The 72,089-nt window shown below is 46.0% G+C and overlaps 1 protein-coding gene and 1 long non-coding RNA gene across 2 annotated transcripts in view; both read right to left on the bottom strand.

Moving 5' to 3' along the window:
• The window catches only part of LOC146766226 (uncharacterized), a 9,927-nt gene extending 4,218 nt beyond the window's left edge, over positions 1-5,709 (bottom strand). The window contains exon 1 of the long non-coding RNA XR_014958103.1: positions 5,521-5,709. This is a non-coding gene — a long non-coding RNA (uncharacterized LOC146766226). The remainder of the gene's footprint in view (positions 1-5,520) is intronic.
• A 26,285-nt stretch (positions 5,710-31,994) lies between these two features.
• On the bottom strand, positions 31,995-70,273 carry RYBP (RING1 and YY1 binding protein). Its single transcript, XM_085590297.1, has 5 exons — positions 70,058-70,273; positions 69,106-69,231; positions 36,663-36,839; positions 36,450-36,548; positions 31,995-32,567 (listed from the first exon to the last, which is right to left on the bottom strand). Exons 1-5 carry the CDS (start codon positions 70,087-70,089, stop codon positions 32,315-32,317), a joined length of 687 nt encoding a protein of 228 aa, XP_085446423.1. The 5' UTR covers positions 70,090-70,273; the 3' UTR covers positions 31,995-32,314.
• Between the last annotated feature and the right edge of the window lie 1,816 nt (positions 70,274-72,089).

Here is a 72,089-nt window from a genome sequence, read left to right as displayed (position 1 = left end):
TGGTGTCACTTCTGGGAGCAGTGCCTGGCCTTCCCAGCCAGTGGCATGGGCAGCAAATCTGCCCCATGGACTCCCCACTTCTTGCTGGTGGATGAAATTCCCTGTGGCTTGATGTCGGAAGCCTCATCTCCCTCAAAAGAGCCCCAGGCAGGACCAGCCTCTGCAGGACAACGCTGAGAAGGGAGACTTTGAAGTCATGTCCTTTCTTCTCTTTCAAGGAGCGATTTATAGAGGCACTTGCTGCCAGGAGATTGATGGACAAAAGGGTTGGAACAGCTACTGTATAGTCAGGGGTGAGAGCCTGGATCCATCAAGGTCAGTGGCAAAATTCCCACTGACTTCAACAAGGACAGGAATTGCACCCTGCTCTCTGCTTCTCTGGATGCATTTTCACATGGAAAGTTGTGCCACAGCCAGACTGATGCTAAATTCAGCTTTTCCTTCAGCACACACACCATGGGGACCCACTGGACAAGGTGCTTCAAAGAATCCAGGCTGGGAGCTGGCACACACGTGTGCACACAAGCACACAGGCTCTTTCCCCAAGGGTGGGATATCCTGCAGAGCTGCAGGAAAACACAGTTTGTGAAAGGAAAGCAGCAAACCTTACCCCAGGCTTGGGCAGCAGTGACCTGCCTTCCTGCCAACGAGCTCCACAGGTTTTATGTGTTGGTTTACTCTGGTGATTCATAAAAGATTTGGTATTGGATGGGATTTATCAACTTCCCTCGGTCCAGGAGAGGCACATCTCCCAGAAAAGAACAAAAGAACAGCAGCATCCTCAGTCACACAGCTGCTGCTCAGGACTTTGTGCAAACACTGCTGAAGGAGAGTCACCCTCATGTTTGACATCACTGGTAAGAGATGCTGAGGTACCTGAGAGATGCTGGTGTGAAGCTGAACCAGGTGAAGGATCTGCTGTGGGTACCAGAGACAGCCTGGTTCCAGGGCAGGCAGCTCAGCCCAGGCTGGCACAGCTGGACAGTGTCACCCAGCCCTGGGACCTGGCAGCAAAATCCCAAGTTAACAAAGACTCTGCTGGAGAAATACCTGCTGGACCTGCTCTCTCCCTGCACTTTTTTTGGCCATGTGGTGTCCAGCTGAACTCCCCATGCAAGCATTCACCAGCCCCACACTTATCTGCATCCTGGCCTGTGCTTAGCAGGCATTTCTGAGATGTCACTGCCAGAAACATCTCCCACATGTGCTTCAGCATCCGCTGTGTCAGAAGCTCCAGGTCCAGCAGTGCAGTTCCTCCTTCCTCTGTGCTCTCCCTGCCTTCTGCCAAGTAAGCAGTTTTGGGCTTCAGCTCTCCTTCACAAACACTTCTTTAGGAGCTCGTGTTAATTCTCTGCAGAGGTGCAGTCAGACAGCATGGGGAAGTGGAATTTTCTGCTTGCAGAGGAGATAGCATGTTCCCCAGCAGCAGGGATAATCACCACAAAAAACCTCCCAGACATTTGGGCAGAGCAGGGAGCAATTTCTTCTCTCACTGTCCCAACTCTCCTTCAGCATTCCCACTCTCTGAGCCATCCTGCATGGACAGAAACCTCCTGTTGATGCCCTGCAGGACACCAGCCAGAGCAGCTTCAGTGCATGGAATTGTCCTGAGGGTGGGGAGGAGAGCAGGGGGAGGCAAGAAGCAATGGAGAAGAAATCTGTGTAGGTTTGAAAGACACACAGGACTTCCAGCACCCCTCAAGCTGCACCCTGCAGCAGTCCATTGGTTTTTTTGGTCATGTTGCAGGACATCCTTGGCACTCTACCAAGCTCCTCCTGCTGGCAGCTCATCCCAGTGGCTGGAGAGACTTTGAAAATTAATTTACAGGCACTGAAGTGTCTGAGCCTCCATTGCAGGGCTGAATCTAATGGGTAGGACTCACAGGCTGTGGCTTTCCAGACAGGTCTTCATCAAATGCACAGCCTGTGAAAGAGAAAGGTCTGGGCACACAGTCTTGCTAGGCCTGGAATAAAGCACACTCCAGCCAAATTTGGGTTCAAATTATGTTTTTTGATGTACCACCTCAGATTTTGGCTCTGTTGTTACTGTGAGAAAGGATTTGTAGTGGAATGGAGATTTAATCTATTGTTGATTATTGCATTATTAAAAAAAAAAAAAAGTCAGTCTCTTTGAAGGACAAAGTAATATATTTTAAAAAACCTTGAAGTTTCATAGTAAATCTTAAAAGTCTTTACTGCTCTTCCCTTTCCCCAATAGAAATCTCATTACCAAAGTTTTACTCTTGTGCTGTTTTATATCTCATAGTTTTATCCTGTAGCTGTCCATTCCAGCCCCAGCATCACCTCCTTTATCTCCCCTTGTCACCTGCCAGCATTCCCCTCCCCTTGCATCTGCCTGGGGCCACAACTTTCTGCTCCTCCAGGATACTCCAGCTTCAGTCACCACCTGGGCTTCCTTTTACTCTGTTTTCCATCCAAAAAAATCCCCCAACATGAAACATACACATGTAGAAAAATGACCTTTGGCTATGAGCTATCAGATTGAACTCTCTAGTTTGGAGACATTTAAAATTCTTTGGGGAAATGATTTTATGTCCCATAACTTGGTGTGACATGACACAGTTTAGTACTCCAGAACTGTGAAAAGAGGTTGGAACACCAAACCAAGCCAACTCTGATGCAGTTTTGGAGGCAGGGATGAAGAGCCAGGCTGAGAGCCAGAGAGAATCTGCCCAGAGAGGAAGATGGAAGGAGGCAGGATCCCAGCTCAGAGGGTGCTCCAGAGGTGACAGCCCTGTTCTGCACCAGGTGTGGACAAGGGTCAGGTCTACCTGGCCATGGGATGCTCAGCCCTGTGTCCCCCCACAGCCAGGGCTGCTCCTGTTGTGGAATGAATTTTCACAAGCAACCCAATATTAAACCCAGGGGTTTGGGGTAAGATGTGTTTACTGGTGTCCATGTCAAAAAAATACACAAGGTATACAGCAGAATCAAGCCAACACTGTTGGAACTTACCTTTTTGTATCCTTTGTAGTTTTTGTTATTGTAACTGCAGATCTAAGTCTACTTAAAACATCCAAGTGCTGCTTTAACAGAGGTTTTATTTTGCATCTTGTACAATTAAGCCTCTCAACAGTGGTTTGGGATAAGAGCACATTGGAGATCAAAGTTGTGCAGCTACATTTTCCCTCACCACCTGAGGACCATGAACAAAACTATGCAGATCACAGAAACCTCATTTAAGGTGAAAAATCCCATCAGCTATAATGTGTAGATTCTTAACAGATGTTGTGCTGGAGCCAGCAGCTCCATGCTATGGCATCTATTGTGGAAGAACAGTATTTAGTCACGAGGTACTTCTTTCATAGCACATTCAGATGCTTGAACCCCCGGGAAAAAAAAAAAAAAAATTAATTTATAATACATTTAGAAGCAACCTCAGACCGGGAGCTGTTAGGATTGGGCTTGTCACAAAGACATCCAGCTACAGGGCTGTCAAACACCTTCCTCCCTCCCTGTGGGCAGAGAAACCCAGTCCTGGCAGGGGAAGGCAGAATGGGAGTGCAGAGAGTCACAGCAACAAGGTCACCTCCCTCTGGCCACACAGGCAGAGCAGAGGGATGTTTGGAGGAGCCAGAGAGGAGACAGGCAGAATGCAGGGACAGGCAGGAATGCAGGGACAGGCAGGAATGCAGGGACAGGCAGGAATGCAGGGACAGGCAGAATTCAGGGACAGGCAGGAATGCAGGGACAGGCAGAATTCAGGGACAGGCAGAATTCAGGGACAGGCAGGAATGCAGGGACAGGCAGAATGCAGGGACAGGCAGGAATGCAGGGACAGGCAGGAATGCAGGGACAGGCAGGAATGCAGGGACAGGCAGGAATGTAGGGACACACAGAATGCAGGCACAGCTCTCACAAGCTGCTGCTCATGGATCCCAGTGTGCCAGCTGTGACTGAGCTCTGCCTGCAGCTCCTGCAAGTGCTGCAGAGGAGCACCAGAGACAGCCATGATTTCAAAAATGCAACTGGTTTAAGGATGCTGATTAAAAAAACCCACAATAATTTATTTGAGCAGGTTTCTGGCCAGCTGTGAGAAGGGACACATCTCAACCATTCTGCCAGCTGGAGAAAAGCTAAAACACATCAGAATAGTACTTTTGGGACGGGGCTGTGCTTCCCCAGTCACTCCAGACAATGCAGAGCCTTTAGAAATGAAGAAATCCCAAATGCTGTGAAAGGAAGAACACTCCTGGGAAGCAAGCACATCCTTAGGTCTGAATCACAGTGTGCTGGAGCTGGGCACCCCTGGCACCCTTCCTTGTGCATGCACAGGCAGCAGCAGTGCCTGTGCCACAATCAGTGGCTGCACCCTCACTCATTCCCTGTTGCTCAGTGTGCTCCAGCCCTTCAGGTGGGCTTCCCCCAGCCCTTCAGGTGGGCTTTGGAGCTTTCCTCCAGCAGAATTCCCAAGGCTGCCCCACTGCAGAGCCATGCTCCATCCTGCAGGAACAGCGCTGAGGCACGGGGCCCTCGCTGCACTGCGGGGCTGATAAGCAGAACTCACTTTTAGGATCTCATAAATCACAATGTCAGGCAGCTTTCATGGTCTAATTGAGCCTGGAGTCCTTCAGTAATAAGCCCTTGAGAAGTGGGGGCAAAAAGAATTTCCCAAACATGAGCTCTGAGGGGGTTTTTACCCTTGCCAAAGATTTCTGCCTCCCAGGCACTCTTTTGCTGAGCACACCCAGCAGAACAGCAGTGATTAAGTGTCAGGTAAGTGTGTCAGGTAACTGCATGCAGAGGGAACAATGCTCACCACAGTGAGAGAAAAAGTCACCCAAAGGCCAGAGAGATAAAGCAAATCCTTCTCTGGATGTCTTCTCAGAGCTCATGTCTCCGGTTTGTGGAAATGAAACATTGCAGCCTGTTAACTCCCCAAAGCCTGGAGAGGGATGGGATCTTATCCCTTAGCCAAAAGGGGCTTTACAAGGAGCAGATTACAGGGATATCTGCTGTGAGGCTGAAGTTCTGCCTTGAGGAGTGGCTGAACTAATCAAACTCCAGCACATCTCTGCCACTCTCCATCCTGGTGTGATTCCATGAGGAGGAAAAAGATCCTGTCTTCACATGACCATGCTCACCTGTACCACGAAGCCATTCCCAGCCAGACTTGAAGCAATGAGCTCAGACTACCCACCCTGTCCCCGGGTGAAGCAGCCACAGGAGGGATTGGTAACAACCAGGGCAACATGACCTCCTCATCTTCTCTTACAGCCAGGCTCACTTCACCTCCCGTGTGCCAGAACTCATCACAGATATCCAGGAAAGCACCTTGCTCCTAGATATGCTCATTAAGCTCTTAGATAAGGAAGATTGAACCCTTTTGCAGGCTTTAAATCAGTTCTGGTAGTTCTGCACACTTTTAAGCATAATTAATTTCCATTTTAAAATCACAGACACTGAACCTCGACAATTCATAGCTGATTGACAGCTACAACAAAATCCAGCAGCAATAACCTCTCAGCACCTTCCAAAGAGATCTCAGGAGATGCTCACCTTGGCAAGGATGGATCCTGGCACAGAGACCACAGTCCTGGATGATCCTGAATTTCTTACACAGATCAGGATGGGCATCACTAAACTAAAGGACCCGTTCTAAGGCCCTGCAAGAACTGAGAGAAAAAAACAGTGAGGGAAGAAGACAAACTGCATGAACAGAGCAATTGTTTGCAAGTGTGCAAGCAAGCAAGCAATCAGAGGTGCTAAGTTTAAAATAAACCTCCCCTATAAATTAGTTAATCGTTAACATTTGCTTGAAGCATTCTGTTAATTAGTCCATGAATGGCTTCTTTCTTCATCTGTAATAAAGGATTTCTCAATTCCAGCTTCTTAATTATTTGCCTTCATATTGGATCATCTCAGTGCACACAGAAAAATTTATTTCTGAAGTAGTAAATTTTTCTCTCTCTTTTCCCCCCTGCAACATGTAGGTTTTTCTGTCATTCATTGTTCCTTGTCCAAGAGTGAGCACTTAATGGAACACTGCTGGGAGTTTTAGGCATGAATTTAGGAAACCCAGATTTATGTGGACCCTGCCATATGAACATACATGAAGAAGGAAAGGAATTTTTCTGTCATGTGTATACATATTTGGTGGTAAATTTCTTTAATATTTGACCATTTGCCTGTGAAAATCAGCAGCATTCCTGCAGGTTGAAAAGTCTGCTGCAGAGAAATCCAGAAAGCAAAGGCACGGCAATGTGGACGAGTTGGGAAGTGCCACTTGTACCCTGATCACTCTTTCCTTGACATCAGCTCAACACCAGAAGGCAACACAAACATTCAGGCTCTGCAATTAAATCTCTCTCTTAATTTGTCTCCTCCTGAGGAAATGCTTCACCAGCTGTTAACAGCTGTGTCACAGTGCGGGGGGCTGAGCCAGGCTCCTGCCAGCACCTCGGGATGCTTTACACTGCCTCGTGCTGGATTCCAAAAACCAGATCCTTCCGTGGATTTTGGTGGAGTCAGTGTGCAAGGGAAGCCTCTGGTCAGAGCTCTCCAAGGCAAGGAAGGAGAGCTCAGGCCAGCAGATCAGTTCCCATCCCAGGGAAGCCATCCCGGTGACTTTGTGCACGTGGAGGAGCAGGAACCTCGATGTCTCTTCTGAGACACATTTCAGCTTGGCTTTGGGCCCGGGGATTTTGCAATTCACTTCTGTTCTGCCTTGAAATATGTTCCCTCAATAGATATTTACATTTTTCTTTTATTCCAGCTAGGTACAATCCACAAGGAATACATCCCTCTCTCTCCTTCCTACCATCCCTCCTCTTTCCTGCCCGCTCGCTCCACACATTACTCAGAGCCCTGGGTAAAGCTCTTTTCCATGCTAAATATGCATCCAACCACTTAATGAGCTTTGGCCAGCTCGCCAGCAGTTTTGACAGGCCTGTTGAACCGGTGCCAAGCAGAGATGAATGTTTGGCTTGGACCAGCACAATGCTCTGTTTGTCTCATTGTTGCATTGGAAGTGTTAGCAAACTAATGTGATAGGATGGAGACGCAGACAACTGAAAAATGACTGAAAATGTAATTCTGTGTCAGCACTGACTCCTGAAGGATTATTTGTCTCTGGTGACTTTCAGGGAACTTTTCTTTACAGGCTCAGTATAAAGACAGGTCTGTGTGCTGGGGGAAAGCGATCAATTCGTTTTAACCCAGATGTAAGGAGCTGCCCTCTGCTCTTGCTTCCTAAGATTTACTGTAACTCAACCAGGCACTCCACAACAAAATTTTTTAACTTATATTTTTGCCTTTCCAAAAAACCCCCTCGTATTCATCTGTTTGCCCAGCCCTGTGAGAGCCTGGACTCTGCTCTGCTCCTGGTGCAGGGACAGGCTCCTGCAAAGCCCATAACAGGGATGCTCCAGGTCCACAGTTCAGGAGAAATTCCTGGATGAGAGCAAAGGATGTTAAACCCCAACCAGAATCATCATTTCAAGAGCAAATCTGTGGACCATTCACCATGGACCATTACAGAATTAGGCAAAGTATAAGGAGTGAAGAATGACCCTTATCTTTCATTTTCTGGCATTTTACTGCATAGAAAAACCTGTGGAGCTGGATGCTATCTAAACCATTGTGTCTTTTTGGGATCTGGCTCCTTGCTCCTTCTTCTGGGGCCTTTTTGCTCATTTGTTAGTTTTGGAGCTGCTCTTTATTCTTGCCTCTGCAGCACCATTTTCCGCTTTACATCAGGTGAAGGACTGAATCTTTAAAAAAGCAGAGTTACAGTCAGCCTCATGTTATTAATTGCCATTAGGAAGGCAGGGTCACCCAGCAGGTACCCAGATGTACCTCCTAGTGTTTGTCCTCTCCACACAGGGAGGACAGGGTGTGGTACAGTGAGTGACATCCCTGACCACGGCAGGGGCTTGGAACCAGCTGATTTTTCAGTCCCTTCCAAGCCCAGCCATTTCCTGATCCTGATAAACACATATCTATTCCTTTGGAGTCTTAAAAACCTTTGTAAATCTGGACCAACACTGTAGATGACATTGTTCATCTGCAATAAAGACGGCTACCACCCCCAGAATTGTGAGCTGCCCATGTACCCACCCACCTCAAGAAATACACAGCTTCACTGGACATTTTATAGTTTGTTTCTTTCATTTTTATACCCAGCACTGCACTGATAAATATAGCTGTTTAACCAAAGTCAATGTACTGGAGGCAGAAAAGATATAAACCACGAACATTTATTTGGATTCCTGCTGCAATAGAGTAAATACTAAAGTTCATTATAAAAATAATGTGAAATAGTCTTCTTAGTGTTATGCTGGCTTTCCAAATCCTTTTAATTATATCTATATTTCCAACTGCTTGGATGTCAGAAAGAGATAAGCTGGTGCTAAACATGTCCAGTTTGTTGGTGTTTCATTCAGTTCTTTGGATCATCAAAGGGTTTTTAAACATCTTGGGTCTTCTTCTATTGTCAGGGGCTATTATTTTTTTATTCCTGTGACAGTTTACTGGAAACAGAATGTATAAATTTATGTTTTACTCCTAGGAAAACCACCAGGATCCCTGTCTGAAGCTCTTGAAGGGACTGACATTTGGAGAATTCCATTCCCGCTGCTGTGGATCTTTGGGAATGATGTCCTGGCCAGCACAGGGAGGATCCAACTACAACCCCCCAGAAAGGACTACAGAGGTGGAAAAGAATTTCATGAAAACTCTTGTTTCCATTTTGCAAACCCCTGGTCCACTTCTGAGGACCTTTTCCATGCCTCTGTAATGAAAGCTGTTTCCCAGGAGCTGTGTGCTGCTGCTGGAGCTGGAGCTTTGGAGCACGGGAAAAGTCCTATTGCATTAAAAGGATAGTGATGGAAAATTTTAACAGCACTGATTGTTTAGCTTTTCTTCCCTTTTTCAAAATGAAACACTTTTAAAATCAAGCTATTTTTTTCCACTGGCTGCTTTGTGAGCACGTTTTTTCACCTGGTTCCAATCTAGACTTGCAACACAAGGAGTGAGAGCATCCAGCACGCTTCCAGCACAGCAGGGCTCACTTTTCCCAAATTCCCCACCAAATCCTGTGGCTTATCACAACGGAGCACAGAATAAATATGACTCAATACCCAGCATAAACCCTCCAAGGCACGGAGAAGCTTGGAGGGGTGGTAGCAAAAGGCCCTCCCTCCAAACTGGTGCTTCAGTGGCTGGAAGGAACTGTATCCTCTTTCTCCCTGCTGATTTCTTAGTGGATTTACACCAAAAATGATGACAACTGGGGTCCAGCCCTGCTGAAGAAATGGTTCCTTCAGCAGCAGCCCAGCAAAACATCACCAAAGCACAGGACTCAGGCTCAGGGGGGCACAGAGCACCACCAACACCCCTGAACCAGCAGGGGATCTGTTGAAATGTGTAGGTGATCCAGCCCAAAGAGCTGTAGCACAAGCTGGGAAGAAGAACAAAGCAACCCTCCCTGGAGCAGTGCCACCCACAGGGACAGGGCACAGAGCCTGTCCCACGGCACCTGTCAGAATTCAAAATGTCCCTCAGACATTTTTGGATGTTCTGGGCCCAGGTCAGAAGCATTTGAGACCCTGGCAGGCAGCTGGAAACAGCTGTGATTTTGGGTTTGAGCCATGGAACGATTTACCAACCCTGCAGGGAGAACAAGAAGTCACAAAAGTTTAGATATTACAGTAGAAGTAGTCACAAAGTAGAGGGAAGAATTTCTGAGTGCTGTACAGGGGGTTTTGGTTTTGTACATGGGGCTCAGAGGTTTTAAGATGGATTTGGGATTTGGGCCTGCCCTGTCCTCCCTCTTTCTCTTTCCTCACCTCCATGTTCTTGGTGATGTTGGCACTCACAGACTGGTTTAGAGTAGAAAATCACCATTTAATATAGGTAATAGGCATTGGGAAAAACTGTAACCATGTCACACGTAATGTACCATATAAAAGATAGAAAATCCCCATTTAATATAGGTAATAGGCATTGGGAAAAACTGTAACCATGTCACACGTAATGTACCATATAAAAGACAGCAGCAGCCCTGGTGGGGAGAGAAGAAGCAGTCGGGGTCAGAGAGGATGTCAGGGTGTGTGTGTGCCTCTGCCTGAGCTGTGAGCAAACCACAGCAGCCCAAGGAGAAAATCTTTTAGATAACTTCCAATAAACTGCCCTGAGACCAACAACAGAGACTGCTGAGCTTTTTTTTGAAAGCACAGAAGTTATCCAGGAACTGGAGGAGAGACTTTTCCACCACACGGAGACACCCTGACCTCAGCTGAGCTCCAGCAGGCACCCACAGCTCTGCAGCTCCTCAAAGGGAGGGACACAAAAACCATCCCAAAGTCAGATATCCATCAATGGCACAAACCACAAACGCCTCTGGCACAGCTCGTGACCAGCAGAAAGCTGAATTCATGCAGGGAAGGGGCAATGTTTAGATAAACCAGGCTCCTTCTGGCTGCTCTGAATTCCAGTGCCTGGGACCTGAGACACAATTCCTGCCTGGCTCTGCAGCCCTCTCCCTCGGCTTATCAAACCCTGTCTTGAAACAATTTTGTCCTTGAACAGATTTGTTAAGCAGTGTATTATGAAGATCAAGGAATAAAGATGAGGAAAGGAGAAATTAGATTAAGGCTGTAGATAGCGTTTGAGTATAACTAATGCCAAATAGCCAGAGGGCAACATGTCAACAATTTAATGGGGCACAACGTAAAATAATGTTTTCAAAACAAGCGCTTCATTGGATGCTTCCCCTTTGAATCAGATAAAATATATCACTGCAGACAGATTTGCTTTGATCTGTTCTGCAGCAGAAGGTCAAGGGTGTCTAAAGCAGCTATTCAGAGCTCATGAGTAATAGAATTAAACCACTCAGATCACATCTCTGAACTCTCAGCATCCCCCAGATGTGGGGCCAAGCCCTGGGGTGGGAGCCAAGCCCGCACCCCCAGCTGGCAGCAGAGATGGGTGCTGGTTCTGAGCCCAGCCTGCTCATGTACAACCTCTTGTGGGGTGTCTGAGGAGAGATCAGGAACTCAGGATCTTTGTACCCATGTTTGTGCAGGAAGCATCTCTGTTTCTAGAAAGCCCAGGTAGCACCTACCTCCATAAAGGACTTTTTGTACAAATTAATTCATGCTAGTTCCAGGCACGATGGGATATTTGTGAAACCTGATCATTGTGAGGATGACTTAACCCCAAAGCCATTTTCCACCCGTGCTGATGGCAACAAGCCCAAACTCTGCTGTGGCTTGCTGAGTTTTACCTGCTCTCCTACCCCAGTGGGTGAGAAAGGTCACTGTGGGGCACAGCAAACAGAAGGACAAGGTGGGGAATGGAGGCCAAAAAAAAAAAAAGGGCCAGACACAGATGTTCTCTCCCAGCCCAGGGGATGCTGGCAGCAGCTCTTGGTAAAACTCTGCAGCAGCCTCAGCTCTGCCCCGGAGCGTGGCTCAGGTTTTCAGAGCCTCACCTGCAGGAACAGGCAGAGCCGGGAGGATTTGCTGGGAAGAGCCCTGAGCATCTCTGTCACGGCTGCCACAGCTGCCAGGGCTGTGCGGGGCCCCAGGGACTGCCCGGGAATGGAGGAATAATGGGAGTCATTTATCTCTGGGATGTCACCCTGATAACAGGCTGCTGGCTGTGCTGGAGTGCTGCTGCTGCTGCTGGGAGAGGGCAGCTGGCACAGGTCCCCTGCACCCTGTGGGTCGGCTTGTTTTTTGAGAATTATAGCATTGCCTCATTTCAAAATTTTGGCAGCTTTTTGTTAACTCGATTTTTTTTTTTTTTTTTTTTTTTTTCTGCTGAAGAGAAGTACAGGCACAAACACTTAATCCACCTCAGCCAGGCAGATCTTCTCGTTCCATTTTAATTTAGCTCAGACAGGAGTTCAGGGTTTCTCTGGGTGGTCAGGATTGCTCTCCCATCACCTGCTCACCTGTGGGAATCCAGAGCATCCCTCTGGCTGCCCTGGCAGGTCTGGGACCCTGGCAGGGGTCAGGAACCCCCTGGACAGAGCCCCAGAGACACTGTCTGTGATCTCTGGCCATGGAAAAGAGTTTTCAATCTTACAGGGTGAATTACAAGCTCTGAGTGTTTGATAGAAGTAATAATTAAGTGTGGCACGGGTGCAAAAGTAAAATTTTAGGATTCTAGAAAAGGGGTCCAAAGGGGACAAGCTGGAGGAAATTGGGTGTGCCTTGTCCTTTTTCTCCTTCTTCATGCCCTCCATGTCTCACTGTGGTGTTGGCATTTTTCTGTTGGTTCAGGCTGGGGACACACTGTCCAACGTAGGTGACAGATATTGGCACGTTCTTGTAAATGCAGCCCAGGGAGTTTCTGGTATTTAATGTTTGTCACATCCCACTGAGGGCAGAGCCCCACACGCTGCCCTGCAGGACAGAGCTGGGCAGGGCAGCAGAACATGTGAGAGATCAACAGAATAAACAACCTGGAAACCAGCACAGACCAATTATTGTTTCTTTGGCAGCGGGGCTGAATTGCAGACTTTCTACAATCTCAGAATCATCAATAGCTCAGATTCTGACACTCATCTTCCCTCCCAATCACCTGGTGATCTGCCTGCTTCAGCCGGTGCCTCTGCAGCTCTTCCATGCCCATCTCCCAGGAATCGGCCATCCCAGCCACAAAAACTCCAAGGTTTTTCCAGGCATTTGCCCAAATTCGGCTGGGATGCACCTTCACTTGTTTGTGATGCTCTTCCAGCAGCTCCTCGAAGTGTCAGGTTTTGCATCTGTTCATCAGCTTTGCCTGCTTGACCTCTGAGGAGAAGTTTGTTTTCGCAGGCTGTCACATCTCAATTAGGCCTGTCCCTCCGGCAGGGCAGCGTGTGACACGGGGTCACCAGGTCTCCACAGCTTTGCAGCTTCAGCATGCAAAGGTAAATGTTTCTGCAGCGCCCAGCAGCGCTCAGAGCTGCCCCTTCCCTGCAGGAGACTGGCCCCAGAGCAGGGACACGGAGCAGGGAACCCCTCAGAGGGAGGCAGAGGCTTCTCCTCATCCCAGCTTCCCGAAGGAAAAGAAAATGTGGCAGAGGCAGTGCTCAGCAGTGACCTAGCCAGAGCACGTTAATGGCAGCCCTGAGCCACAGCCCTGCTGCAGACAGGCGGGTGCCAACCTTGCTGCTCTCATTCTGCTGCGCTTTCTGCAGGCAGCAGAGCCTCTGCCCTGGAGACCAGCCGTTAAAAGGAGACCAAACACCAAGAGGCTCTATAAAATCTCCACCTCCCACTGCTGGAGCAGCCTCAATGAGTTGTCTGGCAGGAGCTTGTTGCAGCTCCCAGCTCATCCCTCCTACAGCCCAGCATCCCCAAGCTGCCAGTCTCTCGGAATGCTGAACCCCTCCGTGCCTCCTCCTCCTCCTCCTCCAGGAACGGGCTCTACCATCACCCCAGCAGCCCAGACAGCTCCAGGGCTCTGACCCTGAAGCCAGAGAAGGAAAGGAGCAGGAGCAGCCAGAGCAAAGCTTGGGCTGCAAGCTGGGGAAGGAGAACAGATGCAGCCCTGACTCATCCGGGATAAATCTGCCACCTCCAGCGGAGCTTGTCAGGGCGTCTGTGTGTCTCTGGGGTGTCAGGGAGGGGATGGGTGCCACCCTGAGCTGTGCTCATGTCCCGTGGTGTCCCAGGAGGGAGCACTGGGGCTTCGCTTCCAGTGTGGCACCACAGAGACTTGGCAGCTGGGGCAGCGAGGGTGGGACTCGCTGATCACTAATTCCTGGAGCTTGTAATCAGCGAGAGGCACTGCTGAGGTTTCTGCATCCAGAGAGCTCCAACTGCCTGTCCTGACATTCTGATGCCAATTACCAAAATGCCCACGCCAGAAATAGCTGTAATGGATAAGGCAGGTCAGCGTGTGTTAATGAAGCTGAAATTGAGACAAAAATGGAAATGAAAGTTTGTGACAAAGAGAACAATTTTCCTCTCGCTCTAATAGCTGGGTACAACTATGTGTTATTTATGGCTGGGTTTTTTAAATAGGATGCTTCCTGTGAGGCATCCAAAGGAAATGCCAAGCTTTGCATCCAATGTGCTGGAATGGGCAGGACCAGGTGGGTGCCCACAGCCACTCCAAGCCCATAAGGACAGAGGGGTCCCATCCTCACCCATCCCACCCCAAGGTGGGTTCTGCAAGTGAAAACAGCCAGGGCGTCTTTTTTTCTCCCCCAAACCAGCCAAGAAGCAGATGGAGGGGAAAATCCCTCCTCTCAATTCCTGCTAGACTAACATTTTACCTGCAAAATTGAGGTAGGAGGCTTTTAAATGACTTGTAGGTGGATCTGGTTCTAGAAACAGCTCTGTTTTACAACAAGTCTTTGCTGTTTGAAGAAGGAGGGTGTAACAGCAAACACAGAAACAGTTAACTGCAGCCTGATGTTCCTGCCTGCTCTCCACAGGCTGCTGAAATGCAGGGATTCGGGGGGTCACAGTCACAAATTTACCATTAAAGCAAATGCCTGTTTCATCCCTTTCAAGGGTGGGTTTTCTTTAAAGCTTTCATCCTGGCAGAGATGTTTGAGGAGCTAAAAATAGGCAGCAAAGTCACGTGAGAACCTCCGGATGTGAGAAATCACATAAAAGATACGAGTGTGAGTCCCTGTTTCCTTGGAAATAATAGTAGTAGTAATTCTTGAATGTGAGGTTGTAATAGCAAGATCTGAAACCAGCCCCTTGTTGTCTGAAAGCCTCTGTGAGCAGCCAGGGCAGGGTAAAAGCAGAGAATGAGCTGCCCCAGAGCACAGCAGTGAGGAAAACCCTGCCCTGCAGAGAAGCAGCTGATGCTAGAGGTTTCTGTGTGTGCAGGATTGGAGCTGGAGCCTCTTCATGGAGGGATGGGAGAGCTGGGGCAGAGGGGCACAAAGCTCTCCAGAACTGGTGGAATGGTGGTTGAAGGTTGGTTTGGGATGATGATGAGCCCACAGGAAACCCCTCAGTCCCAAATTTTGTGTCTGGATTGAAATCCAGATCTTCAGCTGATGCTGGGTCAGAGGGCTGGCTCCAAGGCTGGGGTTTGGACACCTCAGGAGGGATTCTGGATCAGAAGTAAAACCAGTGGCACCAGCCATCCCTGGTGGCAGTCACTGAGCTCAGTGAAATGCCCTCACTGGAAATGGCTCATACTTAAATTTTAACATCCCCAGACTGAGCACTCACTGGCCATACTCAGGCCCAGGCAGTTCCCAGGGACCTGGGCAGTGCTGGGTGCCCTGTGGGATGGGACAGCTGTGTCCCCACAGGGTAGGGGCACAGAGCCACCCTCCAGCCACGGGGGGTACGGGGTGACCCCGAGCCCCCCATCCTGCCCCCATCCCTGCCTCCTGCTCCACTTCCATTCCTGCACTGCCAGCTGGAGCTACACACTGCCTCCTATAAATCCTTTCTAAATGAGCATCAGCATTTAATTTATTTCAGAAAGACTTACTGCTTTGCCTGTGTGGATTCTGCATGGGAAGCACGGGTAAAGAGCAGCACTCAGCTCCCAGAGCCAAATGCTCACCAGTCAGTAAATGCTGGAAATTTGGGCTCCACAAGCCATCCTGCCAAGTCAGAGCTTGGCACAATAAGACAGCAGTGCTCAAACTTTCCACTAAAGCAGCTCCCAGCGCCCAGCATGTTACTGGGCATCACTGTGACTCACCTACAGACATGAGAGCAGATGTGCCTAAAATCCTTCCACTGCTGCAATTCACAAACACATCTACTGGCAGTGGAAGACTGCCAAATTTTTCAAATGTTTTGAGCTGGATGTGTTGTTCCCCTAGGCTAGAGAAATGCCACTCTTTTCCTCACTCCTCCTCTCTTTCCTCTTTTTTCGCTGCCATCACAACCATCAGCACATTCTCTCACTCCTTTTTGCCAGGAAACAAGGATGACAGAAAGAGAAGCAGGAGCACCCTCACCAGCACCAGGATCATTCCTCTCAGCTCAGGGAGGTGGTACCAGCACTCAGCAGCATGCTGCAGAGCCCTCACCTGAGTGTTACACCCAGGCTCACTATAAAAACCTCAAAATCAGCCCCAAGCAGGGACTTTGCTGAAATAATCGTCATGCCAGATGCTCCAGCACTCCACCACAGCCTGTCTGTCCCTCTGGCTGCCAGATGCCTTCATGAGTTTTTGTTCTGGATGACCAGAAACCGAATTAGGCTGCATCCAAAGAGCCAGTGCAAGGTTGCTAGGAGATTCCTCTGTCTGTAAGGAGCTGGCAGTGACTGATGGGTGCAGGGTGCTGTGATAACCTTGTCTCCTTCTGCGTGTGTGACTTGGGCATCTTTGTGTGGGCTCCACACTCACAGGGCAAGAAGACTTTGGCTCAACTTTGAAACTGATGGAGCTCAGGAGAAGGGTGGGAAGGGGATGCTGGCGAGGCCATTGAGCAGTGTGGAAAAACAAATTGTGGGACAGCAGAGGCTTCCAAATCATATCCCACTCTGAAGTTTAAAAAACAAAATTAGCTTACCCCTTTGATGTGAGATGAATTGCTTTTATGGCAGGGAAAATGGCATTTCCCCCCCCAGGGCAGTGTTAGTTCAGCTAAATCTTTGTTCTGCATGACAGCAGATACTGCCCAAGGCCTGAGGTGATGCCCCAAAGAGCCGGGGATGGTTCTTGCCTGGCTGCATCTCCACCAGTGCAGCAGGGCAGGGTGGCCACTGTCCCTGTCCCCCAGGCTGCTGGCAGGCACTGGGATGTGTCACAGGTTAATTACACTCACTCATTAGGGCTGGTGCCTTTGTGGGGAGCATCAGGGAAAGGAGAGCAGCTGCAGGAGCTTGCCAGGGTGGGAAGGGGAGAGGAGAACTGAGCAGGGGGAAATTCATCTGGAACTCGGGGAACACTCCTTCCACTGCTACCCTTTACTAATAAAAAAGGTGAACTTTGAGGCTTTGGCAAACCTGTTTGCTTTAATGAGGCCGGTTGCCCAAATTCTGCCTTTAAATGCAGTTGCTACCAGACACAGAAACCAAGGCAATGAGGAGGCTGAAAAGCAAAGTGGGTAAGGAACATTAAAATGAGCTCCTCAACAATCTGTGATGCTCTGAAGCCTTGAGTACACGGTCACCTGCAGCTGCTCAGTTTCAGTGGCTTTGCTGGCGTTTTGGCTTCCCTCAGGGACTGTGGAGGTGTTGGTTCAGCAAGGTGGGATGGGGTGCTGTGGTGCTCAGCAAGCAGCCTCTGCTCCAAAATCCTGCACTGACTGCTGTGACAAAGGCAAACCAAGTCCTAATCCATCACATCCTACTGTAGCAGGCACACCCAGCTTCTTCAGACATCCCACCTGAGAGGGCAAAAAAACTTTATATATTCACACATATATTTTTATATATGCCTCTCATTTCATGCACTTTTTGGGTGGAGAAATTTCAACACTAATCTTGGAGGAGAGGATGCAGAGCTCTGCTTTAACACCCTCTGGAAAGCTGAAACTGCTCCTTTGCCAAGAGAGCACAAAACCAAGTTCTGGAGAATCCCACCAGCAGAGCAAGTGAGCCCAGGGCTCCTCAAGAGCGTGGGGAGCTGTGCAGATCCCCCTTCCTGCCCTGCACCTCTGCTGCAAGGCACAGGCTCCAGCTGCTGAGGAAGCAGGAATGTGCTGCTCGCTGCCTCGCAGGATCTTGGCTCGCAGCAGCAATTGGCGCAGAGTCATCCTTATCAGCTAGCACATTAATCTTAATTAACAGATCGACAGCAACAGTTCCTCCCTGGAGCTCCCCTGAGCATTCCCAGCCTTTGCTGTGCTGCTGCTCCAGCATCACTGTCGTTCTTGACACGGGGGAAAAGACCAAATTCTGCACAGGGGTGGAGGGGCTCCACTGGCTGCAGCCTCCTGAACCCAGCTGAGGGACCACAAGCACACCCACCCAAAGCTGGCACCAGCACCAGGAGCATCCCCTGCACCCCAGACCACAGATCCTGCTCTGGGCTGTGCTGGAGCACTCAAACGGTGCCACGTCCTTTGTCCAGGGACAGACCTGAGAGAGGAAGGGTTTCCACGTGTTTGCACATCTCTTGAGAGGAGGATTGTTTAAAAAGAAAAAAAGAAAGCAAACCCAGAGAGTTTATCTATGAAAATGTGGTAAAATCGATCCAAACCAACCCCCAGCAGCAGGACTTCTCTCACCTTCTGCTCCCTGCTCCTCTCAGGGTTGGGAGATCAGTGCTGAGTGCCCCAGCACTGATTCCCACCCTGGTGCCTGGAGCTCCTCAGCTCATCCTGCACGAAGAGCCCTGAGGGCTGAGGCTGCAGCCAGCAGCGACCCCACTGCTGCCATGGGACCACAGACCCCAATCCTGCACCCACTGGGGCCAGGGGCACGGGTGGAGCCCCACTTTGGGGTCATGGGGCAGCACAGCTCCCAGCAAGCCTGAGTCCAAAGAGGCAAAGGCTGTAACTGGGGCAAAGGAGTGAAGAGAAACACTGAAGTGGCTGACGCTGCAGTGGAGAGGAGAAAAGTTGTAACCCCTGGCTGCTGCAGTGTGAATTTAGGGCATGGCCGTTCCCACCAGGTAATTAAAGGGCACATCCATCACACCTCGTCTGAGGACATCTCAGGTCAGACGCAGAGCCAGCTCAGGCCTGGCAGAGCTCAGAAAAGAATGACATTCTCTTATTAAAAAATCCCAAAAAACAAAACACAACAACACCACCACAAATAAAGCAACTCCTTTGTCCAGGTCAGCAAAGCCCATCACCTCTGCCCAGGCTGGACAAAGGGATGGAGCAGGCACGCTCAGAGGCCTGAAATCATGACTGTAACAAGCTGAGCACTCTGAATAAACCCTGTTAATTCACTGATGAAGGTGTCCCAGGGTGGCGTGTGCCCCTCTGTGCCCCTTGGCCCCTCCACACTCAACCCTTGGGTGCAGCCGTGGTTGGGATTGGGGATTCCTGCTTCCCAAAGGCACCTGGGAACCTGAAGCTCAGCTTCTCCACTTGCACAGGTGTTACCAGAAGAGCAGCCTGGTTTGCAGAAGTTCCTTTCCAGGGGTGCTCAGGAACTGTGGAAGTTGGAGCACCACGTCAGGCAGAGGGGTCAGCTCCAGGCACTGACTGCTGAGCACACTAATCTAAGTGTTTTTCCAACAGAAGGGAGGAAAAAACCTCATCTCAGCTGAAATACCAAGGCTTTAAAAATTAGTAGCTCTTCATGTGCAGTAGCTCTTGTTATTGAAAACACCATAAAAGTTTTACTGTGCTGACTTAGGGTGCACGTAAAGAACCTCGCTTGTCTTGACAGGCCATAAAGGAACTTTTATGACCTATTGGGTCAATGATTTGCAAAGAAGGATTTACACTGCTGTCCAGGGCTGGGATGAGCTGCTGGAGGAGGAACACACCAGAAATGGCACTCAGGGCTGGGGGCTAAACCTGCTGTGGGATAAATCCAGCACAAATATGTGTATCAGCCTGCCTTGTTCTTACACAGATTGTGCTAACTCAGAGGAGCACAGGATTATGTGCTGAGTGGCTTTAACTGATTGACCTTTATTCTCTTGGGGTTACAAGTGGAGTTTTAGGAGGAGAAACCTTACCCATGCATCAGTTCAGCTCTCCCCTGGGGATAAATCTTCAGAAATCCAGGCTGAATCCCCAGTGTCGCAACAGCTTTATCTTTTATCACAAAGTGGCAGCTCCACTGGTCCAAGGTTCACTTCCAGCACTCTCCTGGGGGAACTGAGGGGAGAAGAGGCCCTGGCTCAGTGAAATGTCAGCACCTTGGGCTGATGTTGCCAGGTCTGCTCAGGACAGATGGAAGGGTGTGAGCAGTGCCCTGCTGTGCCAGCAGCCTCCCAGCAGCATCACGGCTCATTTGCCTTTATAAAGCACTGGGCACACAAGGGCAGACACTGCAGCTGCAAGCAGAGCTCCTGTGAGATCCAAACACACACCTCCAGCCCCAGGGGCTGGTGATGGGGACCCTGGACCATTTGCAAGTGACAAAAACTGCCCTGGAAAAGGGACTCAGCCCCCAGTGCCACCTTGCTGGGGCAGCACACACACTTCACAGCCTCTGCTCTGCCTGGCTGGCACAGCTTGTGTCACCCCAGTCCCCTCCAGCCCAGGCTTGGCTGCCCATGTTCACTGCTGGTGTGGGAACCATCCCCAGGGCTGGACAGTGATGGAGAGAGTCACCCAGGGCACCTCCATGCTCCTCCTGCCCAGGCTGCCAGCACAGAGAGAGCAGGATGGTCATGGGGGAGCAGCATGGTGCTGGTCATGGGGGGAGCAGGATGATTCTGGTCATGGGGGAAGCAGGATGATTCTGGCCATGGGGGGAGCAGGATGATTCTGGCCATGGGGGGAGCAGGATGATTCTGGTCATGGGGGGAACAAGATGATTCTGGTCATGGGGGCAGCAGCATGGTGCTGGTCATGGGGGGAGCAGGATGATTCTGGTCATGGGGAGACCAGGATGGTGCTGGTCATGGGGGCAGCAGGATGATTCTGGGCATGTGAGGAGCAGGATGGTGCCAGGCAGACTCAGAGCTCCAGGGATTTCTGCTCCTGATCCTGGCACCAGCGGGAGGGAAAGAGCAGCCCAGAAAGATCAAACACTTCAGATGTTTCTCTCTCGAGTGCCAGTGGGAGCTGAAAGGAAAACCAGGGAAGTTTTAGTGCTGGAGGGTGGAAGGATTTTCCAGGCAGGCACTCCCAGCAGTGGTGCTGCTCCCTGGGCTGGTGTCTGGAGGCTCTCTGAGGGATGAGCCCTCCAGCCTCAGCTCACCCAGCTGTCCACGCTGCTCTGGGGATGCTCGTGCAGGTCAAGCCCTTGAAGTGGGACCCTTGCAGCCTCCCCAGGCAGCATCTCAGCTCTCCCTCCTGCAGCTGCCAGCCCCATCCCCAGGGTCATGGAGCATCACGGGCATTGAGGTGCCTGGACTCTGCAGACTTTCCTCCCCAGAGCCCTTCTCCTTCATCCCTTGGCATCCAGATGGATTGAACCAGATTTGCTGCACACGTGGCAAGCAAATGAAATGGTTTCTTTGGCAACAATAATGAAGGCTTAGACAAAAAAAATCTGCTTTCTGTCTCCTGTGACTCCAGCAGCCCAGGTAACAGAGCGGGAAGCAGAGAACTGCAAGCATCTGCCTTGAATTACTGCCTCTGATAGGAATCAGACATGCACTCCAGCATGTCTGCTGCACGTTTATTTATTTATTTGGGGCCTGATTGATTTAAAGACTCCCTATTGCCTGAGCAGCAGCATGGCACAATAATTCACTTGATCTCTGATTTATATTTCATGTTCAAGTGAAGCAGGACGCTTCTGTCCAGCACAAGAGCTGTGTGTGCCAACATTGTGCTCAGCAGCTTCAGAGAGCCTGGGCATGTGGAGAAGCAAAAGCTGTGGCTGCAGAAGGGATAAGCACAAGATAAAAGCCCTGTTACACATCCAAAACTGCGTGGCCAGGGTCACAAACTGAAATGGGGACTCACAAACCACTGTCCCTATTTGCCCCCTTGCACAATGCTCAGTCCCAGGCTGTTTTCCAGGCAGGATCCATCCTGTTTCATCCTCTTCCCAAAGCAGTCCCCTCACCCCACAGCTCCAGCAGCGATCCAGGACTCAGTGTTGGTCAGTCCTGAGCTCTCCAGCCTTTCCATGATGCTGGAAGACTTTGAGCCTTTTACAGCTCAGCAGGAGAGAGCACAAGGACCAAGGCATCCCCCAGAACTCCACTTTGGCCCTGGTGGGCCCTGGATTTTCTCTTTGACCTCATGCCAGCAGGCCTGGCTGCTCTGCGCTGGCTGAGGTAACTGCACCTAATTAAGTCCCTCTGCTCTTCTGCCTCCCATATGGAAAAGGATCAAAGCTCTCCCACCACCCTCCAAAGGCAAGGGGGGCCAGGAGGGGTGAGACAGGAGGGGTCTCCTGGGCTGGGGGGGATACAGTCAAGCAGAGACATCCCCTTTTCCCTGACAGCATCACCCGTGGCCCCTCCAAGACATCCCCAGGATCCCCTGGCTCCAGGCAGAGTCAGGAACCTGTGAACCCCATGGGAGACAGGGCCAGCAGCGACCCCTTCTCCCCATTCCCCTTCACCCTCAGGGTGCCAAGGGCTGCAAACACCTCCACAGGTTCTTTGCTACCACACCAGTGGCACCAAAAATAGAGCCCAGCTATTTCAAACATTTCTCCCTCCTTTTTACAGCAATTGTTACACGGAGCAGAGCGAAGATCTGCTATTCTCTGCTCTGCTTCCCACTTGGAAATACCTTCTAGAAATTAAGGAGGATAAAAATAGTAGCATTCACTGGGAACAGGAGCGAGCTCTTCTCTTCAGAAGATGCTGCAATCACGCAGCACCCGCGCCCGGAGCCGCCGTGAATAGCGCTGCCACTTGATCTCCTTCAAAGCATTGTGCAGCGAGGTCTTAGCCTCGTAATTTAAGGGGATGAAGTCCTTCCTGAGGCTGTGAAGATTTGGGCTTTCCAGATCTATTATTTTATATTAACTCCTCCTGGACAGCCTAATTAGACGAGGGAGAAAGGGCTGTTCCCTCCCTGCTCCGTTATCCAGGGCCCTTCCTCCTCCCGCAAGAGATTTTATTTGTGCTGCACAGAAGATTTATCAACTGCCTTTATAGCCCTCCCTGCACTAAATCACACTCCTAATGGATAGCCTGAGGTAAGAGCACCACTGTTTATTTTATTATTTTTTTTTTAATCCGTGGAATAGCAAGGATATATTCACTCAGAGCTGCAGGCTGAGCTCTGCCTCCCCGGACAGCAGTTTTAAGACTCCCAAGAGGAATTATTTGCACTGGTCAAAATCCCAAGAGAGAGCTTGTGAAAGCCTCAGCAGGAGCATCTCAAGGTCCAAACACACAGGACAAGCCAGGGATGACTGGAGAAGAGAGGCAGCTTTCCCTGCTCACCCTCTGCTTCTGTGTGTCACCGTGTCTGTGACCAGATCCCAGGTTCCTGTCCTGCAGGAATGGATTACCTCCTGCTTTGCCAGCAGCATGGAAATAATCCAGATGCAGAGATACAATCAAAAAATCTCTATTTACCCTAGTCCAGATGTCAAGAGTATTGTTAATGTCAGATAAAGGTGAGAAAAGAGAAAAGCATCACTGGATTTCAGTGCTGTTTGAGATCCACTCCACCATCCCTGCTTTCAGGAATGCCAACCCCACTCTGCAGAACCCAACATGAAGGAGAACCTGTTGAGCACCAGGAGAGTCATTAACCCACTACAAATAAACTTCTGATCTGCTGTTGGGAAAAACATCTCCCAGTGTCCAGCAGGACAAGTCACAAACTCCCCTCCTGCACAGAGAGTCACTCCCAGCCATGTGTGAAATAAAACACTCAACACATCAGCAGGAATAACTCCAGTGGCTCAGTGCAGGCTCCTCCCCAGGACAGGGAAGGATGGTGGTCCGCCTTTTGGTTTCAGCCAGGACACCAGGGGTCTGAGAGCTTCACATCCTGCTCTATCCAGCTCCTGCTTCTCAGACAGTGCATGGATGTGGAGAGGAAAGGGAGCACTCTGAGGAAATCCTTTAAATAAAACCCTTTTCTCCACTGGTGAAGCTCTGGCTGGCAGAGAGCAGAGTGAGCCCACAACACCCAGCTCAGGGGAACCACCAGCTCCACAGAGGCTCTTCACTGCTCTCAGTGCAGTCACCTCCCACTTGTTTTAACTCGTTGCATTTCACCTAATCTTTTGATTGACGAGGACTTTGGGGATATAAATCTGTGGGATTTATAACCTGGCACAGAAGGAAAATGCCATTGGCATCTCTAATAGGACCTGCAGATGTTCATGAGGACCCAAAGGCAGAGCTGGTCCTGCATGGTAAGAATAAACTGATGCAGGAAACGAGTGTAAAACTTAACAAAGCTGTGGGTGAGGGGTGTCCAGCAGGGCCATCCCCCCAGGCCTGCTCCAGGATTGCTGCATGGAGAAACAGAGCACAGGCTGCTCCCTGCTGCTGCTGCAGCCTGGCTGCTCCTGCCAAGGCCAGGGGGATGGAAGGGGGATGGCAAGGGGATGGCAGGGGAGATGGAAGGGGGATGGAAGGGGGATGGAAGGGGAATGGAAGGGGATGGAAGGGGGATGGAAGGGGGATGGAAGGGGAATGGCAGGGGGATGGAAGGGGAATGGCAGGGGAGATGGAAGGGGGATGGAAGGGGGATGGAAGGGGAATGGAAGGGGAATGGCAGGGGGATTGGCAGGGGAATGGCAGGGGGGATGGCAGACCCTGCCAAGGCCAGGGGGATGGCAGGGGGATGGAAGGGGGAATGGAAGGGGGATGGAAGGGGGAATGTCAGACCCTGCCCAGGCCAGGGGGATGCAGGGGGATGGCAGGGGGATGTCAGACCCTTTCAAGACTGGGGGATGGAAGAGGGGATGGCAGACCCTTTCAAGACTGGGGGATGGAAGAGGGGATGGCAGACCCTGCCCAGGCCAGGGGGATGGCAGGGATGGCAGACCCTGCCCAGGCCAGGGGGATGGCAGGGATGGCAGACCCTGCCAAGGCCAGGGGGATGGCAGGGGGATGGCAGACCCTCCTGGGATGAGTGGGAAGGTGGGGGCAGCCAGCACAGCCAGCAGCCAGGGCTGAGTCAGAGACACCAGCCTGCAGCAATTCCCAAAACCTGGCACCCCCGCCAGGCTGTGAGTGCCACCACAGCTCGGGAGCTCTGCAGGCAGGGGACGTTCCCATCACTCTCTTTCCCCGTGCCATCGTCGCAGGTCGCTCCCTGGCAGGGCTGTCACACCCCGCGCTGCCACGACAATGCCGGCCCCAGAACCACCGATTCCTTTTCCAGAAAACGCTTCCGTAACTCCAATCCGCATTTCCCTCCCTCAACTTCACCCCGACAAAACTTGCCTTGAATAAGGGGAGCAATGGGAGCGGCTGAAGACATTTCCATGCCCGCCCTCCTGGCAGCAAGCACAGGTGCTGGGCATGCAGGGATGCTGCCAGGCTCTGCTACCACTTCTGCTAAAACCCTGACCCTCAGCCAAAGCCCCAGCCTCTCACAAAGGCTGAGCAGAGGGATTTTGAGATTTCAGAGGCTTCTCCTTGCTGGGAATGAAGAAAAGGGACTTAAGCATGTGAGAAATGTTGAAAGGCACGAGTGGTTTGCTCCTGGGCAGAGGAACCCCCGGGGCTTCCCCGGGCTTCTCCATCCAGGAGCCTCTTCCAAAGCCATTGGGAGGCTCAAGGCTGATGGATGTCTCTTCAAACCTTTGAAAAAAATCTGGATGTATCAATAAATTAACCCACCTGGAGAGTGGCATCAGCCTTGAGCCCTAAGCAGTTCCTTCTGCTGCTCCATGATTTTGTCTTTCTTGGATCAGAATGAAATCAATTTAATGGAAAGCTACTTTTTTCCTGCCCTTTCTTCATCTTATTTTTAGAAACCCCATAGGGAAGTAAAGCATATGAACAGAGACAGCCTACATGCTGTGGAAGCCAATTTTGCAGAGTAAGACAGTAATAACCACCCAAAAGGGGTGGGAGGGATTGTTGGCCCTATTTACTCTTGGCTTATGCTGGTGATTCCCCTAGACTCAGAAAAAGAGTAAATTCCTATCAGAGACAACTTTTGATAAGTTGTGCTTTTAAACTTCACTGCACTTTTAGCCTATCCTGTAGAATATCTCTACGACCTATGTAAAAATATACCATATATATTTAAGATTATAGCTTGTATATATTAGATAGGTATCAATTCCTGGGTGAAGGCAGAATTAAAATTTCAATGGTTCTGCTTCTCTACTGTGAGCTTTAATCCCTCCTAAAATACACACACAAACATGGAAAACTCCTCCTGCCAACTCCACACCAAACCTCCTGGGCAACATGAATCAGACAGCACAGCATGAGGAGGAACAAAAATCAGCTTTATCCATTCCCAATCTACTTACCTGGGCCACTACGTGCTGTTGCTGCAGCATTCCAGCCTCCTCAAGCTCACAGGGATATTCTGTACCCAAATTCAGCTCCCAAACTTGGTTTTTTCCAACACTTGAGAGAAAATTAGAGCAGTTTAAACACTTCAGATCTCCCCCCTCAAACTCTGTCCAGCTCCAGTAGCTGTGGCAAATTAAAAAGCTTCCTAAAAGGCTTTTGATGTGCTGTTATCAAGTGTGTATACATGGGGAATTTCCCAGAATATCAGCTTTGGATGCCTCTGCCTCACCTGCTGGCAGGAGGAAGGGAGGATTGCCAAGGCAGGGATGTGGAGCAGCAGGGATTCTCACGTTGGGACTCTCTGGTTGCCACTGTGACATTTTCAATTCTCAGAATGGTTTTGGAGAAGGGGGGAAACGGAACAGCCTCTTAAGGATGTCAGAACACTTTTGACAACTCCTAACAATGAAGGGAAAGAAGTTGGAAAAAATTAAGAATGTTAGAAAGTAATGAAATTCCAGTATCCTGGGAATAATAAATAGTCATGGTGGAGAGCAATGTCTCTCTTTTTTCTTTTTCCTTTTGTATGGAGACAGAGGAGAACAAGGGAGTATTTGTTCCTTGATTCCTCATCTAGGAAGCACAACTGGCTCGTGCCTTCCGTGCTTCCTGCACAGCCAGGGCTGCCAGATCAGCTCCTGCTGAGTGAGGAGTGATCCCTGTCTGGGGAGCAACAGGGGATTGCAGGCTAGTGCTGAGATGTGCAGCACTGGCTGCAGGAAGAGCATTTTTACCTTCACTATCAATACTAACTGCACACCAGAGTTAGGCAGAGTGCTCTTCGCTGTCACAGGTTTCCCTGCTCTGCCACAGGGAAGTTTTGCAAGTGGGATAATTGCAGTGGTGTGAAGTGCTTTGATTAGGAAATTTTGAAAAAGCTTTTGATGTTATTGGTGATCTCTGCATGCAGGTTTTTCTCTGCTGAGAATAAGCAATGAGAAAACTCAGCTGAAGTTTCCAGCGTCTTCCTATTAGATGGGTTCAGCTGGAATCAGCATCGGCCCCAAGCCTGGCTGGAAAAAGGCTCCACACAAATACCAAGCAATCCATCATTGCAAGGGAAAACAGTGAACAAGCCTTGCTGTGTGTGCTGACAGCAGGAGCAAAGGCAAGCAAGACTTGGGCACGTAAACATTCAAACACGGCTGAGAGAAAGGCAGGCAGAGAGACCTGACATTTCCCCCTCCTTGTTACAACTACAAAAGGCATGAGGGCACCCAGGTGTTACAAAATGCAGCCAGTCTCCCTCTTCCTTCCAGATCCTGCTGGTTCTCCAGATCAGTTTGTTCTGGTTTTCTTTCAATCTGATCTGTTTGCGAATCACAAGTGAAGTTTCACAGCTCTGCTCTCTTTAAAGCATTATAGACTCAGGTTTACCTTTAAATAACCAAGTGGGGCTGTAGGAATCCATCCAGCTTGCTGCCAGGCAAGCCAGCAGCCTGAGTGTGAACATGTGCATCCTGGAGGGACCCACAGATCCGTGAGTGTGGCACCGCATCTTCTTCACCCAGTGACAGCCAGCGGCAGGCAGAGCTGCAGCCCCAGCACTGGAGGTGGCCCTTGGCTCACATGGCTCCAAGGCAAGGAATTCCCAGACCTGAAATCCCAGCAAAGGGGTGACTGGGCAGGCTCTGAGGGAGACAACACTGCCATGGAAGTCTTCTGCTGGCTCCATTCAAGCTTTTACCTTCATATTCAGCATCAAGGTGATGAAGATGAGCTGCCTCCTCCTCTCCCTGCAGCTCCTATGCTTTGCCCCCATGGTGGCTCTGGCAGCTTTGGCTGGTCACAGGTTGAGGACAGGGACTGTACACTCTTCAAGGCAAGGACTGTTCCTCTCCTCAGTCCTCAGCATGCCAAGCAAGTGCTTTTCAGGGCTGTGAAACAACCACTACCTTTCCTGTTTCTTCTCATTCTTGGCACAGAGGCACCTGAATTGCTTCCAACTGAGGTTAAAAGCATTCAAGCGTCTGTTTGCACATGGGGTTTTCTAAAGCGACCTCTTTGTAACACACACTTCCCTCAGCATACCTAAAAGTATCCAAGTGCCTTTTCCTTTAGGAGCTGCCTTCCTATTCTCAGGGAAAAGATTCTGTCCCCTTGGCATTTTATCCGTTGCTTTGTTTTCAAATTTCAACTTCATATTTGAACAGTTACATCACACATCTCCCATCTCAGCGGTGGAGGGGAAACACAAACTAGAAAGAGCACAGTAATTCACATCACCTCATTTCCTAGGCAGAGAACCAAAACACTGCTTGCAAAATACCAGTATTTTTATGCTACAAAAATACAATTAGACTCTCAATTACATTTTATTAAATTTACTCCTGGGACTTTGTCAGTGCAAGACAGGCAAAGTAACTCCCAAGGGGTCTCACTAAATCCTCCGCACTCAGTCTTGCCACTCCTGCAGCTACAGAAAGGGGAAAAATTATTATTTCCAGGGACCAGAAACCCAAATTCTGCAGACACATCTGCCACAAAGTCTCCCCAAGTCATGAGTCCCAGGGAACAAACTGGATTGACTCACTTGATTGAGGTTTTCCATGGGCACAACTGGTGTTTGCAGAAGTGGGGGAACGAGCGAGGCACAATGAGGAGCTGCTCCAACAACAGGACTCTCCACCTTTTCTGAATACTGGCATCTCCCAAAAAAGAGAGCTTGCAGATTTAATTAAATTTTACTATTTTATTTGTGAAAAAACTACAAGCAGAATTCATAAATAGACATTTCTATTTAAAGCAGGAAAATGATAAAGTGGCTTCTAATAACAGTCGTGCACATGCCAGTAACAGGAATATATTAACATCTTTTATTTGCTAGACAAAGAGCAGTGTCCAATATAAATTTCCCAAAAACATTTAAGACCTGTGAATTTCTGACCAGTTCACAAAACCACCATTGACACTTTAGCATGAAGATTAAAACAAACCTAACAGGACTGTCAGCTCTAAAGACTTTACAGAGCGGAAAAACTTTCAGAAGCGTTATACAAGCTGTCTTTCTGGGCAAATGAAAAATAGAGCTCGTATAATACATTAACATAAAAATCCACAAGATAAGATTATGTTTTGACATACTTAAACAAGCAATCTATATTTGTCTCCAACAAACAAAGCTAAGGAAATAATGTAACCATCTTTACACAGTAAATTAAGGTTACAAGTCATACACAAGAACAGAACTGCTTGCGCATTAAAAACTGTTCAGCTCCATTGTCATACTCTAAATGTTGGCTCTTAAAACCATTCGGTTACATACAAGCAAAGGTTATTATATAGTCAGCAATTAATAAATTTTCAATAATTTAAGTTTATGGTAGAGCTTAAAAAAGTAGACTGAGAATGATCTTGGTAAGGCAGGTGAAAACATCTCAGTGGAAATAAACTCACAGAAGCTGCTGCCAAATTTTGGATCTGTCCAATTTGAAGGAAAGTTCCAATTGAAATAAATAGCCTGGTGGTGTAAAACGCTGTCACCTTTCCTTTGCAGAACTACGTCAACTGAGCGAGTCAGGCAAGCTGTGTCGGTGTCTGTGTGTCTGTGTAAGAGTCGAAACTTTGCCATTGTAACACTGTGCTTCACTTACCTGCGTTCTGTGCCACTGAACACCGTGAATCTGGTCCTTCCCTACACTAGTGTTTGCTTGGTTTGGTTCTGGAACACCTTCCCCACCAGGGGCGGGCCGGCCCACGGCCACGGCGCCGCGGGAACGCCAGCTCCTGGAATTGTGAAAGCAAACGCTGTCCTTCAAAGCCACAACACAACAGCTACGGATGAGGCTGGGGGATCAATGCTGAGCTAGCACTTCCTAACCGATTGCAGAATTACAGGTCACTCGTTCCAAAGAAATTTTCCCATCTGTTTACAGCCAGCTACTTCACCGAGGAGGCACGCCAAAGGGACAGATGTTACCGACTTTACCACGAGTAGCTGGGTACGGCATTAAAGCTTTTCAACTGATCTACAGGTCTAGTTTCACTTGAAAAAGAAGCAGTTTCCTGGTACACACAATGCTTTTTTTTTTTTTTTTTTGCACAAATTCCCAGATCCAACAAAGAAGGTGAGCATGTGGATTGACTTGAAGCACCAGAATGAGCCCTGCTGAGGCCAGCGGGACCTGCCACTCGCTCACGCTCTTGGCTGGATCATGGCCGAGATGCACGCAAGCCTAATTGATAATGGATCATTTATAAAGCAGTGCAAAATATACAAGTTCAGGGGCATCTTCAAAAAATCTCTCTTAAAAAATTATTCCAATACATTTCAGTAAAATAAATAAATATGGCTGACCAGTTTACCCTCCCTGAGACCCTTAAAGGAATAGTAAAAACTGGAAAAGGAATGTCTTTGCAATATCCCACTAATGTTAAAATGTGGATTGAGATATTCATAGTATTTAAAACTATGTATAATAAATTGTCTTGATGCTTATAGGAAGCATCTGTTTTCCTTTGGTTAATACTTTTAAAAATGCTTACAAAAGACAGCCTATACTGTGAATATAAGCAGAATTAAGTTGGGGTGCCCATGCTAATGTTCAGAATAAAACCACTGCTGCCGAGGCACTGCCACTGCACATGCCTTCAAGCAGGGGCCCTGCCAGTTCCCTTACTCACACATTTCTGTTGCCAGTGTGAAAGGAACCTACATCTGCTACTCAAAACCACACAGATTTTAAAAGAAATCTTAAATCAGTTGCCTCCACAAAGAGAAATTTCTCTTGCCAAGCAAATAATTCACAATATAACAAGCAGGCACAAAGTTGTCAAAATGTGGCCCTCTTTCATCATGCCCAAAAGTTATGCATTTGATGTCAGATGAAGCCACAGCCTCTGCACTCAAAATTACTGCAAAGCACCCTGGGGCCACTAAATAAAGATGAAAAGCCAAAGAGGTTTGGGGTTTGTTTTGCTTTTTAAAAAAAGTTTGTTTTACCTCTTCAGCAGAGTGTTTTAGCAGGATAATGCATGGAAGGTAAACTGTAAAGCAATACTAACAGGCCAGGAAAAGAAATCATAGTCTGGATAGCTTTAGAGTAAGAATGAAGGAGATGCTGGTCACGAGCATGAGCCACACGTCGCTCACTTGCCAGCATGAAAACTTTTCCCTACTTTTGCTCCCACAGCAGGAGACTCGGAAGTGTCCAAACGCTGACAAGCCCATCACTGGACAAGACGCTGCTCAGAAACCACTCTTGGGACATAGATGGACTTCAAGGATAAGAGCCACCCCCACAGCAGGGACAGGACCGATGGAACAGGGCTGACAAGCACCGACCCACCTGCGGCTGGAGCGAGCACCAGCTCGGATCCTGAACTAGGGATTGCTCCCAGGCTGCCTTCAACCCACAGCAGCCACTCCAGCTCCAGTTACCTCGGGCACTGAGGCTGCTGGCTGGAATTCAATAACAACACCAACACGTGTGGGACTGGCTGTGCATGACAGCCACGCTCATGTCAGCAAGCACATGGATCTGGGGTGTAACACCAGCAGTCTGCTTGGGAATGCTTCCGCTCAGCTGGGCACGGACCTGCACATCACCAACCTGAGTGACACTAGGGGAAACACCAGCTACCTGGAGCAACCCTCTCTCATCTCAGATCCCAAGCTGTAACAATTAAAACCGTGTCCAGTACATTTTAGCCATCGCTTAGGGAAGAAATGGGGAAGGAACAAGAGAGAACAGGTCCCATCCAGGTTCAAACCTTCAGGAACACTTTTCACCTAAGACCAGTTCCATTTCAGTTTCAGTACTTTCACAGAAGGGGACTGTCCCAGATCTTGAACTGTTCAATTATTTTGTTTTACCACTTCACAGTGTTTCAAGCACCAGCGTTTCCATGTATTGGTTTCAAATAACCCTTTATATATATTTATTTATATATATATTTATATATAATTTATATCAAAACTGATAGTACACAGTATAACTGGAAGAAGAACTGAACTTAAAAAGGATATGTTGAAAGAGGATGGAGTTTGTGAATGCAATAAATAAAGCCCCCTTCCCACCCACCCACTCCCTATCCCAAAACAAAAAGTTGTCATGTTCATGGAAAATTGTGCACAGCAGATATTATAAAAAAGTAGATTCAGGAGCACATCCAATTATAAATGATTGTTAGGAAAATCATATAAAACAATGGAATACATAAAAGTGTCAAGAGTAATCGCTAGGGTGAGAAATTCCTTGGTGGCCAGATGCCCACGGCAAGCAGAAATTATCCTGGTTGCATCAGTAAGAGGTCGATGTCCAAAGAAAGTGTGTTCAAGCACAGAAGAGGCTCTCCAGGATTTGAACAGCGTGGGCAGGTGGAGTGTTTGAATTTCATACCCTGATTCATAGTTTCCACAACTCCATGTGCAATTTTTCAGAAAGATTCGTCGTTGACTGCCGACATGTCCCCCTTGGGCGTGGAGGAACGGGACGAGCCCTTGTCTGTGCTCTCAGAGCCCGAGCTGCTCTGATTCTGCTGTTCTGATCCTGCACTGGAGGTCACTGTAGAAGACGACGTGGATGAAGAGCGAGTCTTTTCTTTAAAGTCTGTGATAATTACTGTGACATTTCCCACTGTGACTGCCAGCTGCTGTGCGGTACTTCTGTCCACATTTTTCAGTCTGGGCCTAAAAACGAATGAGAAGACATTTATTAAAAGGATAAAAATAAAGGAGAAAGGGAAAGTTTATTAGGAAAAGCATTTGGAAACAAACTCGGTGTGACTCGTGCTGCCTTGCCTGTGCAGATGGCAGTGGCTGGGAGGAGAACCCAGGCAGGCAGAGTGCTGCAGAGCACAGGATGAAGGTGTGACCTGCCAGCCAGGCTCCCTGTGCCTCTGAGGGCTGCTGGGCTCACTCAGCCCCAGAGAACAACCTGTCTCACAGAGCTCTGCACAGGGAGCCTCTTGCAGGCTTCTCCCTATCCAACCCTGCCAGAAAGGAGGACAACACAGCAGAGCCAAGCCAGACAGAGCAAAGGATCTCCTCCCCAAGGGGCAGATGAAAGACTTCTCTTATCTAAATTCACCATCTCATCATGTGCCCTGATGTTATGAGACAAGGCTGTGACTCTGCAATACAAAACCACATGAAAGCATTCGGCCACGGCTCTTTCATTCCCCATGTTGGAACTCTGCAGCTGCAAACAACACAGGCATTGGGACAACTTGGCTTCTCTTTCAGCTGCTTTGAGCTTATACAAATCAGATGCCCAATCAGCCTATGGATAAAATAGCTCATAATGTTCCCTCTGGAATCGAGGCTATTGTAAATAAAATCCAAAATGTACAGCAGTATTTTTTGCAGCCAGAGCTCTTGGTTAAGGGATAAAGAAAAGGGGACAGAAAAAACCACAAAACACCCAAAAAGAACCCACTGGTACTTATTGCTCAGGATTATCTTGGTAATTTGCATGCTGTGCTATCATTCAATTAGTAATGTAGCTAATAAGGGTCGAAGCTCTAGGAAGCTGACATTCAAGCACATTTCACGGGCTGGTCCAAAGCTCTGCTTCAACAAGCCTTGGACACTCCTTCAGCTACCAGCAAATTCCAAGTCAGCTGCAGAGACTGCTGTAATTTACAGCTTTTGCTCCTAATTAAGGGTCAGACTTAAGCAGCGGAATATTCCCAATAGGGAAATTAAAAAGGAGAGTCTTTATACATCAGTGAAAAGTAGCTTGCTGAGAGCTGCCTTATTGAGAGGGATGGAGGGAAGGTTAATTTACTTTGGGATCAAGCTCCAGCTTTTAAACCACTCTGCCTTTTCTCCTCCTCACTTGCAGCACACAAGGCTAGTGCAGTAAAACAGAAAAAGAGGGAATTAAGCTCATTTTCTACTCGCCATGAATACTCAATGGCTTGCAGTGGTAAGTTAACAAGGAGAAAGTCCTCAAGCAGCAGTTATCCAAGTGGTATTCCAGAATCAGAACAGCAAAATGCATTGAGGACAGATGTACAGCTTCCAAAATAGAACAATTGTATTTCTGCAAACTTCCTCACCAAAAATAAAGTTACCGCACCAAAAATAGTATTTTCTTATCTAACCTAGGAGGCTGCTGCGATTTTTAACAAGTACCACAGGAAAAGCATTTTTAATAGACAGAAAATACAAACAAAAACCCAAAATACTACTGGCATGGGGCTAACACTCAGTACAACTCCTACTTGCAGCAGCCCCTTCACTCCAGGACTGGCGTTTCCAAGCTTGGAGTTGTGCTCTGGATCCCAGGGCAGGGAGATGCACCCACGCTGCACAGACACACTCAGAGGAGCTGCCAAGCTGTACAGGCAACCACGGGGAGATGAAATGATGCCACCTCGTTTGTGGCTTGCAAGAAAGGCCGGCTGGCTCAGCAGGGTTTGTGGTTTCCGCCGGCGCTCCGGTACCGTCCCGGCAGATCCCCCGCGCGGCCGCCGGCGTTCCCGGAAGCGTAGTACGAGGACGTATTTTCCTCCCCGAGCCCCCAGTTCCTCTAGGAAACCCAGTTCTTCCTGTAATTTGCCTCAGTCATTTGTTTCCTCTTGTACTCAGAAACAGCCAAAATGCTGGCCCAGATACCGGAACAGAGCCTGCTGCCTCCACCTTCCTACAGGGTTGGACGTGAGCTCCGGCTATTGCTCATTAAAAGGCAGCTCTGAGAGCTGTAATTAGCTTAAAAAACAAGAAAAAAATGGAACTGCCCATGCATCTTTAAATGCCAGGATAAAATAACATGGAAGGGCTGTGGGAAGCAGGGCTGAGGTACAGGATTTCCCCACAGTCCCACTCACAAACATTTACGTTATCACTTTTAGAACTGAGCTTCCCAGCCATTTCTCTGGGAGGTTTTCAGGGTTTCCCCTGTACAAAGAGTTGATTAAGCACAGATGGAAGCCACCAATCTCTTCAGCACATGCATACAATTTTTGGTTCTTACAGAAGAAAGGGATTGGCCCACTCATGTTATTTTGCAAAATTAAACACCCTGATGCTTCAGGTTTATAGCAAAAGGGTTTTATGGCCAAATAAGTGAAGTGTTTCAAAACATTCAATCTGAAAGCACACAGGAAGGCATGGTATAAACTAAGACATATTGTCAGAAACAGGCATGGTATCCAAGAAATTTAAACAAGATTTCTTAAAAATCCAGAGAGCCCTAAAAGACAATTTACAAAAATACCCAGAAAAACTGTTAAGCAATCTGGGCATGAAAAAACCTTAGCATTCTGTAAAAATCAGAAAAAGACTCTTGACAGTACTCCTGAGAACAGTGAATTGTAAGAAAAGTTCCACTAAATAAAACACTTAAAAAGTTTAAGTAGTAAAGGAGATGAGGTATCCTTTAAAAATACCCAGCTAGACCTGGTACTATTAAGGCTTAATTAGGCCTGGCAAAAGCTTGCCACAAAACATGGACTTTTGCAGTAGACAGAGTGACTCCTTTAATAAGCAAAAACAATTACTTGATGTAATCTCTCAATTTAATACTATGCCTTTAGTTAAGTACATCAAGTGTCCTGCATCCTAAGTCTCAAAATAAGTACTATTTAAAGAAGAACAGGACAAGAAAAGAGTCATTGCAATAAAGGTGCCTCTCTGTAATCAAATCAGGAATGGACACTTCTCTCTTTGGGGGCTGAGGAAAAGTTAACAGCAGTCTCTGCAAAGAGCTCAGTAGCACAGCAGATTTCACACTGCCCTTACTACATTCCAGTGGGTTACTGTGCAAAGGATATTCCCTCTTTTTAAATATATTCATCCGATAACTGAAAAACTTCCAAGATAAGAGTTTTCTGCTGTCACACCTTGCCAACTTGAATGCCATCAGCAGTGCCAACCATATTTCCCATGTGCTTTACAAATGTTTGCAGCTAATATTGCCTCAGGTCATGGGCTTCACTATAAAACACCTATTGCAGCTCATTTTAAAGACAGATGCAATTCTTACACAGCCCACACAGGCAAAGCACCCAGTTCAGTGCTGCCTCTTGTAGCTCTCAAGTTCAATAATAAAAAAACTGTTCTGTGATGCTTTTTGATTTAAAAAAATGGAAGAACAGTATAGGCAAGACTAGGAATAAACCTCTCTCCATACACTCATTTCAAACTCCGACAAATATCAAACCAGCCATTTGTGCTTTTTGTTGATAGCAAGATCCCAGCAAATCTACTCATGTATGCTTAGCTCCTGTGTATACTTGGAAAATTATCTTGACAATTACAGTGACTGAATTACGGATAAGGAAGTAAAAAAGTAACCTTTGTTACTGCTATCGAGTGATGATAAGAATTTGATAGGATTGCTGGTTAATGTTTTTCCCCCACTGTGTCTACAGTAAAAAGCATTACTACCCAACTGACAATACAATTATTTTAGCAGAGAAATGAAAACAGAATGGACAACAGAGTTACTATTTCCAAAGCCTGAATCTGTCCTCACTGTTCAAGTGCTCATACATCAAAAAAAGAAGCGTTTGCTTTTTTATACAGTTCTCAGATACCACAGGCTCAACTTTAGTCTAGAGTTACCTTGAAGTGTGATTTGAGTCGCTGGTCTTTGTTGTAGTATTCCCAGACTGTATGCTGTTTGCTTCACTAGGAGGATCTTTCACAATATCTGACTTTGGTCTGTGAGAATTGGAGGGAAGAGGGAGATTACAATGTTGGTTTAACTGCACAATTAACCAATGCACAGTGCTACTGAAATCACATCACATTTAATACTGCATCCTTCAAACTTACTTAGTCTTCTTGTTAGTGTTCTTCTTTGTAACACTTGGACTAATTTCCTTCTCTTTGTCAGGTTTTTCTTTGTCTTGTTTTTCCACTTTCTCCTTCTTCTCCTTCTTAGGTGGTGGTGGGGTTGCATATTGCTGGGCAACTTGTTGTGCCACCAACTGAGAATTTATTCTAGGTTTTCTATAATGACAAGGAAAAGAGAGATCTACAGTCAGTCTTACACAGTAAAAATAACTACACTGAGAGCAGTATGACGATTTATTTCAGCAACCAGGGAAGAACATTCCACTTAAAGAACCAAATGGATGCCCTTATTTGATGTGAAGTACTACTGCTGTTGCCAAACAAGACAGAAATGTTAAAAGAAAGAAATACTCTGAACTGCTGTTTCATCAGGTTTTAGCATCTAACATTATTAAGTGTAATGCTCCCTTTCTTCCTCTATGTCATGAAATCACAGCCAATTTTGGTGGGGGGACAATAGTGAAAAATCAGCTTTCAAGAAGCTGCCAGCCATACACTGTGGCTACATTTTAAGAAAAGGAACAGAATGTGACCAAAAAAAAAAAAAAAGTTTCCTGATAAACATCAGCCTCTTTCATATCCTTCAGTTTAATTTCTCAAATAAGCTTCTGGGTCAGCAGCAGCAAACCTTGCACAAATAACAAAGAACAAGAGAAGGTAACTGAGATGACTTTGTCCCGAGGGCCAGGCTGGCAGGAGCACAGGAGACAAGTGGGCATTCACACTGGCACTGGGAACAGCCGTGCCAGCCTCCGACACACCGTCCTCACGCCATTGTCCCCAGTCCCCAGTGTGCTCAGACAAAAAACACAAGCAAGCTGCCTTTCCAAGGCTGCTTCCACTGCAAGTTATGGCTGACACAGAGAGGAGCTTTGCATGTAACCAATATCTTGGTTATTGATCCTCTCCTATCTCACAGGAATTGGTACCTTTGTCTCTCTAATGTTCTCTCTAGACAACTCAAAAACTTTCCCTCCTGGCATATCACAAAGCAATTTATACTCTGAATACTTTGGCTATTCATGATCAGTTTGATCCCTTCAACACTCCAGAAAGACCTATGCTCCCTGTGAACACAGCTCATGGGAGAGGAACAAAAACAGGTAAGCAACTCCCTTAGTCGTCCATAATAAACCAAATACTAATTGCAACAGTTGCCCAGGCTTGTCCAGAGCTGTTAAATTGTTCATAAATACAATTCAAATTTTGCACAGAGATCAGACCACAACAGATTGCCAGTGAAAGCTGCACCCAAGTACCATCAGTTCTACAGCTGGCACACGGAACCCCAGGGGTTTGTGCTGAAGGGCTCTGCACTCAGCTTTTACTACAAACATCCAGAGAGGTTTCAGGCACCTACTTAGGGGTGTAATGTGTTGAAAAAAAGTATAGAACAATTAATTGCTCACACATGACATTTGCATTGAGAGATTATACATGCAAGGGAACACCCAGAGAATTTCTACCCTTCATGGGGAAATCCAAGTATCTGCTAAGCCTCTCTTGGTACTGGTTTCCTGTATAATGGTACCAACATGTTTTTACTAAAGCCAGATATACCCAAGTATTTAATTTTTCTATCACAGATTATTATGAAGTCTATGCAACAAGCTGAAATCAGGTCCCTGACCCATCTCAACACGTCTGGCATTTGGACTTTTCACCCAACACATAAACTATAACTCAGGTGATGCTACAATCTGCATACACATCTGAGTGAACAATGATCTGGTCTTCAGCCTTAAATAACTGTGATACTGGAACATTTGTAGATCAGATCAAGCAGTTACCTGCTCCACAGAACAGTAAAGATATTTAGCATCCTTGAAATCCAGTATAGAGCAATTTCTGTGCATATGACTGAGAAGAAACACGTAAAAAGAAGTGGTTTGGTTACATGGAAAAGATTTTCAGATTGATGATGCAACCACACTAAAAGCTGACAACAGTAACTTGTGTCAAGCAACCTGCTCACCACCTACTAAAAAAAAGATAAAATGTCAAGAAGTCTTCAAAGAGAGGGCAGATAACATCTCCCTGCATGATTACCTCACTGCTTGACGCTGCCACTTCTGCCCAGACTTAGTTATTTGCTGTTTACACAACCAGCTAAATCAGAAACCTGAGCCATTCATGGGAAATCCCAATTCATGAATCTGAGAAGTTTTCCCACTTTACACAACTCTGACGTGATCCTTGTGATGTGATTTCCAAGCCTTGTGCACAACCTGTGCAGCTGCCCTTCCTGCTGCAGAATTGCCACACTGTTTGAAGAGAGATGCAAATTTTAAAATGCAAAGTAAAATAAAAACCAAACCTACATAAATATGTCCCACTGTATTTCCCTAGAGAAGGCTGGAATGGCAAAAGCACTTAAAGCTCTCCTGTGGAGACACTGCCCCGTGCTCTTCTGCTCCTTATCTGTACCTGTGACAGCACACCGCATTTATTAAATTTGATCTTTTTCTCACTGGTCACTGACCTAACCAGCACAGCTTCTCCAAAATCCATATTTACATATTCCCTCTTCTCCACCAGGATGGTTTGCTGGTGAGGGCAAAGCCAAAACTGGAAGGGAAGGGAGCAGGAAGCAGCCAGGGTCCCATGAGAAGGAGAGCCAGCCCTGCCCATGGGTTTGCTCCTGCCATGAGGGAGGAAGCACAAAGCTGCTGTGACTTTGGTCAACACTGAGCATCTTTCAAGGTCTGCTGCACTATTAGAATAGATTTTCTTTTTAAATAATGCAAATAACCCAACAGCGTTCCAGTTCCTAATCTGACTGTTTCACCCATGCCAGCAGCAAGCTTAGGAAAAGGGTAAAAACCAGGTAATTTAAGTAACTGGCAGAGAAATAGTAATAATTATAGCAGTAATAAAATCCTTCAAGTAAGGCCCACACTGCCAGTACAGCCAGGACACACTGGTTAAAAGCCCTTTACTAAAAAGCCAAGCAAAGCAAGTTGAGCAGCACATTTTTAACCACAGCAAACTATAACCATAGGAACCACAATTGAGCAAAGCAGCTACAACATCCAAAACTTACTCCAAGTTTCCCTGCCTACCAAAAATCATTTATTTGGCCACCTCCAAAGTGACTGCTTCAACTCAAATACACCACTATTATATTAAAGTAGTTATCACCTAGGCAGAACAATCTGAACAGAAAGTTGTAACTACTTCTAAACTTAAAAAATAAGCAGCTACAGAAACAAGTATTAAGCATTTCTTATCCCCAAATCTTCTCCCTGGTTTACTTTCTGCAACATTCAAGTGTTCAGGTACACAGAGAGTACACCTAAGTGACAAAAATCAAACCCTAGCTCAGCCTCTTCAGGGTTTCTAGCCAGCACTCATGCTTAAGGAACAACTATGTGAAGGTTGGAAGTATCAACACCACTCACAACTCACAGCTAAAAAGCCTCAACTTCCCAAATACTACCTGAAGAGATACAATACTTAGTGTTAGACTTAGTTCTTGAATTTTCAATGCAATAAGTGTGTTCTCTCCTACTTGAACTTCTTTAGGATAGTAAAGTTATGCTTTGCTTGGGAAATTTTCCCCTAATTTAGGTGACAGCCTGAGTAAAGATCCAACACTGATGTGACAAACAAATGCACATAATTTTTCTTTTTACAACATGAAGAGGATTGTCTTCTCCTCGTCTAAAACCAAGAGCAATTAAACAAAATTAAACTGTGCTTTCAAAGCTATGTACAGAAAAATAAATCGTTTCACATTAACTGAACTGTAGTTTACATCCCAGGAGCAGACATTTGCACAACTCATGACCTCTGCAGCAAGGACACAATTCTGCATGAAAAAGCTGAAATATGTATGTCTCCTCTAAGAATGGCTTGGCACCTGGGTCTCTTCACCATCAACTCCAGTAAATGATGCACACAAATAATCTTTATTACTTTTTAGTAACAGGCTTCACAGAAACACTGTGCCTGCAAATATAAACTATATGCAAATATACATACATACATATATATATATATACACACTATATGCAAATATTGTACCCTCAGATTGCCATGTGAAGTGACACTGGGATATTTCACTCATGGGAAGTGGAATAAATGCACGACTTTTCTGAGGGGTTCACTACCTACACTGCTGTTCTCTTTTAATAAATTGAAAATTAAAAAGCAAAGTGTAACTTTAAGGTTCTGGTAAGTAGTGCTTCACTACATGCATTTCTTTCTGTAGCTCAAAGCTTCCCTTTAAAGCATACCTCAGAACCAAATCCAAGAGTGTGGACACCAAGGAATTCTGCTGCTCCACTCATAACCCCTGCGAGCAGGCTCAGGAGTGCAGCAGCACAAATCACCACACACCCAACACGGGAGTCACTCTGTCCTGGATTTCAAGAGGGATCTAGGAGGATAAGCTGGACCCTCATTTTCCATGTGACTAATTTCTGTATCTGTTTGGGATTTGTCTGGCCCCGCTGCCTTGAGAAAAGGGAAGGCACCAGAGAACTGGGAAGCGACTGGGCTGTATCCCTGCAGCACCACAGACCTGGAGGGAGTCGGCAATCCCCAGGAACATGGATCTAATTACAACTGCTCTGACTTCCCTACAACTATGTTATCAGAAGAATGAAAGTGGCATCGAGTGGGATTTCAGAGTCAAAAGCCTCGTGTAACGTGAAGTAGGGAGGATTTGGATAATTTCATGCTGTTCTGGCTTTGATGCACGCGGTGATACCAGCCAACCTCTGCGCGGCTCCGTGGTGCTTTGAGAAAACGTGTTTCATGCACTGTGCAGTGTGAAGTACATGATTATTTTAATAACCCCAGTCACACATGAATATATCTTTGCTCAAAGAAAAACAAGAAAACAAGACTAAAAGTATTTACAGTGTTTATAAAACAGTTAGTGCCAAAACACTTATACAACAAGCATCCTTCTGAGCATGAAGCAGGATTAGAAACTAACCCATGAGCACAAACTAAATTAACATCTCCTCGGAAGAATTTTACATCCAGAAGAACCAAAGCTTTGGAGAAATTAAGCTGTAAACATGATGGGGTGAGCCCCCATTCCCACATGAATATTTTCCAGCTCATTTGTGATGACCACAGGGTCCTTTTTAGCAACAAGAACAAGGATGAACGGACACATTGTCCTTAGAGCAGAACTGCAAAGCAGCATGGAAGATATATACATTTATCTCCACTTCTCCATGTGACCCAGGAAACAAAGCAACAATAACAATAGTAGACTAGAAGGACAAACTGCAAGAAATACGTGGCTGAGAAATATTTTGGTAGAAGAACAGATTTTTCCTTAACACTGATGTAACTAGCACTGTGTTTTTATTTAGAAGACAAACATTTAAAAATACAGAAGTTCATCTAAGGAACACCCACTTGTGGGCCCCAGGTGTTGGGCACAGCAACAAGACTCCGAGTGTAAGTCTGAATATTTTAGAAAAAAACATGTAAGAAACAACAGCTTCACATAAAGAAAGCAACTATTTGTCACAAAATAAGCTAAATACATTTGAAAGTGTACAGCCACCTCCAAAAATCTGTTTAAATGTTCAGTTCTCCTTGATCATCCAGTCCCTATCTTCCACCTCCTTAAAGAGTAAAGAACAGGCAACGGAGATAAAGAAGCCTCAGCTTTGCTGATAACTATTCCTGGCCACAACTAAAAACCTTGAGCTGTTTCACATTTCAGAAGAGTGTTTTAAACCTTTTGTCTCTCCACCAGAAGTTTTTAGACTTCAGGTCACTTCTCAGATTGAACAATCCTCCCCCGCCCCCACACGATCCCGCACTTATATTTGTAAACTTTAAAAAGTTCAAAATTACTTGGAGTAGTTAATATTTACTGGGCTCACACATAGCTGCCAGTTTTTTTTGCCTTTCTGAATGAAAACCTGCTTTTTTCTATTTTCCCCAATTTTCTTTTGAATCAAATAAGAATGAGAACATTATTAAATGAAATGAAAGCTGCCACTGGCATATACAGAACAGGACAGGCATTTCTGGTTACTGGGAAGTGTCTGGTCAGTGCCACCAGAGGAGAGTCGAGATGCTGAATGATGCCTGTAAAAAAAATTCTTCATTCTTGCTTGTTACAGGAGCCTCAGCACTACTTTTCCAAAAATATTTGGGCATGTTTACAAATAAAGGTGTATAAATAAAAGAGGTTTATTCCTGGAGCTGTCACTGCACAGATTCTGCAGTTCACGTTTCTGATTTTTTTTTTAATTGAAAACATGCAAAAACAGTTCTAAGAGAGTCCCAGAACTGTTCTATAAACTATTCCACTATGACTGTTCAACAGCACAGTGTAATAAGTTTTTCTGTACTTTTCCAGGTCTTTTTTAATATACATTGTTCCATATAATCTCATTACAAAAATCTGAAAAAAGGGATGTAAGATGTTTTTGGAAGCAGTTTGACCAGAATTTTGCCACCCAAAAACGAAGTAGTCACAAAACTCCCCAAAACATCCACTCTAATACAGTACAGAACTACAAATTGCAAACAAAATGCAAACATGAAAGTAAATCTGGACCATTCAACTCCTATCAAATTAAGAAACATCTTATATGGTGCTTCTTGCACAGCTGGACTTAGGACCTGGTGGGCAGCCAGCAAGAAAGGAGCCCTGAGCCAGAAAATTAGGCTCTTTGGGATTTTGTTGGAAAACTTTCAGCAAAGCATCACTGTTTGCATTTTTGCAAGTGTTTGGCCTCTCTTTTTGTTTGTTTTGGGGTTTTTTCCCCACCAGGAAACTGATAATCACAGAGTGGGCTTTCTGGTTAAAAAGGGCTGGACCTGAGTGACCACAAACCTGGGTCTGCTCTACCAAATCCCATGGGCTCTGCTCCTTGCCCATGCCTATCACACAACACTATAAAATCATTCAAAGAGATGCCTAACACTCTATGGTGCTTTGGAGCACAGGTTTAGCCTGTGGAGGGTTAACCCTGTGTTGTTAAATCCTCTCTGGAGGGGTCCTGATAACAAACAGTTTCAAGACAGCAGCAAACAGCAGCTTCTGTACACTCTGGAGAACAGAGAGCCAAAAGCAAGAGTTAAGCAGGAGTCATTCTTCAGGCTTCTCTGCTACTGGAGTGAGGATTGCAAATAGCAGTGATGATGAGTAACAACGCTGAGTATCAGCTATTGGAACAGAGCCTGACGTTTACTTAAGCGCTAATACCGTGAAATTTAACTTACTGTGTCTGCAGGAGGCAAAACAAAAGTCACACTGAAGTTCTGGAAGAAAGGCTGCAGTTCCTCCTTTCAGAGGAAAAGCCTGCCTGGAAGCACAGTCTGTGCTGGCAGCCTCACCTGCTCACCTGCAGCACCCATCTAAGCTGATTATTTCATATCTAATCTGTACTAATGAGTGCCAGTGAAAGCCCTGAGGCTGCCCAACAGAGGCTCATCCCACAGCCTCTGACTAGTCCAAATCCCTGGAAAACACTTCCTTGGATGGCCCCAGCCAGCCCCAGCTCATCCCTGGAGCTGCTCCCTGTCAGTGGGCAGTGCAGGAGCTCTGGGTGCGTATAAATAGATATATTCACACACCACACGCAGCAGGACAGTGCTGAAGAGCTGTGTACTCTAACTAAGGATTTTTCAGTGTTCATCTGCTGGAATTAACTTCCAATAGGAATATCTTTTAAGGACTAGAGTGGGGAAATGTGTGAAATAGCTTTTTCTGCTTTCATTTAAAAAGTAACATTTCCTTAAACAAGGGGTTTAACATCCTTAATTAAATAAGTATAAAATTAGCAAAGAATTGGCAAAACACCAAATTTACCATGTTTTAAGATCATTTTTGTCTCGTTTGATGGGGAAGCAGAAGTGTCCAAGTGATCACAACTTCATTATGCTTACAAATACTATAAAATTACTACTTCTGATTCATGACTATATACAAAATATTCCCTCCCTGGGTGTGTTCAAGGCCAAGTTGGACAAAGCTTTAAGCAACCTGGCCTAGTGAAAGGTGTCCCTGCCATGGCAGGGGAGTGGAACAAGATGACCTTTTAGGTATCTTCCCACCCGAAGCATTCCAGGATTCTGTGACTCGGTAAGACTATAGTACATAGCCAGAAATATAGTTTTTCAGATGGTTTCTTGCTCCATTATTTTACTTAAAAATAAAAGTTTCTATTAGGTTTTTTAATGATCCATTTAAAAATAAAATCATAAATTAAGAAAATACAGCACAATACATCTCTTCTGCTTAAAACAAAACTCGCAATATGTAATAGATTAAAATGGCATCAACTCCCAATTGCAACATCACCCTAAATTCCAGCTGAATCAAAACAACTTTACAACTCTCCTTCTTGCCCTCTACCACCAGCAGTGGTTTGGTCCAGGCCTATGCATTCCAGAAAGAGCTTTGCTTCCTATTCATTTATTGCATTTACAGGGAAGAAGTTCCACAGCAACAGAAAAATTGTGTGAAAATACACAAAAAACACAACTGAAATGAGATGCAACTGGAAACATAAAGATCATCCTGAGCCCAAACTTGAAAAGATGGCCTTGAGATTCCAAAATCATTCCACTTAGGTATGCCAATTTCCTTGGTCACCAATATTTTTAGTTCTATGTTGTGCTGCACAAGCTTAATTTCTGGAAACTTACTGCAACTGCCCTGCTCCTGCTATTGACCCATCACAGCTCCACTTGGAGCTTCAGTTTAATCCATCACTGAAAATTCCAATCACTACTTCACACTCCCAAACAGGAGAATTTATCATGCAGCTGCTTCTGGTGTTTTCATCTATGGCCCTACCTTACTGCAAAATACCAAATGTTCCATGATTTACAGGGACTTACAAAGTTGTTATGGAAAATCACTGATCTCAGCACAAAATTTACTTGCCTACAAGCACCAGAATGATGATAAAACTAAGGCCATTTTACTTGCTTGACAAAAATAAGCTGCTCTCACTAGCAAAAATTTGAAAAGAGTTCATAAAGCTGGCAGCAATCAAGATGTGTATAATAAAATACACAGATTTGCTACAAAAACAATTACTTAAAATACTTCTTTAACTGTCTATTAAGTTACATATAATCCTGAGAAAAGCACACTGGCTCAAGACTTCCTGGTGAGTAACAAAATGTATTTGGGCAGCATGAGTCTGACAAAAATTTAACATAAAGATTCCCCAAAGCAACTGCTCGTGGTTATTGTATTATAAATTCAATTAATAAAAATATGAGGAAAATAATAGTTTTTAGCACTGAAGCTAGAAATCAGGAATACCAGGCTTGGTGTTATAAAAGTGCCTTTTCACTGGACCCAAAATATGTATTTCTGTTTCAGACACTGAAGTCCTGACCAATAATGGAAATTGTCACATATAATCCAGCTTGACATGCCCCATCTGTGAGCATCTGCCTCCAGGTTTTGGGATACTCAAGTCTCACACTTCAAAATCACACCAGGAGAGACACCAAACTTGGAAACAAGGAACAAAAGAAGAGATGCAGAGAAAATATGCTCCCTATAAAAAAAAAAAAAGATATGTCAGTTAAATTGTCAAGCTGATCCCCTATCACCAGTCCAGAACTTGGAGAATAGTGCTTAAATGCACATAATATTTACTGTGGGAAAATGCAAATCACTTCAATACCCAACCAGTGGATAGAGAGGCTTTTCTTAAAAACAATGAAAGAATTTCTATTAAGCAGCTCTTGCAAAGTGCCCTCAGAATATGTGGGCTGGTTTATCAGAGCAAAATTCTGCTACACTTGCATGACACTGGAATACCTTACACTTTAAAATGAAGATTTCTCTATCATTTACCAACCAGAATAAGTCCAGATAGAAGCAAAATTACAAACTACCATTTCTACCACAGATTCTGAATAAACTTAATAGGCCCTAAATCTCTAGGGATGCTACTAAAAGAAAAAAAAAGCGCCAATTGAGCAAGGCAGTAATTTTAATTCAGCTACATCAGACACTGCAGGCTTTACCTAAATGAGCAAAACTTGGGCTTTTTCAGCAAGCCAAACCTCCTTTTTATTAAAAGAACATCAATGATAGGATTTCCTTTCATATGAAAGCAGCATTTCAAGAGCCCTTGAAGAGCCAGGAATGCAGATCATGACAAAGCCCCAGCCTGCAGCAGCCGTGCACTTTGAGAGACACCAGGGCTGCTCCAAGGTGGACAGACACTGCCCAGGAAACAGCACAGGGAGCTGGTCCCACTGGTACCCCAGCTACTCCTTCATACCTCTGTCCCAGCACCATCAGCAGTGAAAAGTGGTTTAGAGAAAACCTCACTGCTCAATAACCCAGCTTGCTTTTCTAAACACGCCAAGAAATAAAAGCTGCTCTGAAGGATGGGGCAGGCAACATGCCTTTTCAAAAGGCCACCATGTGCTCAGAGGAGCTCTTTTTCTCCATTGTGTTCTCTGAACACAATGTGATAAGTGAACACAGATGTACCAGTGACATTTGGGGGTGTCCAGCTCCAGCAATCCTGCACACGCTGTGTCTGCCTGGGAAAGCCGCAGGGAAAATCAGGCTGCCGTCGATAGCTGCTGCACAGGCACCGTGGGAACAACACAGCCCCAGAGCACTGCAACTTTTGCTTTCAGAATTATTACTCCTGGGCGTGAGGAACTGACCAAGATGGTTTCAAAATTTGCCAGGAAACAATATTACAATACTTAGTTTAAAAGCTCTTCCTCCCACTAGCTAGAAAGCCTTAGAAGAAGCTACTTAGTAAACTTTGGTTCCCACTTGGAGTACCAGTGTGAGTTACCTGTATGTGCCTAGGATGATGTAGGACAGGCCAACACAGCTACCTTTACAAATAAAACTAGCAGAAAGTGCTCTCCTGCACAACAAAAAGCAAGGAATAGTTAATTACAACAACAGAAACATTTCCGAGTTCTCTGCAAGCCAACTTCTGATCTGCGGATAACAATGATAACTACTTGTCCAGACAAACTATCGTTTTTCAAGAAAGTTCTCAGATAAGATAATCTTGAGCCTAAATGCTGATTTTATTGTCCTACCACTGTTTTCATCCTGTTGAGTCCTACTTTGCAGCTTGTGTTTATTTGTACGTACATGAACACACCCAACCAAAAACCTGAATTGCCATCAGTCTGGTACAAGTCCCAGGGAGGGAAAGCAGGCAAATTCAGTGAAGAGTTCTTTTCTCCCCGCTTCTTAATTCTTCAAACAACTCTGGTGTTCCACCCTGGAGCAGCGGTTAGTCTCACTGAAAACTACAGGTTACACTGTGATCCTGCGCCAGCGGCAAATCACTCCAACTGCCCTGGCACCATCATTTAAAGTCATTTTCCATTTAAAGACTCTCACATCAGCACCAGCACAGCCTTTCATTACCCATCCCACTTAATACCCACAATCTCTCCACAGCTCACTCGCTCGGTCTCCACTGACCAGGCAGCACACAGAGACTGATGTGTGGATTATTGGGATTCCTAATGCTTCTCTCCCCGCTGGCCAAGCACGGAGCTCTTGGCAGCCTGCCTGACCCGCAACACGTGTGGGTTTGTCAGCCTAATGCACTCTGTCATCTGCACAGGCTCGGGGCGAAGCAGGCCCCCACGGCTCCCAACACTTCCAGCTACTTCTCTTCCCAGCCCTGGTGGGAAAAGAAGTGAGTGTCTGCATGTTTGCCACCGTTTGATTTCTGAGAGGCAAATACGTGAGGTAAGAACAGCAGATCCAGCACAATCCTTTAACCAAAGGCTGGAGAGTCAACACGAGGCTTTCTCATACAAAACATACCGTCCTTGCTTGACTGTTGTCTTGCAATGACTCAAAATCTGCACATCAATAATATAGATCTGAATAATTTCTTTTTATATAACCTACCTTCTGTTAAACTAAATAATGACAGTGTAAATTCATAAATATGGACTCAAAAATTACTTGTGACCAAGTTAGTTGCCACTCATTAAGTTGAAGGTCTTGTTGTTAAACTGCCTCTATGCCCGCCAATTAGTCAGGACAGAAAGAAATGAGACTTGGGCATTTTTCTGTATAAAAGACATACTGAGGTATTTTTAGGTGCGAGACAATGCATCAGCCCTGTAAAACCCACTGTAAATTCTGACAGGATGAATATACAACAGGAAATACCATGCAACATGCAAAGAGCAAATAAATGCAAATTTACCATCATGTGTAACTAAGAAGTGTAACGAAAAGTGAAACTGGTTTGTAGATGAATGAAATACAGAAGCCTGCAGAGACCTTACTTGGAAATTGAAGAAAAGAATACTCAGAACACAGCTGAAGTTTCATTTCCTTGTTACAACAAAAGAGAACAGAAAGCTCAAGAACACATGGCACATCCTCTACAACCTCCTAAGACAACACACACTGCCCTGACACACCAACATTTTCTACTTTATATCTGATGTCATGTTACAGATATTTTGTGAATTATATGAGCAAAGAAAGATAAAACTACCAACTATATAACTAAATAGAGGGATTTTTAGACAACATAATACAAATTTGTTTTGGTGCTAATAAACACATACAAGTTCTTTTAGACTAGCAAACATGGTATCAAAGTTTTTTTTGTTAACAAAACAAGCTGTTTTGTTACCATGTTTGCTAATCTAAAATGCTTGACACTACTAAACTACACTGGGTTGGGTTTTGGTTCAAGTGAATCATCCAGCTCCCAGTGTTACAATACCCAGGCACCTCAATCTCAGGTGTACTTATTAAGATATCCCTTGGTTAGGGTTTATTTCCATTTAACTACAGGGGAAGGTTTTTTGAGCTCTGGGACTACACCCCACTGGTGATACACATCTACCAGATTAGAGAAATTACTCGCTTCTGGAGATTTACAAAAATGACTCAGTGGGATTCTACTATGCTATGCTGCTTCTTCCTCTAATTTCTTACTGGATTTGTGCAGCTGAATGTTTATCACTAGAATTTCCAAGTTAAAGCAAGCTAAAAACAGAACCTTGTTTTTACTCGAACGCATTGCGGAAAACACAGTTGAGCAACCACTTCCTAAGGAGCTCCTACCCGCACTCTGCACCAAAACTGGGGAGTAAAAGAGCACAAGCTTTGGGGTTAGCATAGCTTTGTGAGCAATTACACACATATGAACCATCTAGAGGAAAACAAGAAAATATTTTTCATCACCATCTCTTTTCGTAATGCCTGGAGTCACTTAGAGCAGCAGCAAGTGCCAGGATTCAAACCAAACAAACCTCCCCCATCTGTCTGCACTGTCTACATGAGACAGCCCTGCCTGTTCCTGCCATTCCTGCTTCCCAAACCCACCTATTCCCCCTTGATGAACCCACAAAGCCACAGGGCTTGGCACCAGTGCAGTGGCAGCTTTGTCATTCATGGTAAACGGTGAGGAAGGTTCTGAGTACTGAAGCCCCAGAGTGAGTGTTTACAGCCTGACCTGGAATCTAAAACGTCTAATAACATCTTTAAAAGCTGAGTAGCAACTTGGAAAAACATGTAGGCTTAAGGTGTCTACTTGAAATTGATTACTTCTCCTAAAAACTGGGGTATGTGTGGCAGAAAAGGTTGAAGCAATCCCTTCATCTGCACCAACACAAATTTTTGCTTTTCCACTAAGTTTCCTCAGAAGAAATGGAAAGCAATCAAATACCACAGAAAAACACATGGAAATTATCATTATGGCACAAAAACAAAAGCAGAAAAGCTTTTATGTGCCTCCTTCTAACAAAAGAAAGTCCGCTTGACTGACTTGAGCCCACGCCCCGAGGCAGGGGCTCGGTTTGGTTTTGTTTCTGTTTATTTCACAGTTTCCCTGTTTATTCAGCTTCTTCCCTCTCCCGGTGGCAGCCAGGGCAGCAGGGCAGGAAGCTCCATCCAGGACCAACAAGCAGCCCTTGATCGTGACAGCCACTCCACGCTGCTCTTTGAAACACAGATAGCCAGTGTCCTTGTGAACCTGGAAAAAGCTTCAAGTGTCCTCTAAAAGAAAAGGCAGCAAAACACCTCAGAGCTTCCTTGAAAAGAATTCCTATGTTTGACCCCAAGTGTGACATTAAGCTCAAAGAAGGTGGTGGAGGTGAAGAGGGAAAAGCCAACAAGTAACACAGTCAAAGCTTGATGTAGCTGAAGTGCCACTCACATGGTGGTTAAGAAACCACCAGTGTGAGCTGGAAGAGGATCCTTTGCTTCTTCCCTGGAGGCTGCAGACATACCCAGAGATGCTGGTACAGATACCAAATGCTTGGGAAACATCCGGCTTCTCTGCCCACAGACAGATGCACTTGGGTGGTGTTTCAGATAATACATCCTAAAATGAAGTTTAACTTCAGTGACACCAATCAGGTTCAAGCAAACTTCTTTGCCTTACACAGTCAGTGGACTGCCTGAGGGATCAGGGCAGAAGGAAGAGTAACATGAACATTTAAACACATTTTTTTAGAAGAAAATCTGGATACTAAACATCTTTTGCTCATTTTGACATCCACAGCAGTGCTCTTCTTTGCTCTGCTTCCTTTGGGAATGGTGTGCTTGCATTAAGATATAAATCTGGGACCCTCATTCTCCTAATCTCAAGTACACTCAGCCACCAAAAACACAATGTGCTTTGCCATCACAGCTCTGCCCCAACAGTACCCTTTTCTTTACAGTAGGAGCTGAAACACAAGTTTCACCAAAGACTGACTCCCATCAAAGTACTTGGTAAAAGAAGTCTCCAAGAAAAGGTTTTCTCAGGAAAGTGGATTTTTAATCTAAGCAGATGTTGTGTCAAAGGATACCATCTCAATGACTGACATGAAATACCTGATATGCTTATAAAAGAACCTTGAATGATAAAGTCTAAAGAAGCTGACCTGTAAATGGGCAGCATCTACAATGCCCACTGCAAAACCAGAACACAAAGCCTTTGACAAGCTATTTCTTCACTGCTTAAAAAATAAAAAAAACACCACAACAGCTTCACACTCAGCTTCTTTCATAACACAGGTTCCAGCAACAAAAACATCTTCTGTATTTCTTTTTTTCACACCAGCAAGAACATCAGGTCATACATTCCCTTTTGGTCCACTCACAGTAGAGTATCATTCCCATATCACAGGATCTGAGTTTTCTGCCAGAATTTTACAGACCACAAAGTTCTCTCTGCAGAAAAACTATGCTAATCCTGTATGCACAAACCCTCCACAGCACACACAGGTGAACAACAAATCTGTCTGGATTACAAGTGATGAGAAACATTTTGGATCCTGCAATACTTTGTAACAAGCATTTCACAGAAAGCAGCAGCAACAGCAGTGCTGAAGTTGTGATGATCAAGTTTAAGTTCAATAATATCTACAGGAAGATACAAGCTTAGTCTAAGTCTACCCCATGAAGTTGAAAAATAGGCCCTCAGACTTGCATGCCTCCTTGCAAAGGAACCACAGAAAACTGGAAAAGTTATTCTAAATATTTCATTCATTACTGCAATCATAGCATCTCTCAAATTCTTTCAGCCTAGGTAAGACATTCTTGTATCAGCTGGACTGATTTTTGTACTGATCTGAACTTCCTCCTTTTCACAGCTGTTAGGAACAGCCCACCCACTACCCAGGTCTTGGCAGTATGGCTCTTCCAGATGCCTCAGGACAGAGAAGGGAGAAGACTGGTAGGCAAACACTCCGGGAAAAGCAGGAGTGAAAGAGGCTGTGAATAACTAATACCTGCCCACCCACTGAAGCACACTAATTATAGAGAATAATTGAACAACTGCTTTCCTTACTCAGGGAGGTGCAGATAAGAGGCATGGGCCTTCTCATACCTCAGATGGGAGTTTAAAGTGCTCTCAGCTGGCAGCAATGCATAGAAAAAAGTCACCGGCTGTGACAATTAACAGCTTCATTTTAAGTCTCTTTTGTTCAAGTAACTCTTCCACTCAGACATATTACATGAAACAGCCCTTCCTCAACTGAACAGATTTATTCAAGGCACAGAGCTACAACCTGAATGTAAAACCCATAAGGCCCTTGATGTTGGGAAGCAGCCACACTGTGTTTTAATGCTGTGGAGTTAAAGGGGTAAAGTGGACCAGGGGTCCGGTGTCCTCCTACAACCCCAGCAATACTTCACTGTATCCACTCATTCTATTTAAAACCAGGTTCTCAGGGAAACTCAGAAACAAAGCCATGCATCAGCCTGCAGAAGAAAGGGAGAGATGTCTACAAAATGAGTTGCTTCAGGACACGCACAGACATGTGAAAAATTACCTAGAACTTAGGGTAAGCAGCAAATCCTTAAATGAGATGTAAAGTTAAGGTATGGATAGATTTCATTTAAGTAGTTGTTTACTAGCAGCATTCCAGGAAAAATGTACTTCAATTACAGACCTGTGGTGATCTTATCTACAGTCTGTCCACTCAGTGTTCCTTGGAACTGGATGCACGGTGGGAATTGAATCTCTTTGTGGAACAGGTGTGAGCATCTGCTGGAGCTGTGTGCAGTTCTGCACAACCTCTGTTCCAAACACAACACAACCTTCATTAAAACCTCTCTTCATTAAAACATCTCAGTTGTGAGATTTTTGTGCCACTTGCTGCCTGAATTTGAAAAAAGAAATAACACCTTTTTCTATAATACACTTTACACAGAGGCTAAAAAGGGACTGCTTGCATAACAAGTCTTATGCAATTTCCCAAATAATTGTCTGTGTTTGTAGTGGGGGAAGATTAAGATGACTTGAAGATATTCAAGGCTGCAGATTTGGGTTCAAAAGCTAAGAGTCCACATGCCATTCAAAATCTTACTGACAATTATTGTTACCACATCAGCACCCAAAGATCCCATCACAAACAGTCATCCACTGTGTAATAACAAATACACAAAATACACAATTTACCACCAGAATATAATCTCTAAAGAAGAGGCTGACACCAGCTAAAGAAATACAAAACCAAAAAATATCACTGAAGCACAACTTTATGAGCCATCTTCAGCCTGGAGTACTTTGCCATAACAAATACAGTAGAGAGTGTCTCATGGGGAAAGCCTAGACTAAGAAAGAAGCCCACTAAGATACCATGCAACTGAATGATCAACAAGAAGATGTTTAAAAAACAGCCTTCACACTGTAAACAAGCAGGTATTTTAAGTCACAAACAATCCAAGTAACTCAGAGAGCAAAAACAGAGAAGTAAAGGATTAAGCCCAAGCAGCAGCATAGAGAAAAATAAGAGAGGCAAGGGACTTCTCTAACAGAAATTCTGACAAATATTTTCACAGGTCTGAAAAAATTTTTCTCCTCCTTAACTTTTTTTGCTGTTTTTGTGACTTGGTCTTTTCTCCCCACTGGTGTTTCTCTGGTTTCCACTCAGCCCCCAGTGCACAGGGCTGGCAGTGACATCAACCCTGCTGTGGAACAGGAACAACCAAGCCCTGCTCCAAGCAGGAATCTCAAACCCCAGCCAGAGCACAACTGCAGCCTTGGAGCTGCACTGGGAATATGCTGGAAGTGTCAGGGATCCAGAAAGGAAAAGAAGCCTTCAATTCATTTTCATTGAAAATTGAAGAGGTCCACTGCAAGTTTCAGATCTTGGAGGCCCAGGGGATTTTCAGCAACAGCTTCAGCTGGGTATCAGGGAGCAGAAGAGGGACATCAACCCTGGCAGAGACAGCATCCATCCCTCCAGAAACTACAGACATTAAATGACATGTTCACAACTGAGCTAATCAGTCTTATTCCAGACAGAAGCTGCATTTATCATCTCAGAACAGCAGACTTTTTTCTTAATTATCCAAGGTCAGTGGCAGTGAATATTGAGCAAACTGACTTGGGGAAGCAATATAGATAGAAACCAGGAGAGCAAGCAACCTTACATTTGATTAGCAATAGTATTTCATTTTAAAATAAAGTAGCTCTTTTTAGAGAGGACAATTACTTTCTAATTAATCACCAATCAAACAACAACCAACCAATCACATTTTATAAGGTACCTTTTTAGAAACAGAAATACTAAGTTCTGTACCAGAAAAATTCTACCTTTTCCACACAATCACATAGGTTGGAATAGATCTTTAAGATAGAGTCCAACCCTGCAGTGCCAGGTCCACCACTAAACCATGTCTCCAAACACCACACCTACACATCAGCCAAGAGAAAAAGAACATTTTTAGATGTTGGAGTGCAAAGGTTTAAGACAACTGAAGTGTTCAGCAGCCAGAGCAACACCTCAGAATTTTGATCACCATCTCTGTGTATGTAACATATTCACATATAAAAAACCTGAAAGCATTACATCTCCAATGCAATCCCTACAAGACAGGAGGTCTGAGGTGCACAGACTCTCCTGCTGCCTTGCTGAAATACACAGCTCTGCCTGACAGGTTTGAGCTTGTCACAAAGCAGAAATTACTCTGGAAGGCTCAATAGCCATTTCAGCTCCCCTAAAAACACAAGTGGTTAAGGGCTGACAGGTACTGCATAGCAGAAAGGTATTGCATAATTGCCCTGAAACGTCTATTCAAAAACTCCACAACAGACATGAGCATTATTCTCAGGAGCTGGGGAGGTTTTCATGTGGCATTCATAATTACACAGCAGCCAAAGATTTCTGCAAACACAGAAGCAAAGAATAGTTCCAACAAGCTTAACATGAGCAATGTTCTTGGGTTGACCAGGGCCTGATGAGAAGGACATCAGAGAAAAGGAAGGGAAGGGCAAAGGTGCAGGAAGATTTCTCCAGAAGTCTCGTGAGGGAACTGACACATCAGCAACAAACCTGCCCTGACCATAATAGTCCTGGGACAAAAAGCATCACCCTTTAAATGCAGTGGTCCTCAGGCAATGCAGGGATTCCATGGGTCTGTGTTCTTTCCAAGTTACATCCTGGCTTCCTAAGCTTGTTGGGTACATTATATAACTATTAATTACACCACTGTTCGGAGTGCTTTTAACTGCAATGATTCAAACTGCTTCCAGGAGCTCACTAATCCAAAGTACAATCCTCTTGACAGCAACTGACAGATTCAGAATATTCAGTTCTAGCTGAAAGGAAGACAAATCAAACTCCTCATCTGTCTGCTGCAAAAAGAGCCAATATTCCTGCTGACCAGACCCACAGCTCCATCAGGGGCTGGGACATGCTGTCCACAGGACAGCTCTGGGCAGCAGAAGATTTTTTCCCAATGGCCACCTTCAAATTTACAGTGAAAAGAGAAAATTTGGTCTGGTTTGCATTTCCTCAGAGGCATTGAAAGGTTTCAGCCATCAGCTCCTGGACCCAGCAGACACCCTCCTTGGACACAGACTCTGCCCTTCCCAACCACTCTGCCAGCTGGGACCTTCCCTGCAAGCTCCAACACAATTCTACATGCATTATTTATCCCTCCTGCTAAGTCATGCAGTGGGATAATTACTTAACTATTGTAATGATATTTTGCAATGGCTGTACTGTTATACTGATTTTCATGAGCTTGCTTTTGCTGCATGTTTTGAGAAAAGAGCATATTTTCCTGGAGTATAAAAAAGCCCAAGTCTGATTCATTTCAAGCCTAAGAGCTAGATGTCAAAAGTGAATTTTTAGAATTATCAATGTATTCTTAATTAAAACAATGTTAGTATATTACCTGATTTCTGATGTATCTGCTAACAACCACAGAAGACATGTTTATTCATTAATCTAATGAAATTTGAAAATAGTTATTAACAATTTGTACATGCTAATGACAAAGTTTTTCCTCCTAATAGAATGATGTTTTCCTTTTAAAATTCTTCAAGACTTCAGTTAGCATAATTACGAAACATCTGAAAGCTGAGAGACTGGCAACATTTTTATTAACGAACTTAAACTCAAGTCAAGACACATTTGCATGTCTTGCTTGCCACCACATTAAACTTACTGGGATAAATGCTCATCTTCAGACTCAGAGAAGTGTTACCGTAAAATACTGTTTAGAATCAGTTTTTTCTATATACTCAACATGATGTAAGCTACACAGCAGAGCAATTAAACAATTATTTATGTCTCCCTACCTCCAGGATGCTCTTCAGGCTATGCATGATTAAAGGTGTACTCGCAGCAGTTAACAGTATTTCCAAAAATTCAACAGTCCCAGTAGTTCAGAACTGGTTGGAAAACTTTTTCTGCCTGAAGCCAGCAATTCTTCCAGGAGGAACTTCACTTTAAAAGCTGTTAACAATAATACTCTGAATTGGCACAAGCAGGGAAAGCAGCAAGTCACGATAATCGACCTGTCTTACCTACTAATAATCTGCTGGCTATACAAGCAAAGACATGGATACAACTCCAGGGAGAAGGAATGTAATCTTTTTGATACAAGTGAACACATAGATGAGGCTCGTTGAAAACTGTAGCTCTGCAAAATTTGCTGAATCTCTTGGGTTTTTCTGGGTATTTTGTTATATTCTGCTTGAAAACGAGAAAATGTTTGGTCACAGAGGTGCTCTCTTAAAAAAAAATAAACCCCAAACCAAACAAAATAACCAGATCCAGAATTGTAGCAGTCTCAGGCCCTGTTCAGACTTTAGTGGCTCCAGGAAGACCAAGAGCAAAGAGTAGTCTGAGGAGCGATCTGCTTACATGGACACAGAAAATGCTATTTCCTGAAGTCTTTGTTTAGGGCTTTATTCAACACATTTCTCAAATCTTTTTTATCTATTAAAAACATCTACTTGAACAAGCAGTCTTGGGGAAAAAAAGCAAGATCACAAAAGACAACCATGTTAAGTTTAATCTCAACTTATTCCCTTTCTTCTCAGTGCTTCAATCCCAGAGGCCTGATCCAGCCCTTGCAGCTGACAGCAAAGTGCTGCGCCGACTTCTGCAGCCTCTGGACATGACTCAAAAAATCAATGCAAGGAGCAAAAGGTCACATTCTCCCCAAGCATCAACTACCTGTTGAACCAAGACAGACTTGCAGATGCCAGCACACTCGGAAATAAAGCGACCAACTGTTATTAAATTTATTTCTAAGCACAATGTCTGTATTCCCACACCCGTGACTAAATGAACCCGCTCCTCACACTACACCTTTGTGGGGAAAAAAAAAATAAACCACTCATGCTTGTGACAGCTTTTATAAACAAGTAAGTGCAGTACACAGCTGTACAACTTCAGAGTTTTGAATTCAGAGTGCCAGTGGGAAAGTTAGTCTGGCTTAAAACTCAGAAAAAATGGCAAGACAGGAAAAACTAGAGAGATGGAAATAAAACCAAACTACTGTTCAGAGCTATCCTTCACTGTCCCTGCACATTAGGGAAAACCCTGAAAACTATAACAGGTACATTATTACAGATCTTTTTTCATTACCTGCTTGACATGCTGGGCCACTGGCAGCACAAATGCCTCTTTCAGGCACAAGAAGGGAGAGTGTCCTCATGTTTTACATCTTTTTAAGTGCACAAGCTGAACATGAAGGTGTGATCTCCCATGCACTCACCAAGTAGGTATGCAGCACACGGGCATGATATCCTACCCATGCTCTGTCATTGATTTTTCTATCAATTTGTTAACTTGTAATTGGAAAAAATTTCATCCCCTTCACAGAGACAGAACAGTTTTTCCCCACCAGAAAGTTTCACTGCTGCTTTCTTGAATGCTGATTCAGGTGTCTCAGCCCAGCAGTGTGAATTCCTTGTACATTCTCAGCTGATGGAAGCCAGGAACCTCAAGGAACCCTTCAGAGGTCTACAGCTCTGAATGCAAATGTGTGGTCCCAGCTGGCAGAGGTGCTGCCAAACTGTCACTGTCAATAAGTCATCTAATGAAGCTCAGAATTTCAGCCTGAGCTCTGCTATTCCAGCCAGTCCCTGTGGACAACCCCACAGTCCCATGGATGCTAACAAAGCTTGTCTCAGATGCATCTGATCTTCCTGACCTCAGAAGTTAAGCAACTTACAACTAACTTGATTCACATCCGGCAATAAGCACTCCTAATTATTGACTCTTAATTGCTGCCAGAGCCCTGTATTCCCACACCCATGACAAAGCATGCTCTGCTAACCCCTATGTAAAATTGCACAACTCTGACGGCCCCATGCCTTTAGTACCACACAGCTGAGCCATTCCTCTTTGGGAGCAAACATCACTGTACTCCAGAGAAAAGAAGTGTACAAAAAGCACCCACCAAACCATTCCAGCAGCTCAACATCACTTGCTTTATGGCTGCCCTTCCTCGTTTGTTTTTTTTTTTAACCATTATCTATACAGTTCAGAGAAAGGAAGATAAATACTGTTTGTTCAAAATCTGACTTCGCATGCAGTTTTTGAGAAGACATTTCAGAACCTAAAGTGCTTCCCAAAAATGAACTTTACCTCCTACACAGTCTGTAGTGCATTTACTGTACAGCCAGGTGTATGCAGGTGAGTGACCCAAATGTCCAGATTCACAGCAAGTTAAAGCTTTTTTTCTCCCAAAAAAGTCATGTCCAAGCTGCCAGGCCCCTGCTCACAGTGCAGGAGGGTATAGAAACACCCACCAGCCACTCAGAACAACCCTGCCCTCCCAAAATTTCCACCTTCTGTGTATGCCCTGCTGGAACTGACCATCTCTGGACACAGATTCTGCTTACATGAGGTTTGCAGCCTTGTATCTCACAACGGGAGCACTCCTGCCCACCGTGAGGGAAATCCATGCTTGCTCCTGATGGGATCATTGCTGTGGCTCCCAAGAGCCCAGAAAGGAGCAAAGTAGCCATGGAGGAACAGCAGTTTGCAGGTTAACTCACCCTCCCTGGGCAGCCCCAGGTGTCCCTGGGCAAGCCACCCTCCCTCAATGCTTTGTCTTTCGCTCTGACAGAAAGAAACCCAGTGCCACCAGACTGCTGCAGTAACTTCTGCCACCCAAGGGCTTCCCTTTCAACACTTCTCCTCCAATTAAGTCCCACTGCCCTTCAAATCAGCTGCCTGTCTCTTCTCCACTAGTCAAGCTACCTGTGTGTAAAACCAGAATAATTCACCATTTTTATGGGCAGCATTTTTACATGATGCAGGTTTACAAATTGCTAAGATTATGCTGAATCACAAACATTTCCTGAAGCTTATTAAATATTTCTGTTAAACCGATCCACACCCATAGATAACAAATGAAAATGGTTTTATTTCTCTTCAAGGCACCTATAATAAGGCAGCAATGGCAGCAAACAGGCACCAACCAGCTCCCTGGCCCTATTAGCATTACAGAGGAAAGCCTCCCCTTCTGCTGCTAATGATGTGCTCTACCCTGTATCCCCAGGAGACAAATGACTGCACTGGCTGATTGACTCCATCACAGGGCCATCATCCATCAATGTATTGCCTCTCTTATTGAAATCTCATCTCAGGAAGAGAAAGTGCTCTGTGCCACTTCCGAAAAAAACAGTGAAAGCACTTTCAGAATAAGAGCTCCAAGATATGTAATGAGAGCCAAATATTTCAGCAGGGACACACATTTCCAGCAACCTGAACAGATCAGCATGCTTTGTCCACCCAGGACAAGTAAGATCTATGTCCTTCTGCTAAACTAGATCTTTTTAATTAAACAAAGGAATGAAACACGTACCACAGACATAAATTTCTTTATCAAATAATAATACCGACAGTGAATATAATAATACAGATTAAAAATGGCATCCTGAGGATATTTAGCTAGCTGACTTCCTAAAGGGCGAATTCCAGCATCTCTTACACAGGCTGAAATCACATTAGCATCATACAAGCCCCACTGTTGCCTGCAAACAGAAGTGAAAGAAAATATAAATCCTTCCATTAATTCATTTACTACATAGATAACAACAACAAAAAAAAATACAGCAATTCTATTCCATTAATAAATACCCCTATAATTTATAAAACACTGCACATATGAGACTAGGGTGCAGGGAGTAACCCACACTCTCCACTCATTGGGGGCAGTTTTCTGATCAGCTTTACACCACTGAAGCCACCAAATCCCAGGAGTTCTGAATCCTCTGTCCACCTCCCCAAATTGACCACGTGAAGCTGCACATTAATTACCCAGACACAGTTCCACATGCACAAAAATAATTTAGTTCAGATAACATATTTTAGATTATGATCAGTCTCACTTCTGTCTACTCAAAAATATAAATCTGAAGAAGACAGCTTTATCTCAGGCAAGATATTTCATCTCACTTAGCACCTCTGCATGTTACAAACAATTCATTATAACTCTGAAATCCCCATAAACAATCTGCTCGAGAAAACATGTCTAAACATTTATTCCTTGTTTAGCCCTAAACAAAATCCAAAACTGACTTGTTTTGCTTCCATTTTATTTAAAGACAACCAATCTGGTAAGATCCTAAAACTAAATTTTTTGGAACTTCTGAACAGAGAATTATAGAATGGCCTGGGTTTGAATGGGATTCTGAAGATCACCTTGTTCCAACCACTCTGCCATGGGCAGGGACACCTTCCACTATCCCAGCTTGTTCCAAGCCCTGTCCAGCCTGGTCTGGAACAGTTCCAGGGATAGGGCAGCCACAGCTTCTTTGGGCAACCTGTGCAGGGCCTCACCACCCTCACACTATGAAGAGTTTCTTCCTAATGCCTAACCTAACCCTGCTCTCTGTCCAGTTTGAAGCCATTCCCCTCATTCTGTCCCTTCACACACTTGCAAAAATTCCCTCTCCAAGTTTTTAGTACCTTTATCCTTGTGGCATAAGGGTGTGCTCCACAATCCCCAGCCAGTGCCTCAGGAAAGACCACATACAATTCAAATCAGGTCTCCTGGTTTCATGATCCATATTTTAAATCCCTACAAGCCCTTTTCCTTGTGAACTTCCAGTATTATTTAACAGAAGATTGGCTGTGGGTGTACTTTGAACTTTCAGAAACACAGAGAAAACCTCAGGAATAAAATATTATCAAAGCCACACCCAGGTTTTAAGCAATTAATTTTGGGAGAATTTAACATTCACATGATTTGGAATACAATGAGTTACTGAACAGTCAAACAAAACCCAGTGGGCCAGCAAAAACAAGTGATGCTTTTCTCTCTCACTTATATTTGAGCCAGCCAGAATTACTACCTTTCCCATGTTTAACAGGCAGTGATTTTGCTGGTGTACCAATTAGCACTCTGCTACAAAGAACAAGCTCTTAATTAATAGCTGGTTTATGGGAAGAGCAATGTTAAGGTTGTACCTCCAGATGCACCAAAAAGTGCAAAAGGAGCTCTGCTTGATGTAAAGGAAATCTGTCTGCACAGAGAGACAATCAATGTATTTAGCATATGTCAGCTGTAAAAGGAACTTACATAAACGTAATGGAGGCATTTCTACTTTATTTCTGTTGTATCCTGTAATCCTGGACATCTGCTTAGGGTAGCATGGATGGGCTACTCAGTGTTCCTGGTCTGCTTTTTTTGCTGTGCCCTTAACATAAAGTGGCAATAAGGGAAATTTGCCCTTACCTGTCTGAAACAACTTTAAATAAACATTCATAAACCCTCCTGTAAGACCCCTTCTCTCTGGAAATGGCCAATTTTTTCCTTTTACCTTGTGAAGAAACAGCCCAGTGCAAAGAGACAAAGTACAGCTGCATAACACAGCCACAGAGAGAGTTTGTATGAATCCTATTTCAGGTCAAAGCTATGCATTACAAAACTCCAGCACACCTTACAAATGACCTACATTGCAGGACTGGAACCCACTAACCTACAGAATCACCTGAAATCCCCAAAAATAGGTCAGCGGGTTTCCTCCAAAGAAGAATTCCCCAGACAAGGAGAGATGCATGTGCAATAAAGGACAAGCAGAGCACACGCTTTGCCTGACGCAGGAGCCGTGTGTCTCACTCTGCTGCCATATTCCTGCAGATAGCAGGACTCCCCAGAAGTGCTGTGAACTTTTGTGTTCCTCACCAAGGGACCCTGGAAGGACCTGTCTGCTTGTTCACGAGCAATGGGGCAGGAAGAAAAGGAGAAGTGCCATAGCAAGGAACAGTAAGCCTCCCAGTAATGCAAAGCAGCTGGAGTATGAGTGACACCCAATTCAAGATGAGCAGTGAACTCGCCTGGAGTTATGGCAGGGTGTCCAAATTACAGCACAAAAGCCAGGTGCAGCCAGCCAAAACAATCCATCCAGCCCACAGCACATTTCTTGACTCCTTTCACCCCATCATGAGGGTCTTGGGTCTCAAGCATTTCCTTCAGGAACCTAAGAATTCAGCCAAAACAGAGTCCCAGAGTGCTGCATGTTCCTGGGGAACGCCAACACTGAGCACAGGACACTCAGCCAGGATGCCACAGGGAACCACACTTTGCATCCACCACCTCCCTCCTTTCAACTATCACTCTGGGCAACACTGCACACTGTCATATTTCCAGTTCAACCAATTCCTCTTACCAGACAAACTCCACATCAGGGTGCAAACACACCCACCAGCCCTGCAAAGGCAGCAGCAGCTGATGGGAACATGAAACAATCGGGGCAATTAAGAAAGGCATGCAGAGAAAGTTGCTCTGCATTCCTCTGCCTACTAGTTCCCCACGAGGACCTGTAGGGAGCCAGGGGTCAGCATCACAGTGGACACCACGTCTGTTCACAGCAATAAAAGAGAGCTGCATGCCCTCTCCTCCTACATGCACATACACACTTTGATTTAGATTGCCGTCTCCCAGAAAAGCAGCCTATGGAGGAAGGGAAAAATGAGTAATATCCACGCTAAATATTATCAGTGATGTATTAACACACTCAGTATTGCAGCTTATCCGTTAGATCTTCAGAGAGTCTCCACAAGAAATCAGAGATTAAACCCTACCACCCACAATTAATCTAAATGTACTCTACATAAATATTATCAACACCTCTTTTCCATGCTGAAGATTATTTATTTTAACAAAAAGATCTTTTTATTCTAATAAAAAAAAGGAAAACAACCAGGTATAGCTATTGTTACTTAGTAGGACATTCAGAAAAAAAGTGGTAGAAGAAAAGTGAATCACGAGAACCACCATACTCCCTACTGAATTTGCCACCCACAGCTTCTCAGGTACCCAAATCTGACAACCATAGCAAAGGGGTATTGCCTTGGTGCTGCACATCAACACTAAGGATTCTCCCTGCTGAGAATGATTTCCCAGAGGTGCTGAGATCTAAGAGAAATCCTGGGGTGATGGTAATGAGATCATTAATCAGAGTCAAACACCGCAAAGAGCAAATCAGGACACAACTCTCACTTCTTTCAAACAGCCAAAGTACAAGACACAGATCTTATGCCAGGGTTATGCTTGCACCAGGCTGACAGATAATAGCTGATCTGAAGCTGAACAGCTTCATCTGCTCAGTTGAAGACTCACAGACTAACTGCAAGCTGGTTTAAAAAAATAAGTGTAGCATGAATCTGTACCAGAAGTCAGTTCATAATGGATCAATACTCCGAGCCATGTGGCTGAGACACATGTGGTTCTGCAATACAAGTCACAGATTCAAACTTGGTGTGCTGTCAAACCACAGCCCCAGAATTCAGGGTTTGCTGTGAACCATCAGCATTGTCTGCTTGTCAGATGGTGCTTGCTCCTGCCCTTGGCTCCTCTGCTCTGCTGGGTTTGCCAGACCTAGCAGCAGCACTCCCCAAATCCACAAAGTAACAGCCACGTACTTTTAGTGCTGGTGAATAAGGGATGAGACAAAAAGGATCTTGAGAACTCCTGACACGTGGGCAAACATTTTGCAAGCAGGTATTGTGCACTCCAGCACTCAGCAGTGCCAAGGCAGAGTCACACTGCACCCTCCCCTAACCCAACAGCAATCCCTGAGGGGACACATCCTCAGGATGTGGATGCTCCAGTGGAACACTGCCACAACTCCAGGCTGGTACAGCCCATGCCTCACTCCTCCTAATCCAACAGCCATTTAAATTCAGCAATCAACAGGAAAAACAGGGATGATTTAACAATGGATTCAAACAGCCAAATAGTAAAACAAATATTTCAGAGTAAAAGCACCAACACTGCTTCCACAACAACTTTTTTTAGACAAGTTACATATTCCATTTTTATAGAAATCAAGCCACTTAAAGGCCAGCTATAATGCTAAATAAAGCCCACCTATGCAAATGAAAGCTAACTCACTTGAGAGAACCAAATTAAACCACTTGGCTTCCAACCTACACCACAGCTACACATCACTTCAAGAGTTTTCAGAACAGTCCTGCAAACACAGGGCAAATAAACAGGGCACATATTATTTGTATGAAGGTCAGGATCATAAGCTTGATTCCTCATTCCAGGAATAGAAAGACTACCTGGTGTCTATTCTGGTTAGCCCAGCATGGATGAAGAATAGTTTTTCATGGTGGCATGGACAGGAGTTTGCATCCTTCAAGGTGGTAGTTCAGAGCCTGCAAACATGAAATTTTTCTGCAGAACTAAAGGGAAACAAAGGCCAGTATCTGAGACATCTGTTCCATACAAGAGAATTCAGTTTATAAACAGTTTTAGCTCGGTCTCCCCTCAAAAATAAGGATGACAAAAAGGTGAAGCACTACTGTCATCAGTCCTTGGGCACTCTACAGTGAAGTGTATATTCACATCACTTGATGCAAACTCCAAACCTTGCACTTCAAGCATAAAGATATTAGCAACAAATAAAACATAAATACTTACTCAATCAATAATTGCAGAGGACATACTTATTTCAACTCAATTTTGTAGTAAAAGCTCCAATTATTTCGTTAATTTGCATATCAGACATCCATTTGTTGCTTTCTCATTTTCCACTGACGTTAAGGGCATTTCTCTGTACTCAAGGTAAACTCATGATAAGAGGATATGAAGTTTGGAAAAGAAAAGCATTCATCCCAAATTTAGAGAAAAATTAACATCAGAGAAGCTCCACCACTTTATACCACTTGCCTATTCATCAAAAAAAGAAAGTTTCAAAAACCAGTTTCCCTGAAATCATTAAGGAGGGGAGCAAATATTCACCTTCACAATGAAGTCTGAAAACAATCCCATGCAGAAACGCTTACAGCCCTGCCTGGGAGGAGAGAGGAAGTTACAAGAGGTGTACAGGAACACAATATATGTAAACTATCAGAGAACCAAAGAAGAAGAAGAGCAAGAATGCCATTAAAGAAAAACAAATAGAAACAGAGCACCATCACCTACCCTCAAATAGGAACTCGCAGGAAATATGAGGCCAAATCCTGCCCTCACATTCTTAGGAAATCCAAAGTAAACTTTCCTTCCATGTTCGAAGAAGTAATGGATATTGGAAAGGAACGTGTGTCTGTGGAGAAACTTCCCAACAGAAGTTTCAATTCCAGTCTTCTCCTGAGTGCAGGAGCTGGTGTTGCTACACCAGAGCAAACCACAAGAAGAGCCACAGGACACAAGTGAAAGTGGTGACCAGCACTAGTTCCCTGTGCTCTGACACCAATAAAAAGCTCCAGGAAAGGAATAAGGCACTGTAAGCCCTAGCAAACAACTCCCCACTGCTCACTCTGCAGCCAGCTAAATCATCATCTCACCCAGCTGAGCTCTGTGTTGAACAGAGCTGGTGTCTTTGCCATCATCCTCACAGAAGGAAAACAGTAAAAAAGCTCATCATACTTGCCTAAATAAAAAGTAATAAAAATTTAACTATAAAATAGCAAGAATCCAGGTGAGAAAAGGAAGTTAGTGATATACTGTAACAAATCCAGTATTCAAGTGCTACAGGTTTAACATAATCTTTGCACAACAATTCTTCAGAGATGGATTTGACCTAATTTTTATTTAAAAGTGCACCTGAAATATTTATAAACAGCTCCTTAAAAAAACAGTCGAGTGCAATTTAACCGTTTAGCTTCTACAATGATCTTGACTTGGCAGGTCAGCTCTAAAACTCACTGTTGTTTGAAGCTCCTTTTACGAGATCCTAGGGAAAGGAGATAGCTGGATCTGAGAAGATAAAACTTCTAACTGCTGCCAGCCACCCCTCCCACACACCAACAGATTATATTGAGTCTGAAAAAATATACACACGGTGAGAATTAGCTCAGGGCCTCACCAGTTCTTAAATAAGAGAATATTTATCAGCCAAAGTAAATTCCACAACAAATAACTGGCTTCACAGTGGAGGGAGGGGGGAAGTAGGTCATACCAGATCTTTAAAAAATCCCTGGGCATGCTGTGATTGCACACAATAATTTGATGAAAAACAGTTGCCTCACCATGTCTTTCACTACTTGGTTGAGTTTTTTTGTTGAAGCGAGTTTGATAAATTTCCGTAAGTGTTACTGAAGTAAGTCACAATGAAGCAAGGCAGTTTTAACTGTGGAAAAGCGTCATCAACTTGTCAAATTGCAACTTAAAAGTCAAGCTCATCAGACACCTTATATTTCAAGTAATAAATTATCAATCATAACTGATTAAATATCTTTATATCAGTCATTTATTTAAAAAATTCTGAATAATTTCCCAGCATTGACTCGTACGTCACATACTATAAAATTCAAAGTAACACCACAAATAGCTCTGACCTCCCAGAACTTCCCAACACACAATGCTCTCTCACAACACTCAATCACTCCTGCTTTCTGTTATATTTATTCATAAATTATACAAATATGCAAGAAGACATGATGGGCCATTGAATATTTTAAATACTTTCTCAAATTCTACAAACAAAAGCCATTTTAAAAGCAGCAAAAATGAATAGAAAGCTGATGAATTAAATGAATTAAAATTAGAAGCCATTCATAAGAGTCCATTAAAAGCTAAACAGAATTACAATGTTCTAGACCCGAGGATCACATCTGCAAGTAAGGCTACAGCTCTTAACCTGAAATCATCGACTGCTATCGCTCTTAATGGCCCTTTAAAAGACAAACCATCCTACTACTGCAACAAACAGTTTGAAAATTATCTTTAAAAAAAAAATAAAAATGCAAGGGCTTGTGTGAGCAGGCTGCTGCTCTCCAAATGAACAGCAGCATGGTGGCCAATGAAAATAACAGTGTCTGATCCAGGACAGATCCCATCTGGGCTCCTACATTTCATCAGGGCTCTGCTCCCAGTGACACCCAGGCACTGGTGTGACACTGGGAGCGTGTGGGGACTGCATGGCCATGCTCCAGAGGAGCAGCTCAGGACCAGGTGACTCCCAGGAGCAACATGTTCCACCGGAGCCTACCGGGAAGCTGAGGAAGCAGAAATCCACAGGAATCAAACGTGCTGGGAAGGTTCAGCTGCACCACTAAATAAGACTGAACGAGTCAAGAATCAGCTCCAGGTGCACAAGGAACACTGCTGTCCCAAAGCTCCACTAACTCAAAGCTCTAACCATGCTATTTATTGGTTTAGGTTCAACACTTCTGTACATTTTGTGAAAAGCACAGATACTTGTAGCTGACTGCATCACCAAACGCAGTGAAGCACTTCAGAGCTCTGTTACTGTAACTCGGAGAGTTTCAATGGCCCGCAAACATGCTCCCCATTAAAAATGTAGGCACTTCACATTGTCTAAAGCACAGTGGGAACAATAACAATCCAACACGCTTTCACCTCCTTTGTCAATCAAGCCAAGACAGCCAAGTCATGCAAACAGCCTGCTGATGAGAGCACCTCAATACACAGCTGCACTCAAGGAAAACGACGCCTCCCACAATGGAAACCTCACAGACTATTTCTTTGGCAGAGAACTGCAATGGGAACTCAAATTTGGAAGGTACAATATGAACAAAATCAGAAATCAACATGGTAGAACAAATCACAGAAATAAAGGAAAGGCACAGCACCACATGCCTGCTTTACCATCAACTGATACCGCCAGGACAAACTTTCCAAACACTCTAACTGAGAAATAGCAAGTTGGGGCTTTTTTGAGATTACATTAACTACTGCATGTCAGACTCACCACCTCACAAAGACCTCCAGAGTTTCTCAGAGTATGGCAATCAGAGAGACCTGACAGCTAAAGCTTTCAAAAACCCGCACCATTCCCACACTGAGCACAAAGCCGATTCCTTTCTGATGACAACAGTCACCGAGAGATCAACATCTCAAGGAGAGAGTTGTTCTCACGGCATCTTTAGTTTCAGCCGTTTCCTTTCTCCCTCCCTAATCCTAAATCATTCCTACTCCTGCAGAGAACACAGGTAAACCTCCACCCAAACCACAAAAATCCATCTGACCCACACCATAGTTAGAGCGTTTCTGGCTGGCTATGCATCTCCAAAAGGTTCTCTGTACATCAGCAACAACAAAAAAAAAAGCACAGAACAAAAAGATTCAGGTTGCTGCCACATCCACAAAACATGTCTTCCAGCTCCAATTAAACGCTTGAAAGAGAATTTTTAAAATCCACAAGCTTTTGAACAGGGACAGAAGGGACCACATCGGGCGAGAGAGGGGATGCAACCAGCCGATATCCAGGCAACAGCGAAAAAAATCAACAAGTCGGCGCAGCCCAGCGCGGAGCACGAGCCGCGTTCAAAGGTGCGGACGTACCTTGTGGAGGTGCCTTTCCTGACATCGCAGATGCTGCATTTGAAGGCTTCGGCGCTGTTCCTGAAGGTGCACACGCTACAATCCCAAAAGCCTTCGTCGGCTGCAGGTTTGGCTTGCCTTTTCGGCCTTGAGGAGGGGGAGGGAGAGGGGAAGCGTGTGTGTGTACGTGTGTGTTTGGGGAGGAGGAGAGAGGCGGCAGGAGGAGGAGAGAGAGAGAAGGAGGAGGAGGAGAGAAAGAAAACACACACATGAGAAACCATGTTACAGAGCCCCGAAACCCAGCGCCTGCTCGCACCGCCGCTCTCCCGCGGGGCCGGGAGCAGCCGACAAACCCCGAGCGGGGCCGGGCGAGGTGCGGGGGGCGCCGAGCTCCGCCCCGGCCCCGCCGGGCCGAACCCGCCGGGCCGGGCCGCCCGCGTCCCCCCGCCCGCGGCGGGAGGGTGGGAGGGTGGGTGGGCGAGTTTGCGGGCTGGGAGGCGCGTTCCCTCCTCCACCTTGTTAAACCTCCCTTTGTCTGGGAGCGGCGAGTGCGCGGAGCGGGGAGTGCGAGCGAGCGGAGCCGCCATGGCTGCGCTCGCACCGCACCAGCCCCGGCACCGGCGGCAGGCTGGGAGACACCGGCACTCCTCCTCCTCCTCCTGCCGCTGCCCTTCCACGCTCCCTCCATCTTAGGAGCCTCCCTCACTCTCTCTCCCCGCCCGCGCCCCCCCCCTCCTCGCCGCCCCGGCCCCCCGCGTACCTGGCGGGGCGGCGCGGGCTCGCCGCCCCCTCCCCGCTCGCTCCCTCCATCTTAGGCGCCCCTCGCCGCCTCCCCCCGCCGGGGCCGAGCACACGCCGGCGGCTGCCAGCCAGGGCCTACCCGCCGCCATCCCCTCGGCCGGGGCACAGGCGGCCGCGCCGCGCTCCCTCCATCTTACCGCCTCTCCCCGCCCGCCCCCGCGCCCCCGCTCACCTGGTCGGGCTCTTCTTGTCGCCCATGACCATGGATCGGGGCCGCCCCTGCCCTGCGCACAAAGAAAGAGGCGAGGGGAGGGAGGGCGGGGGGACGGGGCTGCCTCCGTCCAGCAGGCTCCGGCTGCTGCGCACCCCCGCGCCGCCGATCCTGCCGCTGCCAGGCTCCGCTCCGGACTAGCAGCGCAGCGCAGCCCGGCGCCCTCCCTCCTCCTCCTCCTCCTCCCTCTCTCCCTCCCCGCGCCGCGCCGCTCCGGCGGGCGGAGCTGCTGCCGCGCCGCGGCCAATGGGGGCGGCCCCGCCGCCGGCCCTGCCGGGGAGGGAGCGGGGGGGAGCCGGGAGCGCCCCCTGCGCCGCCCCGCCGGGTCCCCGCCCCGCCGCGGCCGCCCCGCCGGGAGGGCTCGGGCTCCGCGCAGCCCGCGGGTGGCCGCGGCCCGTCCCTGCCCCCTCGGAGGGCTCGGAGCCCGCCTGTCACCGGGGAGCGGGGCTGCCGCGGGCGGGACGGCGGCGCACGGGGGACGGCAGGCCCGCGCCGTGAGGGGAAGGGCGGCCAGAGCCGGTTGGCCCGCCCGGTGGCTGCGCTGGGAGCAGCGGAGCGGCTGGGCAGGGACAGACAGCTCCTGCTGCGTGCCCTGGCCGCGGGGACGGGCTCCCGGTGCCCTCACGGACGCCGCCTCGGTGAGCCGGCTTCGGGCTCGGGGTCAGCGCAGCGGCCCGCCCGGAGGCCGAGGTGTTTCGACAGCGCTGCCGTAGCGCTGCTGCCAGAAATGTTCCCGTCAGTCCCTCAGGGATCTATCGGCTCCACCAAGCGCGAGCTGTGGCTCTGCGAAACTCCCGAGGTGGCAAAACGTGGCGTTCCTAAAAAGTGGCGTTCTGGTTTCCCGAAAAGCAGCAGTCCTGCCCTGAGATTGCCCACGGCCCGCCGGGGCTGCGGAGGCGCTGGCAGGGCTGGGATGGTGCCACGCCAAGCGGGAGCTGTCAGGGGCTTTGCTGAGCCCCTTCCACACGGGGCTGCTTCCTCCGCGGCAGCCCGAGGGGATGGGGGCCGTGAGCAGCTGAGGAAGGGGCGATGAGTGAAGGCAAAAAAAGCTGATACAGCCCCACACGGCTTGCAGTGACGGCATTCTTTCACTGTGCTCTTCCACTGTGTTTTTCACTGTGCTTTCCCACTTTCTCAGTGGGTGACTAAGCCAGGCAAACATCTCCCATCAACTTCATCCCCAGGCAAGGCGCGGGGCAGGCAGAAGGGATGTGGGCTGCTCACCTGAGAGAGTGGGGAGTGAGGCTGCAGGGAGAGCGTGGAGACAGTCTGAGCAGAGTTAATCCATGGCTGAGCACAAGGGGGGAGAAAATAAAATTATTGCTTAAAAGCAAACCAATCTAAGTGGCTTAAAGAGGATAGGCACCTACATGGCAGGAGGTAACATAACCATGTCCTGTGCATTAAAGCTTCAGGAATCTGGACACACAAACCACAGAGGGTTTTTCCCTCCACCAATGCCCATTTTAACGGTCAAATCATGCTGACAGAGTAACCTCCTGTATTTAAGAGCTTTGTGTAATCCATTTTACCCTACCCAGCTCGCCCCCCCCCCCCCCCCCCATGCCCACCTAGGTAATTTAACCCTTGCTGGCACCTCCATCAAACACTTTAATTTCCAGACAGACTTCCAGTGACTTTTTTCTTCACCACACAAGTTCCTGAACAATACAGCAAGATGCAGACATACTCCAAGGGCAGAGTTAAGGTTGCACAATTATCACATGTAGGAAGTGTCATTTTCCCATTGCATCTGCTGTTTTCCAAACATTTTTGCTCTTTTAGATTATAGCTGTAACGTTTGCTTTGGGAATCTGTGTGGGAACAGGAACTCAGCAGTGCTTGTGGGGTCTGGTAAGCAGAGACCTGGTGTGCAATCACTTCCAGACCTTTGTGACAATGGAGAGTGTGGGGACAAGAACAGCACCATTCTTGGGGGCAAGGTCGGTGGAGAACATGAGAAGCACAGAAAGGCAGAAAGCATTGAAATTTT

The sequence above is a fragment of the Lonchura striata genome, chromosome 12 (assembly GCF_050655825.1).
Source record: "Lonchura striata isolate lonStrDom1 chromosome 12, ASM5065582v1, whole genome shotgun sequence".
In the NCBI taxonomy this organism is placed as follows: domain Eukaryota; kingdom Metazoa; phylum Chordata; class Aves; order Passeriformes; family Estrildidae; genus Lonchura; species Lonchura striata.
Note: the sequence above shows the minus strand (reverse complement) of the source record. Positions and strands in the feature narration are given on the sequence as shown.

Bases quoted from the DNA above. Each gene is read 5' to 3' on its own strand.
- RYBP (XM_085590297.1), bottom strand. From the start codon at position 70,089: ATGGTCATGGGCGACAAGAAGAGCCCGACCAG. The intron at 36,549-36,662 runs GTAAGTTTGAAG...CAATTCTCACAG, and splicing joins AACACTAACAAGAAGACTAA to ACCAAAGTCAGATATTGTGA. The intron at 32,568-36,449 runs GTAACTCTAGAC...ATTCGTTTTTAG, and splicing joins GACTCAAATCACACTTCAAG to GCCCAGACTGAAAAATGTGG.